This window comes from Ursus maritimus, unplaced genomic scaffold, assembly GCF_017311325.1.
Source record: "Ursus maritimus isolate PB19 unplaced genomic scaffold, ASM1731132v1 scaffold_4, whole genome shotgun sequence".
NCBI classification, from domain to species: Eukaryota; Metazoa; Chordata; class Mammalia; order Carnivora; family Ursidae; genus Ursus; species Ursus maritimus.
Genome location: NW_024426552.1, coordinates 11914212 through 11986300, shown reverse-complemented (window position 1 = coordinate 11986300; position 72089 = coordinate 11914212). Strand labels below are relative to the sequence as shown.

Sequence of the window (72089 nt, the reverse complement as noted above, 5' to 3'; positions counted from 1 at the left end):
TGAACTGTGTCCCTTCCAAAATTCTTATGTTGAAGTTCGAACCCCCAGTACCTCAGGATGTGACTCTATTTGGCAATAAGGTCTTGAAAGGGGTAATTAAGTTATAAAGAGGTCATTAGGGTGGGTACCAATCCAATATGACTAGTGTCCTTACAAGAAGAGGAGATTAGGACACAGACGTGCACAGAGGGAAGACGAGGGGAGGACACAGGAAGAAGGAGGCCGTCCACAAGCCAAGGAGCAAGGCCTCGGAAGAAACCAACCCTGCCAACACCTTCACCCTGAACTTCTGTCCTCCAGGACTGTGAGAAAGGAAATCGACATGGTTTAAACCACCCAGTTGTGATATTTCATCATGGCAGCCCTAGCAAACTAATACAACCCCTGTTTTACAGAATGGGAAACCAAGGCTTAGCCAGGTTAGAGAAGATGCCCAAAGGTAGACAGCTCAAGTAGCTCATGTCGGGCCCAGGTTGGTTCTCAAACCTGTCTGCAAGTGAAAATCATGGGAGCAGTTTAGAAAAACAAGAACCATCTTTGGGGACCTAGCTAAGAGCAACTTGAGATGGTCTCCGAAAGCTGCATTTTGGACAGATTCCCAGAATAATTCAAATGCCTAGTCAATTTTGAAACCAAGTCAGTAGCTCACTGATGGGGGATATATTTTCACACATGAAGGACCATTTATTTAAAAGACAAAGTCACGGTCAAGCCTCTGTTTCTGTCCCCCACGTGGCTGGTACGATCTATAGTGTGTGGAGGGACATCAAGAACTCAAGACAGCCCCCATTGGACGTTAACCAAATCTCCCTGCCAGCTTCAAGTCCACCCCACCCCAGAGGCAGATCCGCCAGGCCCGTGATGGGCCAGGTAGCAAACGAGTCTTCCCCAGAAGGTCTGCTGCAGTTGACTACTGTCCTCCCTTGAAGAACTTCAGTGGAGACATCACACGCATTTGTCACAAACCTTGCCATATGCCTCTGAATTCATTAATGTAATGTGGGGTCACAGCTCCCTCTAGAAGAGCTCACGTACAGCTTCTTTAGCTGAGAGGTCGCAGTTGGCCAATTCCATGGTAGAATTTGGAGAACTGGCTTGTTGCTTCAGGCACTGACAAACGAAACCTCACAGCCCAGTGGAGAAGGGATTCTGCTGGGCTGAAGTCCTCAGGTGGAAAGGGATACGTCAGGTTCCAATTACAGCCATGAGGGGTATTTCCTCCCTTGTGAACGCTGTCCTTCCTGCTCTACGGGGCTGTGTGGAAGACGTGTCATATTAGCTACCCATTGCCATGTAACACTTGGCAGCTTAAAACAACACAAACATTTTTTATCTCACAGTTCCAGTGGGTCAGGAGTTCCGGGGCAGCGGGGGTGGGTGGTTCCATCTGGCTCAGGGTCTTTCACATGGTCGCAGTTAAGATGTCAAGGGAAGCGGCCGCCATCTGAAGACGTGACTGGGGTGGGATCTGCTTCCCAGGTGGCTCCCTCATGCACCTGGCAAGTTGGTGCTGCTTGTTGGTGGGAGGCCTCAGTTTCTCCCCCCGGGGCTGTCCATGGCTGATTGAGTGCCCTCATGGCATGGTGGCTGCTGCTCCCAGAGGTGGTGACCCAAGAGGAGGCAAAGCCAGAACTTGCATGACCTAGCCTCAGAAATCACACACCGTCATTCCTGAAATATCCGCTGGTTACACAGGTCAGCCCGAATTATACGGGAGGGCGTCACAGAGTGTGTGAAAACTGAGGCGAGCATTGCTGGGAGCCATCTTGGAGGCTGGCTGCCCCACCACTGAGATAAGGTGGGTGAAAGGTTTTGCCATTAGGCAGTACAAACAGTGGCGTGATGATGGTGGGCGCAGCTGCTGAAGACCGCCAAAGGTGTGCCGTGTGGTGGACTGTCCATACCCAGCTGTGAGGAGCCTTCCTCCATTTTGCAATCACCATTTGTGACTGGGTCCTGCTTGTATCTCCTCAGATGCTTGAGAATCCAGGAGCTCGTCTGTGACAGAAGCAACCAGATGTTGCAGGAGAGGCACAACGTGTCTATCTCGTATCCAGTCCCCCCCCCCCAAAAAAAACCATAAAAATATGCCGGGATTTATTCCCAAGCTGATCAGATCTCTCCGACTGGGACACCTGGGTGGCTTAGTTGGTTAAGCTTCTGCCTTCCGCTCAGGTCAGGATCCCAGGGTCCTGGGATTGAGCCCCGTGTTGGGATCCCTGTTCAGTGGGGAGTCTGTGTCTCCTTCTCCCTCTGCCTCTCCCCTTGCTTGTGCTCATTCTCTCTCTCTCAAATAAATAAATAAATAAATCTTTTTTAAAAATTCCCCAGATTCGTAAGCACAAGAAAGAGTATCGTGGGACTCCTCCATCTCACCTGCTTTCTTGTAACATTTATGCCAGTTTTCTCACCAACCAGACCTGTCTCCCCATCCTGCTCCCCCAGAGACAAGGAGCAAGAGATGTTTCTGTTCATTTCCCCTTGTTTCCCTCTTGAGTGTTCCTAGGACTAGGCCAGTTTCAGCGGTATCCCAACTCCTAGGCATCATCCTGAAACAGCACCAAATACTGCATAAACCTCAGTCATAATCTGGCAGATTTAGGGGTGAGCCTTGGTATGACCTGCCACGGGTGAATTACGTCCCTGTCCCTTCCCCCTCAAAAGACATACTGAAGTTCTACCCTCCAGGACCTCAGAATGTGATCTTATTTGGAAACAGAGTCATTGCTGATGTAGTTAGTTAGGATGAGCTCATTCTGGGGTGGGGAGGGCCCTCCATCCTCCACAACTGGTGTCTTTCTGAGAAGACACACAGACACAGCGAGAAGCCGCGTGGAGAGAGAGGCAGAGATCGGAGCAGCGCAGCCGCAAGCAAAGAGTGCGGGCGCCTCCAGGAGCTGGACGGGGTGGGAAGGACCCTCCTGCAGAGACGTGGAAGGGAGCCTGGCCCTGCCAGCAGCTTGGGTTCAGACTCCTGGCCTCTAGAGCTCGGGCGGAATCCATGCGTGTTGTTCGAAGTCCCCCGCTGGTGGCACTTTGGTATGGCAGCGTAGGAATCTAACACTAGGCCACTGCAGTGACATGGCTTCTCTCTCCGTCCCAAGCATTTTCAGTGAAATGAACAAGAGTCCCCCGACTATGACTATTCATTTTCCCGGGATTATTGCTGCTGCTCCTGTGATTCCTACTATCATTACCACAATGCAACGCTTAGCATTCAGGGAAATAAAATTATTTTGGCCCCCAAACTGGGTTTTCACACTAAGGATACCAGATGATGGCTTAAGAGAAACCATGCAAAATCTATGTAAAGACTAATTATATGATATTTTGAGGGACGAAAGCAAATATGGAAATTGAGGCTTTTCAAACGATGCATGGCTATTGGCGAGGGAACTGGGTGTCTGCATCTGCCCGTTGGAGAAGCAGAGAAGCAGAGCCCCCGATCCCGGGGAGGAGAGCTGGGGAGCCCGTGTGCGGGTGTGCGGGTGTGGGGTGGGGAGGCCAGGTTTCCTGCCCACCAGCCAGTCAGTGGCCTGGGGAGGGTGGTAGCCTTTTGCCCCTGCACCTCCTGAGCTGTGAACATTGATAATGATTCCTGCCCCAGGACACTGCTGAAGGGACAACGGGACATGGGGCTTAGCGCTGTGCCTGCTCCAGAGGAAGCCCTCAAATAATGTCGGCTGCTACTTCTACTTACCAATGCCATTAATCATTATTTTTACTTTTTTTTTTAAAGATTTTATTTATTTATTCGACAGAGATAGAGACAGGCAGCGAGAGAGGGAACACAAGCAGGGGGAGTGGGAGAGGAAGAAGCAGGCTCATAGTGGAGGAGCATGATGTGGGGCTCGATCCCATAACGCCGGGATCACGCCCTGAGCCGAAGGCAGATGCTTAACCGCTGTGCCACCCAGGCGCCCCTATTTTTACATTTTTAATTTTAATTCCAGTAAAGTTAACCTATGGTGTTATATTAGTTTCAGGTGTACAATACAGTGATTCAACAATTCTATACGTTACTCAGTGCTCCTCAAGAGAAGTACCCTCTTAATCCCTGTCACCTATTTTACCCTCCTTCCACCCCCCTTCCTTCTGGTGACCGTCGGTTTGCTCTCTAGAGTTACAAGTCTGTCTCTTGGTTTGTCTCTCTCTCTCCTTTCCCCCTTGGCTCGTTTGTTTTGTTTCTTAAATTCCACATACGAGTGAAATCATATGGTATTTGTCTTTCTCTGACTGACTCATTTCACTTGACATTATACTCTTCAGCTCCATCCATGTCATTGCAAATGGCAAGATTTCCTTCTTTTTTATGGCTGCATAATATTCCATTCTATATACATATGACCTCTTCTTTATCCATTCGTCTGTCAATGGACACTTGGGCTGCAATACCACTAATTATTGATTATAATCATCTTCATGGTATCCCAGACCATCCCAGCGTCTCAGTGGAAGACAACAGGCCACACGGCTGTTTGCCAAGGTCAGGGGGGCAGCTGGTGAAGCGTCACAAACATGGCTTTGAATGGCGGAAACAGACTCCGTCATCAGCAGGGTCTTCCCATGGTGTGACTTCAATCAAGTGATTTAGTCCCTCTAAACTTGAAATCGGGACAAATATAAACCCAGCCTACAGGCCTACTCTGAGAATTTAAGAAAACATATGAAAGAGGATTCTGGAACAAAGTAAAGGCCCTGCAAATAATTTTTTAATATAAATAGTGATTTTGTAGCATTAAATATGTATATATTAAATAATATAAAATATTCATAAAATTTTATGTATATTATATATTTATATTATAAATAATATGATATGTATATTAAATATATGCATCTATGTGTTTGCCATATATCTTGGACGTTTATATTCCAACCATAGATTGGAATATTCAGTTCTGTTCATTGGGCCAGTGGTATCACAATAAGTACCAGATTAACCGAAAATATAAAAATAGGTTAGGTATGACATCCAAAAATCAAGGACAACTTTATGAATGGTGGCTCCATTTGCACGGAGGGAAAGAGACTCCTTGTTTGTTTGTTTTGGGCTTAAGGAGCACGAGCTCAGCCTAGGGGAATTTGATGATACCTGGAAACATCTTTGACTGTCACAGTTGGGAAGGAAGTGCTGCTGGACTTGAGCAGCTGGAGGCCAAGAATGTTACTCAACATCCCATAAGACACAGGACAGACACACACACACACTCACACACACACTCACACACACAGGATGATCACGCCCAAATGTCAACCAGACCAAGGTTGAGAAGCAGCTTTAGTGACTCCTAACTCTCTAGATAGGCCCAGAGGAGTGGGACAGGATTTTCATTCCTCTTCCTCGGCCTGGGTTGGTGGGAGGTACAGACACAATTGGAGGACCTTGGACAGATGACATTCACACCATAGTAAAATCTGTGGTGGAAAAGAGCCCTGGGAGCTGTGAGGAGGTGATCTAAACCCTGAGCTCCGAATTGCTACCTCTGCTGTCCTTGGACGCTTCTTACCTACTACACACAGCCAGTGAGTTATCCCCAAGATCTCCTCCTGCTTTCTAAATGAAGAAAGGGCTCCTTACTTGGGGCACCTTTCTGGCCCTAGAATGAACTGCTGTTGTCATTACTTGCGAACACTAGAGGGCGCTCAAGAGAGGAGGACGCCGCCAGGTGACGCCAGGGTGCCCTGTGTCTTCTGATGGTGCATCCCAGGGGCTGGAGGGGAGAAGCTGGAGAGTCAACCTTTCCCTTTCCTCTCAGCCCCTCTTGAACCAACATGGGTTCCTCCCTTTCTTCTGCTCAAAGTGGCTCAGCAAAACTTGCTGACGTCCTAGCTACACGAACTTTGCCGCAGGGAGCCCTGCTGGCACAGGGGCTAATCTTGGGCACCCTCATATTCTCAGCCCTTTGGTGCTAGCTTGACAAGGAGATTTTGATTTCGAAACAAGCCGCTAGAGGCACCTGGGTGATACAGTTGGTTAGGGGTGTGACTCTTGGTTTCGGCTTGGGGCATGATCTCAGGGTCGTGGGATTGAGCCCCATGTTAGGCTCCACACTCAGCCTGGCGTCTGCTTGGGTTTCTCTCTCCCTCTCTCCTGCTCTCTCCTCTCTCTCTCTTGCTCTCAAATAAATGAATAAATCTTTAAAAACAAGCCTCTATTAGAGAGTGATGCTATCTGAACCTCTCGAGGTGAAGTCTACAATCATTTCCTTTGGCAGTAAGATTAGTAGAGTAACACAGAGATGGTTGGCCATAGGGCAGGTTCTCAGAAGACTCAGGTGTCCCTGAACTGCCTAGTTAGATGGCTGTCTTGGGACTCAGAGGCTCACCTGTAGACTTGGGTGGAGTGGATGGTGTGTTAATTTCCTAGGACTATGTAACACAGTGCCACGGACTGGGCGCTTACCCGACACAAACTCATTATCTCACACTCCTGGAGGCTGAATGTGTAGGATCCCAGCATCGGAGAGCTGGTTCCCTCCGAGGGCTGTGAGGGAGAATCCACCCCATGCCTCCCCTCGATGCTGGTGGTTGCCGGCAATCTTCGGCATCCCTTGGCTCGTAGACCCATCACCCCAATCCCTGCCTTCATCTTCACGAGGGGGTCCCCCTGTGTGCCTGTCTTCTGTAGACAAATCTCGCCTTTTTACAAAACCATCCACGTACTGAGTCAGAGTCTAACCCCATCTTAACTTGGTCCCCTGCAAAGACTCCTTTTCCCAATAAGGCCACGTTCGCAGGTACTGGGATTAGGACTTCGGCATCTTTCGGAAGGATCCAGTTCAACCAGTAACAGGCTCCTAAAGTCTCCTCTGGGCTGTTGACATCATGGCTACAGAGTTTCGAGAACAGGACTGACTCGATGCAGTGCTAACTGTGCTTGCAGCAAATGCTTCCCCGGAGGGAGGGGTGTATTTTCTCAGCCAGGGAAAACCGATTCCAGCTAGGCGGCTGGAATGTTAAAGTTCATTGGTGACGATTCTTCCCAAGGGGCTGTTAGTCCTGCTTATCGCCACCCTTTGTGCTTCAGACTCACTTTGGTGCCAGTTGGAATAAATGGAAAACGTGTTTAACTTAAAAAGCGAAACATACAATGCTATCATATTGCACAAGCGAGCGTGCAGCGGGGCAGGGGGCGACTACTGTTTCAAGATGATTTAAGAATCTGATCGAATGTCTGGCTGCCCCCCTGCACGCTTTGAAAGGCACCTCACAGATGGGTTTCATAATTGAGAAATGCATTTGTTCTTTGTTGGTGTATAAAAATAACATGATTTAAAGCTTCGGGTCGGATGTCTTTCTGAAAGTCATTTCCCTCCATCATGCACACATACACTAATATGTTTTTACAGAAATGACATGTGGGGGGGGAAGGTGGGATTATTACTGTACTCTTTTGGAAAGAAAGCCTCCATGGGAGGAAAAAAAAAAGTCAAAGGAGGTTTGCAGACACCGCAGAAGGAAAATGATAACCAAATTCAGTACCTTAGAAGCCTTGCTTTGTGTCTAGAAAAATAACCAAAGAGAAATGCACTGGACGGCAAGCTTCTCCGGGAATCATTCCCTGCACAGCACTTCTGGAGCCCATGTGACCTGAACAGCTTAGAGTATCCCGTCACCTCCACCTGCCAGTAAAAACGAATGACTTACTTTTAAAAGGAAATTATCTTTTCCAAGTATCACAGGGCTAGAACTTCCCACCGGCAGGTGGAAAGAGGGACGTTTCCCAAAACCTGCTTAGTCTGCTCCCATTCTGTTTGGGGGTTTGAGGCCCCAGGACATCACATGACTTTTCCATGTTCCCAGAATTACTGCCTTTTCTCCCTTTCTTTCTCCCTTTCTCTCTTTCTCTCTTTCTTTCTTTCTTTCTTTCTTTCTTTCTTTCTTTCTTTCTAGAACGAAGAGGAAACCTGTCTGGTGTTTCCTTTCTTGCAAAACCTACCTACAAGAAGGCTCTGAGTATTTTTCAGGAATGGGAACCACATGGGTTACTGGTTTTCACACACCTTTTTCAGTTTGAATGAGACCCTCCAGTCATAATATACAAATACGTGTGTTCACCACTGGCTCCGCCCGAACTGTTTTCAGCTCCAAGGTGTGGGGCCCGCTTGTCTGTGTTATTGCGGAGAGATACACAGAGAGCCGGAAGGCCACTGCTGTGACCCTCAGCAGAGACGCTCAAACTCTCGAGAGCAGGAGTAGCCCCTGGAAAGCTTGTCAAAACACAGACTGGGCTGGGCTCACTCCAGAGTTCCCAATTCAGTAGGTCTGGGGTGGGGACCGAGAATTCGCTTTTCTTTCTTTTTTTTTTTTTTTAAGATTTTATTTATTTATTTGACAGAGATAGAGACAGCCAGCGAGAGAGGGAACACAAGCAGGGGGAGTGGGAGAGGAAGAAGCAGGCTCCCAGCAGAGGAGCCTGATGTGGGGCTCGATCCCATAACGCCGGGATCATGCCCTGAGCCAAAGGCAGACGCTTAACCGCTGTGCCATCCAGGCGCCCCAAGAGAATTTGCTTTTCTAACAAGTTCCCAGGTGATGCTGCTCTGCTGTCTGGGGACGGCTCTTGGAGAAGCTTCTCTGTAATAAGGAGCATGGGGAAGAAAGGCAACCAGTGCCCCCTACGGCTCTCCCACCCAAGGGCTCCCCAGACGCACCGGGTCCACTCTGCTGGCCTGAGTTTACCATCCTTCCCTAGGAGAAAAGGGACACGTGCACGGGGGAAATGACCTGGTGAGAGGTCACCACGGTGACCTAGCAACAGATACATTCTCCCCTGGTTCATGTCAAGCTGGCTCAGGATGGGCTCAGGGGAGTGTAACAGAGACAGGCCCTCCAGGAGGAGCCAGGGTCCGGGTGGCACACGTCATCAGGGCGTGAGATGAGGGTGTGAAGTGCAATGGAAAGTGGGAACGTCTTTGAGTCAGCATGCCCGCTGCAGGCTGGGCAGTGGGGCACAGAGAGGGTAGTCCTGTCCCCTCCCCTTGTAAAGGGGGTTTCAAATATTGTTTGAGCCGTACCCTCATTTAAAGGTATAAAAATCAGAGACAGAAGGTGGGGAGAAGGACCCCTCTTGGCATTGTCCTTGCATGGCCTTTCTCTTGGTCCCCCAGTGCTTGACCTTGCAGTACCTCCGGGGAACCCCTGGGCTCCTCGGAACACAGTTTGAAAACCACTTGGTGGTTCTTCCCTTCTCCCTCCTTTGGGCATCCTCCGAAGGCTTTCTGAGCTCCTCTGCAGGAGGAACCCTTTGAGGTGCTTTGAAACACACAGAATCCCACAGCATACTTGCCACCTGCAGCAAAGGAGAAACTGTCTAGAAAAGACCGGGTTATAATTTTGTTGGAGAACTGCCGAGTAAGGCAATACAAGGTGTGCATCTGGGGTGTTAGCGATCATGGGTAGACTGGCCTGGCGATGGCAGCCCTCACAGAGACCTAGAGGCTTGACCAGGTAGTGGTGACTTTAGGCCTTGGTGGAAAGCCCGTGTGAATGAGCGGGTGTAAGGGGGTAGGTGTGCACACGTGGCAGCTGGGATTCTTTGAGGCAATTGGACCTCCCCACGTGGCAGGCCCTCGGGGAACATATGACTGCTCCCTTCGCTTACTCATAAGACACCCTGTCTGTTCTGTGAGAGGGAGATGGAATAGCCTCACGGTTAAGGACATGGACTCCAGAGCCACGCAGCTGAAGTTTGAACCCCAGCTCCCTCACCTGCTGCCTGGGTGAGCTCGGGGAAATGACCTAACCTCTCTGTGCTTGTTTCTCCAAGCACTTGCTTCACAGAATTGTTGAGGAGGTTAAATTAATGTACAAATAAGGCACTTAGAGAAGGCTTTGGGGGGCACCTGGGTGGCTCAGTCAGTTGAGCGACTGACTCTTGATTTTGGCTTTGTTCATGACCTCAGGGTTGCGGGATCGAGCCCTGGGTTGGGCTCCACACCGGGTGTGGAATCTGCTTAAGATTCTCTCTCTCCTTCTCCCTCTGCTCTTCCCCATCCCCTCCCTCCCTTTCACTCTCTCTCTCCCTCCCTCTCTAAAGAAACAAAAAGGAAGAAGAAGAAAGAAAGAAAGGAAAGGCTTTGGTGTACAGCAAGGACTATAAAAACGTTTGATATTTTACTTTTATCACAAGAGTTCTTCACACTTACACACCAAACTCTCAGTAGATACGTGATTTTATTGTTAGGGGGTGGGGCTGGGAAACACTGGAAGCGATTCGTTTAGAGGCCCAAATTATCCAACTTCTGCCAGAGCTTTAAAAATACTTTTTAACTGTCAGGGAGCCCCTCCAAGGCCAGCTGTGAATGTTGTGGCATTGTTGGAGCAGGGAAAGCCTAGTATAAGGGCTGGGTTGCTCTTAAGAGAAGCAGAAAGGGGTGAGATCCAAGACTGATCCCAACCTCGAGTGTTTGACTCTCCCCCTCTTCTCATAATTCAGTAATTAGTGATAAAACTGGGGGGCAAGTAAGAGAAGCATCCTTCAGATGCTTGATCTATGATCTTGAAGCTACAATCACTAGAACGGCCAAACCGGTGATGGTGGCCATTTAATGAGCACATACTATATGCTCTGGGCTGTGCTAAGTATTTGACACATGCTCTGTCTCAGGTTGGGTTTTCCAGGAGACCCAGAAACAAAGGCTCATGTGTAAGTGATTTATTAAGGACACGCACCCAGGGGAAACGGGTAAGGAAATGAGGAAGCAGGACAACAAAGAAAAGGAAACTAAGCCAAGGTGGTGTGATCTTAGAAAAAATTGCCCAGAGGTAGCTTTCACCTGTTTGTGTAGGGGATAGTGGAGTGTCCGTTATACCTTGGAGTTGTCCCCAGGGGAGGCAAGGAGGGTGGTGCTTTTTGATTACACATCATCAGTTAGAGGATAAGCGTCACCTTGGGGGAAGACAAATTCCCAAGCACTTTCGGCTCTATGTCTTCGAGCAAAGTGGGGCTCCGGTAGTTCAAGGGGGGACCACAGGTCTTGATTAGGTACTGGAAGCAGAACAAAGGAGAAAAAGGGATCCAAGGAGATCTCAAAGGAGAAGGGCTTCCAAAGTGTGGTCCCTCCACATCAATGTGACTTTGCCCCAGAAGACAAGACCTAGAGGTCACGGTCTTAGCCTCCACCAATCTACTGTCAGCAAGGGCCAGCTGAGCAAGTGGTAGATGGTCAAGGATCATCTTTTCACTTAGATTTCAATCCTCCTCCACTGACCGGTTACGTAAACTTGGTCATCTCTTGGAGCTCATTTTCCATATCCATAAAATTGACCATAATAGAACTTATTTCGAAGAAAGTTGTTCTGAGAATCATATGACTCATGCCATGTAGAGCGCTTCAGACCTCATCTGGTGTATGGTGGGTGCTCAATCCAGGACTACTGCTACTGCACAGATGCAGGGTGCTTACACCAGGGATACGCACAGCGAGGGACGGGCTGGCCAGGAAACAGTGGGGTCTGGCACAACCTAAGCAGAAAAGGGCTCATGTAGAGAGCTGGTTAAGCAGGACACATATCAGAGTCCAGGAAGTTCTGGTCCAGGCAGGAAGGCTCAGACATCAAGCACAGACTGGGGTAGAGTGTCTGGACCCAGACCCTGGAGACGAGGCAGTTAGCAACAGGAGCCCTCAAGAATGGTGCTGAAGACCCCAGATCGTGGGTACAGGCTCTTCGTCCTTGAGTCCATATCATTTTGGCTGTTGGGTCAATTTTATTTCCGTTTGAAAAAAAAAATCTTTATTGAGGTAAAGTTTGCATGTCATAAAATTCCCTCATTTAAAGTATTCAATTCAATGACTTTAGTATATTCACAAAGTTGTAATAACCATCACCCCAATGTAAGTTTAGAATATTTTCATCACCCCGAAAAAAAAAAAGCCCATTAGCAGTCACAACCCATTCTCACGTCCCACCAATGCCTAGCAACCACCAATCTATTTTTTGTTTTTAAAGATTTGCCTGTTGTGGACATCTCATATGAATGAAATTGTACAATATGTGGTCTTCTTACACTTAACATAATGTTTCCAAGGTCGATCCATGTTGGAGCACGGCCAGTACTATATCCCTTTTTATTGCTGAATAATATTCCACCCTATGTATATACCATTTTTACTTATTCATCCTCCAACTGATGGCCATTTAGGTTGTTTCCACCTTTTAGCTATTATGAACACTGTTGCTATGAACATTTGTAAACAAGTATTTGTTTGGACATACGTTTTAATTTCTCTTGGCTAAATACCAAATTCTTGGGTCATATGGAACCTCTATTTCTTTAAAAGATTTTATTTATTTATTTGAGAGAAAGAGCATGAGCAGGGGGAGGGGGAGAGGGAGACAAGCATACTCCCTGCAGAGCAGGGAGCCTCACATGGGGCTCAATCCCAAGACCCCAGGATCATGACCTGAGCCGAAGGCAAATGCTCAACTGACTGAGCCACCCAGGCGCCTTTATTTTTAAGCTTTTGAGGAAATGCCAAACTGTTTCCCAAAGCAGTTGCACCATTACATTTTAACCAACAGTGCATAAAGTTTCCAATCTGTCCAAATCCTCACCAGCACTATAATTATATATCTTTTTGATTCTAGTCCGTCCGGGTGTGAGGCAATATCTCGTTGTGGTTTTGATTCGCGTTTCCCTCATGGCTAATAATATTGATCATCTTTTCATGTGCTTGTTGGCCCTTTGTATAGCTACTTTGTAGAAATGTCTATTCAAATCCTTTGTCCAGTTTTTAATTGGATTATTTGTCTTTTTATTATTGAGTTGTAAGTGTTCCTTACGCATTCCAGATACTCACCCATTCTCACATATATGATTTGCAAATATTTTCTCCTACTCTGTGGGTTGTCTTTTTACTTTCTTGAAGGCATTATTTTCAGCACAAAAACTTCTAATTTCGATGTGTACAGTTTATGTATCTATTATTTTTCCTTTGGTTGTTTGTGCTTTGGGTGTCACGTCCAAGAAAACATTACCTAATCCAAGGGCACAAAGATTTACTCCTAATGTTTTCTTCTCAAAGCTTCATAGTTTTAGCTCTTTTATTTAGGTCTGCAATCCATTCTGAATTAAACCTGTGTATGGTGTGAGGTAGGAGTCCAATGTCGTTCTTTTGCATGAGGATATCCATTGTTGATGTCTGGATTACCTCACCAGGGGTGGCATCCCTGCTACCTCTGTTGAACGTTAGCGAGTGGCCACACAGAGGGACTAAAGTTCACGTTGGTCCAGTGGTTTATACAAATTTGCTACAGCGGTCCAGGCCTTGCTTTAATTGTGTTAGAGAACATAAAATCAGAAGCAAAACTCTTAAATGTTTATCATTTTCATTTCACAAGGGAAAAGTAATGAGGCTCATATAATTCACCACTGGGCATTTAGTTGTGGAGGCCCCTAGCCTTTCTTATGTATGTATGTATGTATGTATGTATGTATTTATGCATGCATGTGTTTGAATTATCTCTCTTCCTAATATCTCTGGGGCCTGTCTAGCCAGGCGAAGAATCCACACAAAGCTACAAAAAGCAGCTGAAAATGAAAGAACAGTAGTAGAGAATCAGTTTTCCTTATCTACACAATTAGCCTGAAGGGACCATATTACTGGATGCTTTGTTTCCTGGGAGGCAGTTTGGCTTCGGATCTGGCCAGCTTTTCACCTGGGGCTGAATTCCTGGGTTTTATTTTTTCACTTTGCCTTCCCAGTTGAGGCCAGAGACTCACATTGAAATAAACATTTTAGAACTTTGATCTGAGCTTGACAGGACTAAGTGAGAATCCCTTGAGCACCTGCATTTTTGAGAATTAGGTTCATCTGTCTGGAACCCAAATAAAAGTCACTTGAAAAGACCCAAGATTATTTCTTTTCTTTTGGGGGGGGGTTTACTATTTATTTATGACAAATATCCCACATCCATGATCTTCTCCAGTCAGAAGTTCTTTGAAACGATGCCATCAGGCTTCGCCGGTCGGAGGATGGAGTCATCAGACTCCCCCATCCTGCTAATGGCCCCACAGAGAGCGTAGGTTTTGAACTGGCCTATGAAGACTGCCCGTCACCTTGTCAGCCTCGGCCACATTCATCTGGATGGATGCGTGGTCCTTGGCGCCGATGATGCGGTTGCTGGCGGAGCATTTCCGTGGCGCGTACAGGCCCATGAAACCGCCGGCGTCGTTCTGCATTCGAGGGTGCGCCTGCTGCCACCACCACGAGCACGAGCGCAGAAAGGACCCCAAGATTATTTCTGTCTTGTGTGCCCAGGGCTGGTGAGCGGGCTCTCCTTCACGGGGTCACAGGCAACTGCTTTGCCTCCTTAGCACACATTCCTACATTGTCAGGCATCCAGCCATCACATCTGCATTCCAGTCAGCAGGAAGGAAGGGAAAGAAGCAAAGAAGGGAAACCCTTTCCCTTTAAAGACACTTTCCAGAAAGTACACACCATTTCTACCTTCAGTCTTTGCTAGAAGTGAGTCACAAGGCCACACACACTTCCAGGTCTATGAAATATATTGCTGTTATTCCAGGCAGAAATGCCCAGCTCTGCACTGGGGACTCTACAGTGAAGGAGCAGAGCAGAACTGATGGTAGGGATGTCTAGACTTCTCCGCCAGAGTCCATGGGCATCCGCTTCCAATTTCAGTTCTGCCGATGATTTGTCGGACCCATCAAAGAGCTGGCTCGGACAGCGCGTAGATGCTGTCTCACTCATTTTGCACCTTCTTCATTTCTGCCTTTTCGTTGGATACACTTGGATTTAGCACTGACCAGAAGAGAATTCTAGACACTGAAGGAAATAAAACCCCCGAATGGCTCAGAGTGTAGTGATTTTGCTACTTAAAATATGGTTGTACTCTCCGAGTTCAAACGAAGATGCAGACATTGTTTTCTAGAACAATCACACCCTCTAGACTAAGGGACCCACAAAAGTGTCAATGCACCGTATGTTAGCTTTTTTTTTTTTTTTATAACTAATTGTAACAAGTGGTTGCCGTGAAAACACAGGCTTCCTATGGCTGCCCTTCCAATGACCCATACCCTGACCTGGACAGACCACCTTCTGTCCAAGAGAGGAAAAGTTTTGTTCCTAGATTCGACGAAATCCTGGCTTGCCCCTGGCGACCACTAGGATTAATCAGACACCAGTAAAACAGCTGACAGAAATACCAAACCAACTGACAATGAGAAGCACACACATTTCTCCGAGGGTCTCACCTTGATCCTTTCTTTGCCCTAAGACCTGGTAACGTGCTCCGCAACGACAGCTGTCTGGAATCCATAAAGGGAGTGCGGTTTTAGGATCAATGCGGTATTCACCCGAGCCCGTTATGAGACACAATGCCAGGGACAGAATTTGTAGTGAGACTTGTATGGGATTAAGCTGTTTCCCCAGGATTCATCACCCAGTCCACAGCCAGCCCGGCCCAGAGGACTGTGGGCGTGAAGACGAGCCGCCAGGCACTGCCGTTCGTGTTTTGGCTTATGAAAAATAAAGTCGTCCCAACGTGCAAAAAGCAATCACTGAAAATGAACCACATTCAGATACAGAGAGAGAGGGAAAGCCAGCAAAAGGAAGGCAAAAGTCGGAAATTTTACTGGGGAGTTTCCCAGGCGTCTTTCCTAGAGAGAGCATCACGCTGGATACAACAGCCTGGGTTTCGCAATCACCACGCAGTGCACAGTTCATGGCTCTACTTGCCTAGAGCCACTGTCTTCACTCAGCCGTGGTTCCGGTTCTATCTGACTTTTTATTTCATTCTGTTTTTAGGGTGATACAGAAAGCAAATAAAATCACATTGGTGCTAATAACGTGATAGTAAATCCACTTGGATCCCAAGGGATTTCTCTCTGATCTTATTTGAAAACATATGCAAGAAGAAAAGCAAACTTAGATGATATCTGGTTCCACATACAGCGATCTCCAATACTGTTATGGAAACCCTGGGCAGGGTGGGGGGAGCAGGGGAGCGGGGGCCACGTGGAAAGACAAAGGCCAGGCTTTCATCTAAGGTGTGGAAGAAGCGAGGACCAGACATCACCCACCCGTGACTATTTTTACAAGTTGCACGGGGCAGCCGAGCAAGACTGAGAACCAGGAAAATTCAAGATGTACAAATCAGATGTGGAAAAACGCGGCTGTGTGGGTGACAAGATTTAATGAATTTAAATCAGATGCCAAAAGAATCTTTATTGGGGAATAAAATCAAATCCATTTTTCTGATGTTGCGGGGGAAGTGTTTCAAAGCAAGACAATCTCGATTTCTAAATGCCTCCTGGAGGCTCCCCTCCAAGGACGCAACACCAGTGCTATTAATCTTGACTTGGTGAATGGAAGTATTATAGGGATTTCATTCCAAACCTTCACATCTTAAAGAGCTCTGAAGAGCCTGGATAAAGCGACCCGTTTTTACTTTGGCGATCCCACAGAGGTAACTCACTTTAATTTCCCTTTCATCTCTATAGGAGGACTTCGAAACCTTAAAAGCAAACAGGTTTCCTTTTCTAATTCCTGGCAAGAAGTCTTCTGTCGCTTTCTTCGGCTGCAAGACAGAAGGTGGGCGACCCGTCTTCATGTGTCACCTTGGAAGCTGTAAAGAACCGGAAGTAAGTCCGAAATAATAGGCAAACGGTAGATTCCTCCCTTCTCCGGGAAAGTTATTGCCCTTGCAAATGCCAGTTTGTTTTTTGATTTTCCACGGTCCAGCCCTGTATTTAGCACAGAAAGACACTTTAGAAGCCAGGACACCGGTAATAACCCCAAATATAAAGGAGGACAATACAGAAGGCATGGCCGTTTTGTTCCATCAGGCAAATTATGATCTAAGTTTTGTGCCAATGTTACTCTTCCAGATTGTTTATTGCCACACCCTCCTGTTTATTGAGATTCTAAAACGCAATTAAGTTTTCCGGGATAAAAGACAGAGAGAGATTGCGTGTGCTTATGATTGAGATGGAAACTGTTTGAAATGGAAACACAACTCCCATTGCGAAAAAAGGAAAAGCATGGTGGAAAATTATACTAGATTATCTAGGCTGAAGGAGAGATTTTATGCCTCGCTGTGCTGCTTGCGAGGGACCCGAGAGAAAAGGATACCCCAGGAATTGTCTGAAAATAAACAACTACACCAGGACACGGGGATAGACGCCTCTGCTCAGTGCAACCCAGCCTGTACTGGAATTCTTAGAATCTAAGGCCTTTACTTTCCAACCAAGAGCCAAGGAAGAAAATGGCCCTGACGTGTTAAGTCTTAACATAAAATAAGAAGACAAGACACACGTCCGCACTACAAAAGACACCCACTTGTATAAAAACTGGTATAAAAACCGAATGATGTTTTAATTGATGCTTTTTTCTTCCACACGCCCAAAATCCTGGGATGGATGAAGAAAAACAGAATTTGGAGTCTCCAAACAAAAATTTTTTGATTTGCATTAATAATTGTCACATGTGCTCGCGTGTGTGACAAGATGGTAGGAATGGGGAGACCTTAGAAAAATCTCGCATTTTTAGTTATGGAAAAGAAACTTTGAGGCTGTTAACACTTCTACGAGAATAATATCAACCTGACAGCAAAATCACCAAAATATTGATCACATCATGAGTAAAAACTAAAAATGAATTCATTTAAATTGAAAGAGGAAAATATTGATACAACTACTCAGAGAGGGTGTGGTTTCGAAATATGCAATTTTTTTACTCAAATAAAGGAATTTGTCTAATTTTTGGACCACCATTATGCAAGGGAATGCCAAAATATATAAAACATGCAACAACGCGAGGAGGTAGCATTTGTCCGATTTTGTTAAGCTCTAAAAGGTTTATTTCTGATGCAGGTTGGTCAAACCGTCTAATGACTATGTCCCCTTTCCACCCATCATAAATACTGTGAGTTGAATTATGTAAACAGTTTCCTTAAAAGCTGAAGTGTCGATACACGCCTCCCTGGGCATGAAATAGCCACATACGCGTTTCTAGAAGAGTCCACCGTGTGAATTTTGCAACTGGCAGTGAACAGAGCCTCCTGTGGTATGACTCTGAAAACAGCCCCTTCCCAAAGCCTTTATGAGATGATGTCTAGATCCAGCACATCCGACCAAGAGGTCTCTGAAGTTGTAGGCTTTTGTATTTACACTTTTGAAATATCTCTATTGTGATGCAAATTTTGATTTTCAATCAAAATTAGCTGCGAAAGAAATCTTTCCCTGGAAACTGTTGTAGGAAGCAAGTAAACCTAGATCTCCCATTTTCTCTCTTCCTCTCTTCTGGCTTCCTATGAAGCCATAAAACAAAAGATATTGAACACACACACCTTTTGCAAATGCCCGTCGAAAACAGCTGTGTCAACCCACACTTGTAACCAAACAGAGTTTTTGTCTCGAAGGGCACCGAGTTTATGCATTTTAAATGACCACAGCTTTTTCTTCCCCCCCCCCCTTCCTTTTTCTAATGTGGGCACCGGCGTGAAAAAGCATTTAACACATTTCTAGCTTTTGTTGACCGCTTAGAATCAAATCTTTTTTCGAGAGTTTGCCCTTCTCGGCCTGGATCCTTTATAGTGAAGTCCGGACGAATAAAACGGAACGAAATACAAAGGGCAGGCATCCTCAATGGCGTGGAGTCTCCCCATTTTTATTTTATTTTAAAAGCAGGACGTTGCAAGGTGCATCCCCTGAGCGCCGGCAGAAAGGTGGGAGACGCCGAGGCCGGGGAGCCAGCGTCCTGGAAGGCTCTGGTCTGCATCAGATTGAGGGGTTGTTGTGCGTGTGTCTATGTGTGTGCGCGCCTGTGTCTTTTACTGTACCCTTCCAGACGGAGTTCTGAAGGAGCATTTCTCCTGCCAAAATACACACACAGCCTGGGATTAAAAGGGCTGAAACCTACCAGCAAGTTCTTAACGCCCTCCCACAATCATTAGACCAAATCCACCATCATTCCAGATTCATTTTTCCCTTATTCATCTGTCCAACTAATTCCTGCCGCATTCACCAGGCTTATATCTTAATCTTTTCTGTTACATAGAGAATACATAATGAAAAGCTGCATTTTCTGGGTACATGCACACATTTGGAGCGGATGAACCATATGTGAAGGGACATACAATGCTGAAAGCGGGCTGAATGGTGTCCGGCGCTAAAACACTGCGGACGCAGGAATAAAAGCCGCGAACAAGAGCGGGTGCGGGGCTGGCCTCTGCTGGAACACCAGGAGATTCGTTGCTGAAACATGGGTATAATTTCACTGTTTTCACTCACACAAGCTGTGGGAAAGGAGTCACCATCTGATGTTTGATTGTGTGGGATATGTTTTTGGCAGTGGCCTTGTATTCCACATTGACAAGAAAAAGAAAAAAGAAAGAAAAAAAAAGTAGAGCGGGGGAGCGGGAGGGGTGGGGAGGAAGAAAATCAAGAATAGAGCTACATTTGCTGTTTTTAATCTGCCGTCTGGGGGGACGGGCACAGCTGACAGAGTTCCGACCAGCGGCCACCTGAAAAGTAGGGCCGGGGCCTGCCTACTGTTCCCTCGGCCTGCACCCCCTGAGGCCCCCTTTTATGCCGGTGCTACCGCGAGGACTTTCATCCGTCCCCCCTTGTTGTCTGGTTAACTTACCACTGAGCTGTGGGGCTGACGTTTGCCTGATTTAATAAAGCCTTTTATCCAAGATAGTGACTGGGGAAACGTGCCCAGGGAGACCGGGTCCTGCTGGCACCAACCAGGAAAGGCCCACGCTCCACAGGGAGGCATTTCCTGGGGCCTCGGTAGCATCTGAGGCCTCACGGGGGCCTCCCCAGGCTGGAGGGTTCGCCTGTGGTTTATGGCTGGAAACAGGCATGGGCATTAGTTGGACACACCTTGGGTCCCCATCCCAAAGATTTTAGATAGAGATGTCCTGGCCTTGGTCCCCTTCTTCATCTTCCTCTCCCCTGGGAATGCCCGATTTCACCACTGAAGATACAGGATGTCCTTTTAAATTTGGATTTCAGGTCCACAAGGAGTACTAAAAAATGATGTGATTTACCTAAAATCCAAATTGACATGGGTGTCCTCTATTTTATCTGGCAGCCTCCTCCCACCGCACCAAGCCCCCTGGGCTGGCCACCCCCGGTGCCCCCCGACTTGTCAGGGAGGCCGCCTCCACTGCCTACATCTCAGGGTGTTAAGGGGATAATGACACATGGGTAGCTGCTTTCCAGAAAGGTCGTGAACTGGCTGGTTAACATGTGTTTCCCACGCCCCAGCCGTGCGGACTCTCCTCTTAACTTCCAGCTTATACCTGGTGATGTCACGGGTGACACGCCACAGACTTTGGGTCCTTATCTCCCTCTCCCCACAGCCTGTCCTCTGAGGGGTTTTGCATCATAACGTTTGGACCACATTTTAAACCAAATTGAACTCCCCGAGCTGACACCCACTGGCTTGACTAGAGGCAGATAGAGTGTTTCATGGGACATGTGGGGAGAAAGCCACCTCCTCCCCCACTGGGTCTGTGCGCAACTCTTCACCTGCCCTGGTCCCACCATTGCTCCCCACGTTGCCACCCCCGCTCCTGCCACATCCTTGGGCTGCCGTGGCAAGTGTGCCCCCACTCCTGTTCACAGCGATATACCGGATTGCTAGTTTTGTGCATTGGTGTTTGTTAATAACCTGCTAAAACCCAGTTGGCCTCCAGGATTTGTCCTGGGGAAGCACCTTGCTTTGACTTTCTCGCATGCGGCTCCAGGAAGCCTCTCTTGATTAAGGGCAGGGGGAAGGGAAAATGTTTGACTTGGGAGTGAGGGCAGTTGAGGGAGGGCAAATCTCGTGGACGGTCAGTGCCAGGGTCTATGTTGCCTTTATTCTGCAGGTGCGCTGGTGGAAGCAGGAGCAGGGCTTGAAAGCTGGTGGCTCTCTGCTTTCACCAGGTCCAAGCTCTGACCCACAGAAGTTTACTGAGGGCACTTCCAAAGGAGCGCTGCTCTTTTGCAATTCCTGTGACTGGGGACAGTCATGACTGCACATATTGGCGGACACCGAAAGTATGCTTTTCCCCATGTGGAGGGATTGCTCTCATTTCCAAACATGATACCGGGGCATAATGGCCGCTCATAATGACCACATTAGCATCATGGAGCAATATATCTACAATAAATTAAGACTGCTTTGCAATTAGTACCAATGATCACAGCTGTGGAGACAAATGGCATATGTGCTAATTAAATAATTTGTCACTTGACTGTTCAACAAACAATTCAGCCTCTTTACATTACAAACTGCCATCTCCAGAACGCCACCATGGGCCATTAACCCCGAGGAAGGAACAGCGTGCCATGCCCACAATTGCTGGGGAGTCATGTCTCAATGGCAGGATCAAAAGTGACAGGGGAAACTGGCAAAGTTGCTGGAGAATCCTTAGAGCTTCAAGACAGCCCAGAGACCGACTCATCCAGCCTCGCGTTTCGCCAGAGAGAAGGAATGGAAGTAAGTGTTAGGAACAATGCCCCTAAATCATGCTGTCCTTTCCCTTCTCTCTGTGTGTGGTGTCTCCCCTCTGCCCCCCCCCCCCCCCCCCGCCTCATTTTCTGATGTAAGATGAAGAAGTTTGGACTAGCATCCTTTCGTCCTGATACTAGCTGGGGACTCAGCTATTCCACTAGCCATTTGCTTATTTCGGGTATAAAGTATTTTTGCTGTATAATCTTTCTGTCTCTTAAAGGGGATGTGTGAAAGCCTTGGCTTTACAAGTCTTGTGCAGCCGCAGGGAGAAGAATGCGGGAGACTGAAAAGGTCATTAGGGAAATAAAAGCTTAGAGTCCTGAATAGCTTCCCGACAATTGTCCAAGGGCAAGCTACCCCCTCACCCTCCAGCCAACCCAATTAGACTACATCCTGCCTTTTAGGAAAATTCACGAAATTTTGTACCATGCCCCCAACAGCCTGGATCAAAATGAGAATTTTAATATTCAGTGTCATTTATGGATATCAGGTCCCCAGAGCATATATAATAAGTGTATTTATCACTTAAGGTACATTAAACTTTTTGTCGTGTGTTTCTAGAGTCTTGAAAAATATGTCAGCACTTTAAAAAGATAACTTTTATTTTTATCAACATACATCCTGTCATTGGGAAATCCAATAGTGCCGAAATACACTGGGAATAAACACATTTTTCTGCTCCACTTCTAGAATCTTACTTGCACTCCCCTATGCAGTGAATTTCAACTATTTTATCTGGTTTTCTTTTTTTCTAGAATTTACCTCTCCATATTGCTGTATGATGTGTTTCTAGATTTCCTTGATTATATTTTCCAACACTATGTTTTATTTCTTAACTCAGTTGTTCTATTTTAGTTTTCAAGATTTCTGGTTCTCTGACTGATCCATGTTTATATCTTCCTGTTCTTGTTTCATGAATGAATATCTTCTTTTATATTTCTGAGAAACTCATTTTTTTTTCAGTGTATCCTTGTTGAAATGTTTACTGAATTGTCTCTATTTCTTCTGGGCTCATCTTTGCTCTTTTTGTCTTCATCTTTTCTATTGGAGTTTTCCTCAGATGCTCGATGAATTTTGGCAGACCAATCTGTATTTAAGAGGGAGAGCAATGGGGCACCTGGGTGGCTCAGTTGTTAAGCGTCTGCCTTTGGCTCAGGTCATGATCCCGGGGTCCTGGGATCAAGCCCTGCATTGGGCTCCCTGCTCGGTGGGGAGCCTGCTTCTCCCTCTCTCTCTGCCTGCTGCTCCCTCTGCTTGTGCTCACTCTCTCTCTGTCAAATAAACAAAAAAAAAATCTTAAAAAAAAAAAAGAGGGGGAGCAAGTAAGCTGCTAATTGGAGCTCTGGCTATATGATGAGGTAGAAGCCAGCTTTTATATCCAGCGGTTTTTAAAGCTTGCCAGCCTCCATCGCCATGTGATATTGACCACATAACTATTTCTTTGTTCTATGTCTCCTCCAGGTCTTATGGAAGGGCCATGAGAGCAAAGCTTCGTTTGTTTTGTTTACCACTATCATCTCAGTGCCTAGGACAGTGCCTAGCATACAATAGATGTCAAAAAAAAAAAAATACTTGTTGGATGAATGAGGAAATGTGGGGGAAAATGTCATTCAGAGCACAAAGTGAACGGAAGCCTAGCAGAGGGAGAAAGTCATTTTGTCTTACAGCATTAGGGAGTCTTTTTGGAAGATGGGAGATTTGACTAGAAGCCTGAAGAACAGGTAAGTCAGCTTTAGGCAAGGATAAGAGGGGTGAGGAGACCAAACTGTCTGAAAAGAGGCACAGAGCATTTGACCTCCCAGGACCGTTGAAGGTCATCCCTTGGGTACTTTGCAAACTGAGAGTCAGCAACCATTCATAGATCCTGAAATCAATGTAATGGGTCTCCACTACCATTTAAAACATAGAACTATCAGAATGCACCATCTGCAACGAGGATGAGTTCGATGAAATTTTATTTCAGGAGTTTCTGTGTATGTGTGCCCACAGGCCCACTCAGGATCATGATACAAAATTATTTCTTACTCTGGACGCAAGAAGTTTGAGAAACACTGTCCTAGGACTGTCCTCCCTCCAAATCTAAGTTTTCCTCTCTGGTGAATACATGTCCCTGTCATATAGTCATGCGACTCGTGTTTGCCAGGGTTAATGAAAGCTCACCACTCACAGGGAGCCGATTGGATTGCTGTGCAGGACCAGCTGCTAGAAACTGCCCTGTGTCCTTTTGTTCACTCAGAGAAATTATGTAAATCAGGCCACTGTGTCTTTTTTCTTTTTATTTGGTAAGTTTTAAAGACACAGAAAAATGCACAGAATTACATAGAATCATCCAGAATTGACAATTGTTAACCTATTCAGTATCTTTTAAATTTTTTTAAATATTTTTTCAGTGTTTTTTTTTTAAAAGAAAGACCCTTTTCTCACTGCCCCCCACCCCAGCCCCATTGCCCTCCATGCTCCTTTCTGAGGGTATATACACCGTGTTTGTCAGTATCTTTCTCCAGTTGTAGGACTTCTATGTACATCCAGCAACGACATAAAGCATTATTTGGGTTTTGGCTTTGAGTTTATATATACACGTTAATGTATTACTCTGGGTCTTGCTTTCATCACTGGGACTTGGAGTTTTGAGATTATAGAGGAAAAACTCAATCCAAAGGAACTGCACCCAGACTTCCAGAACGTTCTCTGCCCCCAGATTCTGCTTCAGGGGGAATCTTCTATTTGAGGAACTTGCAGATAAAGTATCTGCTCTCCTTACAGAATGAGATTTCCTTATTCCCTGTAACACTGAGGTTCCTCCCAATAAATAAATAAATAAATAATAACAGTTGAATTGCACTTGGCATGCTCCAAGGGAGCACTGAGCATCCCCCTAGCCCAGCGCCAGTCCTAACACCTGGGAAAGAAGGAAGTGTAGATTAGAACGGGGTAAGTCTGCGTTTCTTTCACAACATAGGTTAGAAATACTTCTACCGTGGCATTCTTTCATTCATGTAGCCGACATCTGCAGGGCACCTCCCGTGAGGTCTGAAGCCATGCAGCCCAGTGGTTAAGATCTGACCTAGAGAACTGAATTGTAGCTCTGGCTGTGTATCTGTGGGCAGGTTACTTACCTCTCTGAGCCCCATTACCTGAACTCTTTAAGAAAAATTGTCATAGGAGATACTTCTCGGATTGCTGCAAGGATTAAATGAGTTGATGAGTAAAGAGTGCTTGGCACAGAGAAGGATTCAGGAAACACAAGTGACTTTGTTTTATGACAGTTGCTTTTCATCGGGTGCTGTGCTGGGCTATGGAGACACAGAGATGGATAGAAATTGGTCCAGCCCTCAAAGACTTCACAATCTAGTGGACTGCCTCTAGATTCTTCTCTTTCTTCTCTAACATCTTCTGAAATTAAAAAAAAAAAAATGCAGCAAGTGCCAATTACCCCCACAGGCCATTAAAAACAGTGCCTGAAATTTTGGGGAGGTGGGTAGAGTGGGGCACGGACTCCCATCAAACCAGTTGTCTGTGCTCTAGGGAGAAGCCAAGGACTGGCGGAAGTAGAGGAGATGAACAAGCCTACAGCCTCTTCCCCAGGGGCTCAGAATGTCCTGGAGACTTTGGCTCTGGTGAGCTCTGTGCTGAGGGATATAAATAGAAAGATGTGCTCAGGATTAAGACAGCCTTTCAATCACAAATCTGGGAACTTGTGATTTTCCTTAGACAAACCCTATTGCTGCTGTTGTAAAGTAAATAAAAAGTTGTGCACCGTTTTCATAGGTTTGATTAGAACTTTGGCAGAGTTGAGAAGAAAACATTTTCTCTAGACTCCTACTTGCTCCCACCCTAACTTTGTCTAAATACTGTTTGCTGCTTTTTAAAAAAAAAAAGATTTGGGGCGCCTGGGTAGCGCAGTCGTTAAGCCTTCGGCTCAGGGCGTGATCCCGGCGTTTCGGGATCGAGTCCCACATCGGGCTCCTCCGCTGGGAGCCTGCTTCTTCCTCTCCCACTCCCCTGCTGTGCTCCCTCTCTCGCTGGCTGTCTCTCTATCACATAAATAAATAAAATCTTTAAAAAAAAAAGATTTTATTTATTTTTTTTTTTTTGAGAGAGAGAGATAGCATGGTGAGGGGGAGGAGAAGAGGGAGAAGCAGACTCCCTGCTGAGCAGGGAGCCAGATGCTGGGCTCCATCCCGGGACCCTGAGATCATGACCTGAGCTGAAGGCAGACGCTTAACTGACTGAGCCCCCCAGGAGCCCCTGTTCACTGCTTTTTTAAAAAGGATGTTTGCAAAGATAGAATTGCTAGGTGACTCCAACACTTAACTACGAAAGTCCATTTTCTTGGTGATTCTGTTTTCTTGGTGGGGGTGATAATACATACATGTTTAACATGCAGCCCGTCTGAATTTGCATCCACACCCTGCTTCTAAATCTCCAGCACATGCATTCATCAAGGACGATAGGATAGAAGCCACTCGCAGGGAGAATAGTAGAGCATCAATTATAATTAATAGCTACGGGAATGAAATGTATAATATCACGTCTCGTTTATGAGCTTTGTATTTAATTTTATCACTTACTATTTAAAACAGGTCAATGCCAGAATTTGCCTGTTATAAAGTCTGTTTTGTAAATAAAATGGGCCCCAAATATTTATGTCACTGTAGGAATTACCGAAAGCAAATCCCTAAAAGGTTCAGGGGAAAAATATCCTTCCAAAACTTGGAATCAAATCCTTGGCCTGAGAAGGGGGTTTGGATCTCAGCGCCACTCAGTCTCAGCAAGACAACATCCATGTGCTGCAGGCAACCTCCTTCCTGGGAAGAAACTGGGAATCTCTGGAAGGATCGCAGGCTCACCTGTAGATGGGCTGGGGACCCAGGCATAGCAGGGAGAGCCGTGAGAAGTTGGGATGTCCTGGGGCGCCTGGCCGGCTCAGTCAGTTAAGTGTCTGCCTTCAGCTCAGGTCATAATCCCAGGGTTCTGGGATCGAGCCCCACATTGGGCTCTCCACTCAGCAAGGAGTCTGCTTCTCCCTCTCCCTCTGCGTCCTCTCTCTATCTCTCACTCTCTCTCAAGTAAATAAATAAAATCTTCAAAAAAAAAAGGGGGGGGATATCTTGTTGACAGCAGCCACTAAATTCTTATTTCCAGTGATATTTTTTATTTAACACCTTTTCACTTTTGAAAAAAAAAACTTTAAAAAATCATTATTAAAAAGCTGAAAAATAGAGGGGCAGAAATTGCCCACAATGGTGCGACTCAAACAGATCTTACTGTCTCTGTACTCCCTCTCACTTGTTTGCCCAGATACATTTGTATTTTTGCAATTATAAGTATAATCTGCCTACTGATTTGTGACCTACTTTCCCCCTGAACATTGCCAGGTAGCTTCGGAATGATTACTTTAAGGGGAGCATAACGTCTCATTGAGTGGATGTACTATCATTTGGCCATTTCCCTATGGGTAGGCATCGTAGGGGAGGAAAATTAATTGTCCCTCTACCCTTCTTGGTTCTTAGCTGAGACCCCTGTAATAAAAGATTAACAAGAGAAAAACAAATTGTTTTGTTTGTTTATTACCATGTAATTTGCTTTGCTTTGTTTCTATTGAAGTCTGGTTGACACACAATGTTCCATTAGTTTCAGGTACAACAAGTCTAGAGTTGTGCTGTGCTCACCGCAAGGGTAGCTGCCATCTGTCACCATACGATGCTATTACAATGCCACTGACTATATTCCCTATGCTGTGCCTTTTATCCACGTGACTTATTCATTCTGAAACTGGAAACCTGTACCTCCTACTCCCTTTCACCCATTTTGCCCACCCCTACCCCCTCCCCTTTGGCAGCCAGCAGTTTGTTCTCTGTGTTTATGGGTCCTTGTTTGTTTCTTCATTTGTTTTGTTTTTTAGATTCCACATGTAAGTGAAATCGTATGGTATTTGTCTTTCTCTGTCGGACTTACTTCACTTAGCACAATACCTTGCAGGTCCGTCCACGTTGTCGCAAATGGCAAGATCGCATCCTTTTTTATAGCGGAGTCAAACAGAAGTTTATTAACACACCTACCTCGTGTATAGGTGGGAGATATCCAGGGAACTATGAGTAACTTCCCCGTGCCTTAGAACGCAGGATTAAGTGCCATCTTCATAGGGGAAGGGGAGGGGATGTGGGTCTCTTGGGGGACTGCAAACAGTTTTTAGGAAAGCAGAAGGGGCCCTCAGAAGACTAGATGCGAGATCGACAGTTCCGGACAGAGTGTGTCTGGGTGCAGTGCCCACTTCTAGTCTCGTCTCCTGTGATGAGAGTCCATCTTTCCCTGCTGAAGACACTCCCAGGAGGGGATTGATGACGACCCCGAGGTCCTTCGGAGGAGCTGTCTTCAGGCAGATGACGGAGATCAGAGCATCTCTCCTGCACCTGCTGTTTTCCAGTGCCTTCAGCTCAAAGTAACCAATGTGCCAAAGTGGCATATGTTGGGGCAGCGTGTCCTGAACTCTGACAGCGGTATTTTGGGGGGGCATATTCTGCTTCCCCTCGGCATTGACATTGCTTCTGATTTTTCCTATTACAAATAAGTAAAGTGCAGACTATATACACATGTATATGCAGAAGTAAATATGTATGTGTGTTTACTTTTTAAGGAAGGTAGGAATATTCTTAGTTTGCAATAGTCATCCTTTCATGAATTCACTCTTACACGAATTTGCTCATTTCATCTTGTCAACAGCCCTAAAGGGTACGTGTACCTAATGTCCTTATTTCCCAGCTACGATGACCAAGGCTCAGAGAGTTCAAGGTACTCACTCCTGGGAAAGAGCAGGAGAGCAAACCCCAGTCTCACTGTGGAGCCCTTTCTCTCCTGCCAAACCGTGCTTCCTGCCTCTCACTCTGTCACATGAGACTCTGCTCCTGGCGCAGCCAAATAAAACTGTAACAGAGACTTCACACCTTCCTCCTGTATACACACACACACACACACACACACACACACACACACACACACGTGCCCTGGCACCCCATGCATTCCCTTCCTCTGATGGACTGTGACAGAATTTAGAATCAGCAGAAGACACAGTGGAAGCTGGGTCTGTATTTTCAGTTTCAATCAACTATAAGTTAGGAGTCCTCGTTTTCCCACCCTGGTCACGGAGCTGTCCCGAATTGTCCCTCAGTAGAAGAAGGAAGAGATTTATGGACTGAATCCTGGGCCGAATCAGAGAGAAAAGTATTCTTTAGAAAGGCATCTTCTGCTGGTTATTTTGAGAGACTTTCTGGTAATCCCCAGCAAATCTGCATGTTAATAGGAATCATTTACTCAAAGCAGGGGTCCAAGAAAATAGCTTTACATAATAACAGTAGCTTGATTTGATTACTTCAATTTGGTTCTTGCTATTGAATTAAAGGTAAAGCCAAGCTTTTGGAAGTTTTACAGGACAGTAAACAAAACGGGAACACTGAATTAAGATTTGGTCTCAACCTGCACATCCTCGTTACTTCTAATGAGCGGGGAGATGTAAACAGGATCGTGGAGTAAAAACCATCGATAATCTCCTTAGCGGCCTGGATAATTTACTGGTTTCTTTCCCACATCGAGGGCGCTAAGCCTGCCTAATATTCGTGAAGGCTTCTTGGCAGCTCCTACCTAAAAGAAGCAATTTTCTTTCTTAGAAGCTCAGTGTCGTTTTGTTTACTTGCTCCCCAAAATGCTGATAGACATTTCCAGTTGCCCTTGGCCATTATGAATCACAGCAGCACTTTTTTTTTTTATCTTTCATAATTTTATACTTAACACAAGAGTTGCAAAAACCGTGCAGAGCACTCCTGGATGCCCTTCACTCAGTTTCCCCTTTGTTCACATCTTACGTAAGCAGGAAGCGTTTATCACAAGTGAGAAAATAACCTCGGTGGGATCCAATTCACCAAAGCACAGAAGTTATGCACACGTCATCAGCTTTCCACTAGTGCCCTTTTTTTTTTCTGTTCTGGGGTCCAACCCACGAGACCATGTCTCATTTAGTCCCTCCTGTCTTGTTCGCCTCCTCCAATCTATGACAGTTCCACAGTCTTTCCTTGAGTTCCTGACCTTGACATCTTGAAGAATACTGGTCAGTTATTTTGTAGAGTGTTCCCTGACTCTGCTTGGACTGTTGTGACAGAGTACCATAGATGAGTGACTTCAACAACAAACATTTATTTCTCCCATTTCTAGAGGCTGGAAGTTGTTGGCCAGGACCCTCTGCTTGCTTTTCAGACACTGCCTTCCTGTACTTTCTCATGTGGAGAGAGAGATCATCTCTCTCCTGTTTTCTTCTAGGGGCACTGATCCCATTCTTGAGGGTTCCATCTTCATGACCAAATACCTCCCAGAGATCCCACCTCCTGATACCATCACACCTGGAGTCAGGGCTTCAACATATGAGTTTGGTGGTGGGAGGCGGGGATATAAAAATATCCGATCCATAGCATGTCTCCATTGGGGTTTATGTGATGTGCTCTCATGATTAGACTGGGACAGTGCACTACGGGGAGGGAAACCTCGAGTGGATTGATGTGTCCTTCTCAGGGCACCCTGTCACTTGGCCAAGGTGATATCCGCCAGCCTGTTCACTGTACGTTTACTATTTTCCCTTTCGTGATTATCAAATACTTTGAGAATAGGCAAATTAGTTCTGCTGGAACATTCACCGCAGTACTTTTTGCCCTCCAAAGCAACAGCTTAACCTCAGCTAAATGTCAGGAAGACATCAATAAAGGACCCTGGAGTTTGTGGAGGGCTCAGGAGCCTCACAGCCGTCCAGCCCCCACCAGCCCCCTGCCGGAAACCCAGTATTCCAGGACAAGCCTGGCAGACCTCCTGATTTCCTCCACCAGCTGTCTGACAGCTGGACACGGAGCCCTGGGGTCTCCAGACCCAGGAGTGGGATGCTGTTTCCTATCATAGCTTGACCCAGCGATCTCCCCAGAATCACAGCCACGTTCCGTGTGATTCAGGAATAACACATAATTGCTGGAGAGAACGATGTGGGTCTAAGTAACAAAATGAATGCTGTTCAAAGCTGACATTGCTGCCGGTCTTTGACAGCCACAGATACTGAAGTCCGCAGATGGTCCTGAAGATTTCATTGTAAAATAGATCTCAAAAAAAAAAAAAAAAAAAGGCAGTTAGCGATTTCCACTACCTAAATATATTTTTCTCCTTTTCTTTTTTTGGTTTTCTTTTTAAAAATAAGTGTATTTTCAATGGACTCAAATTAGAAATCAAGGATGAGGAAAATTAAACCAAATGGGGAAAAGACGGGACCCAGTTTCCCAGTGAATATTCAACTGGTGGTTGATGGTACCGGCCCTGGGAGGCTCCTTGTCTGAGGTCCACGTAAGGAGAGAAGGAAATAGGAAAGATGGTCTTCCTTCATCCTCCCTGATTTTTCTTTCTACCTTGTCTGAGGTCCACGTAAGGAGAGAAGGAAATAGGAAAGATGGTCTTCCTTCATCCTCCCTGATTTTTCTTTCTATTTGGTGACAACATAATCATCTTTCTCAAGTTCTTTCAGAGGTATCCTTCTCTCCTGTCTACAAAAGGAGAACATCAGTGTCTGTTTAGCTTCAGAATTAATTCTTGCAGGTCTGTGTCTGTGGTCATATCCTTATTTACGAGGGGTACCCAGCTAGAATCTGATGACCAGGTGGAGAAGGAAGAAGGGGAAGAGGAACAGACAGCCCCAATCTAGAAAAATTAATAGATATTTGTACTGAAGGTAGCAATACAGAAATCCTATCTACATCATTATCTTGCTAAAACCTCGTTATGGTCTCACTCTGTAATATCTGCCTTTTACATATACCAGACCAGCTTTACCACATATCATGTACGCATTTCTCTGCTCAGAAATAAAACATGCATCCCGGAAGGCAGTGCAGACAGGAGTATCGAACAGTGTTGCTGGCTAATCTGTAGCTGGCTTTCATGGCCTCCAAGGATCTGAGCAATGGGGTCCAGCTATGACCTCCCAGCCAATCCATCCCGGGGAGTTAAAGTAGACACTCAACTTCTGCACATTCTCTTTATGGTAAGAGCTCCCGTTATACCCAAGTCTTTGACTTATGGGTTCAATAAACATTGCTGCTTTTGAGCAAATAAAAGGCAGGATTTTTCTTCTGAAAATATAAAAGGTAAGTCCAGAAGAAATAGGTGATAATGAGAGAGGGCAGTATAAAACAGAAAAAAAAAATTATTCCATAAAACAAAAATCAGGCTATTCACATATGAACAAGTAAGTTTAAAATTCTAATGAAAAGCATCAGGGAAAGTTGAATCTGTGTTTATAAAGCTCTGTTTAGGAAGTCAGGGACATGTACAAACTTTAAAAAGTAATTTTTGCTCAAAACTCAGTTTTAAAGCAAATTTTGGCACCATAGAAAATAAGTAAATTAGCAATTTAGAAATGCAATTAACCTGAAACCTCTTTTGCTTTATTATGCCAGTTAACCAGTCTTATTCTGGGTACCCCACAAAGGCCACTGACCAAAAAGGGGGCCCTCGTTACTTATGAGAGCAAATTTGGGGAAGTTTTTCTCCGCAGACGGGCTGGGTGGAAGCACACTGTTAGAACTCCCGGTAGCATCTTGCCCCGCCCCCCACCACGCACACATCTGCGCCCCCCACTTTGCAGGCACCCACACAGACATCGCCACAGCAGCTGGTGGGCTGGATCCAATCAGCCAGTGTGGGGCAAACAGAATGCGTGATTGATGAAGAACTCTCGAGAACAGACCCTGAGTCTGGGAGCCAAACGGTTCCTTGCACAGAGCCAAAGGATAAAGGTGGCCAATCAGTTTGGGGGCAAGAAGCAGTATCCCACCAACATGCGTCGCCTTTTCTTTCTCTACACAACTCGGTATTGTCTGTGATATAAAGCTGCTCAGTGTCCTGCCCTGCCACATACAAGGCCCAGGCCTGTCCTCTGTGAACGACTCAAATATTAATTTTGAGAGCAGTGGGAGTCGTTCACACACAGACTCAACACATTTCCATTCGATGTGCGGAGGAAAGAATAGAGAAGAATATTTTGATGGGTTTTATTGGTTCTAATTCTAAGGGCTGGTTCTTCTTGCTCTCCCAGAAAGCTGATTTGGGGATATTCAAAGTGGAAACCCAGAGCCCCTCTCCTGGGTCAAGCGAGCCAGTGGGAGAAGTCATAGATGCCCGGCGGCCGGGATGCGTCACCTGTCTGCATTTAGAAGCAGGACTGCAGGGGGGATGGCTTTTCACTCACGTGCCCTGAGTTTATGGCCCTTCAATATTGAGAGGAGTTATTTTTACACATATTTTCACCTGTACGTTCTTCTGATTGGAATCTCCTTACTAAAATCATTATTAAAATAATTATTTCTTTGAAAAATAGCAACCCAAGTTACTTGGCAAAGGAGAAAGATGGAGATAAAAAGACGAGTGAACAGGTAGAAATTCTGAACACTGGAGGAGGGCCGTAGACACGCTTCCCACGTTAAAGCCGTCATTTGTTCTTAGCAACAGTCCACACCTAAAAAATGGTCGTGTCCTATTTACACAAATTTTGCCCACATTTCTGCTATCCTGCTAATCAACCGCTTTTATTTCTCTGCATTCCCATCGGATTTCTATTTACCTATGCAACGCTTTAACATCAGGCTGACAATCCTATGACGATGACGTTGTATGCTTTTCCATGTTCCTAACTGCTTACCAACTTTGCCATCTTTGGCCAATAGGTAATATTCCATGAGATCAACATTTCGTGATCTGTTTATCCGCTGCCGTTTGCTAAACCTTCGGGTTATTTGCAGTTTTTCACGACCATAAATAACACTGCTATAAATATGTCCATACAAACACCATTTCTTGTTTTCAATTACTTCCTTGAAATAAATTCCAGAGAATGAGATTACCGGGTCAAAGAGTACAAGCATTTTGATGACCTTTGACCTGCATTGATGGCCAAACGCCCTCAAAAGGCATTGTACCAGTTCTGAAAGAATGAAATATCTGCTTCCCCCGTGGTCTCATCAGCATTGAGTTATAGGATTTTCCTGTATTTTTATTTCTTCAGTCTCAATTGATTGAGATTAAATAATATGCCCACGGGAGTAGAGTCCTAAGTAGCTAGGCCAGTCACTGATTGCTTAATAATGCTGAGGACATGACAAAAAGGAAAAGAAAACAGAGAAAAAAGGCGGAATCAAAGACTTGCTTGGTGCTAAATGCCTTTGTATATTGAATATCTGTGAGCAAGGCTAAGCTTCGCGACTGACAACAAAGAAATTGGTCCTGAACAGCTAGAATCGCATCGGCACACCAGAGTCAGATAACTTTGTTTTCACTTTATAAATACACTCACACACACACAAAGCCCTAAACTTAAGATTAAGACTAAAGGACAAGAATGTTCACTTATTTTATCAATGCCCCAAGCACGGAGTTCGAACAGCAGAGATTTTACTCTATGTGACCTCTTGTGAAGTCTTCCAATTATTTCCCAGGGGCTTTTCTGTTTTTCTCATGTCTCGAGCTAACTTGAATAGAGAGAGAAAAAGATAAAGGAGGGAAAGCAAAATGACAAGGGCAAGAGTCTCTCATCTGTTATAAATTTTGCATTAGGCCTGGCTCTGGTTTATGGAAATACCATGCACACATAGAAACGAGTGACTCATCTGTGTCCAAGCGCTTTGGCAGGGTTCAAAGAAAAATCCCCAAATATCCTTGAGTTCCTTGTGACCCACCCAACTCGATGTCATTCCTGCCTTAGGATTTCTGTGACACAGTGGCTCATACAGAGTAGACATACTATTAAAATCCATGACTGAGTCGAATGCATTCAGTTTATAGACCGCTTAGTACATGGAATGGAGGGTCTAAAAAAATGTACCAGGTCACGGAAGCATATCCATTGTTATTTGGGGAATGAATCTGCTTCAGCGGGGTGGGCATCCCTTCTCTCCTCAGCCCCACCATGTCACAGAAGTTTGGTGTTTGTAGCTGGGAGGGCATGAGAAGCGAGAACATGCAGATTCAATAGTTTAAGGCCCCACCCATATTGATCATGGAAAAGTGTAAACCAGGAAGCACGGGGCTTAGCTCAGCTAACATTAGTCAGTTACATCCATCCCCACTTCCCATCATAGCCTCCCAGGAGGAAGAAAAGAGCCGGAATGGAGCCTGGAGTCATCAGAATGGGGAGTTGTATTTTTATTCCCCATTAGATCCAAGGGCAGATAGATCAGCAGGAGCTCTCATGCCTGGACCGGGACGCTGCTGATTTCCACGTGGCTGTACATTGCCACAGTCTTGCATGCAGCCAGGCTATGTCATTGATGGTGACCCCCAGTTGGGGAAAGTTTGGGATCCAGCTGGTGTCCTCCAGCCCTGCTTGGGGTTTGTGTCTTTCCAGGCACACCAGGGCTGAGTTAGTGGAAGAGTGGGAAGGTCAAGTATGGAGAAGGATGAATGAGAGAAGGGCATGGTAATTTGCCAGAGTGGACCCTTCATTTAGTGTGAGGAATTGTGTGAGTGAGAGCCCACGGGCTGGTAAATTGCTTGTTCATCTCCAAGGAGAAGATCCATCAGTGTCAGTGGCCAATTCAGAACATGGCAGCCCAATGATTTCCCTTCTCCCCCAATCCATCTCTCCTCTCTCTCTCTCTCTTTCTCTCTCTCTCTCCCCACAAAACTTTTTCATTCCCAGCCCTCTTCCACTTTTTGTTACCTTGAATAATAAAATCCAGGAAAAATGAATGCAGAAGAGCCTGGCCTGTAGAGATCACCACCTTGGCAAGCAAGACTAAGTTTCCAAGTGGTTCTTCTCCAGACTGTGCTGGAGTACATGTGAGGTTGACATGTACAGTTGGCTGGAGAATTATCCAGCCCTGAAGCTATGGCCCTGGGTAAGGGAAAGGCTGAAGGAGAAAAGAAGCTCCCCTACCCCCCAAAATCTGCTCTTCCCATCCTCCTCCAGCAGAAACAGCCATTCCTTCCTCTATCCTTAGACAGCACATGCACGCACATCTGCTGAATGTTCACCCCACTGTGTACTAATTTGTTTCTGTGCGGTCTTCCCAGCCAGGCAGACCTGGGTTCACATCCCAAGTTTGGTCTCCTCATAGCTATGGAACATGGGACAAGTCACCTCACTTCTCTGAGACCTTTGTTTCCTCATCCATAATGAGTCTGCCTCGTGGGGTTGTTGTGTGGACCATATGAGCTTCTACAAAATGCTTTGGCCCAAATTTAAGTATAAGATACAGTCCATCTTGCAGCAACTTATGGTCCCTGGGATTCCAGTAAGGGTGAGCAGTGCAGAAGATTAAAAGTAACCTAGAGATCCAGGGGTTTCTCCTTGGGGATATCAGGGAAGGCTTCACGGATGAGGTGTACCATGCGAACGATCAGGACCCAGCTCTACAGATATCGACGTTGACCAAATAACCCATGTGGCAGAGGCTGCTTTATGGTGAAGCTAATAAAACGTAAGCTTAAAGGACCTTCATTTGTATCATCCCTTCCAAGGCTTGGGAAGGGTCTTACCAACTTATTCACAGGGTCATGTGTTTTCATGTGCACCTGTTAGATGTTTCAGCCACAATCGGCTGAGACCACTGTCTCCACGCTGACTGCTCCTTTTCCACGTTCCCTGTGTCTGGGGGTGTTGGAGTGGCTCAGAGCATTTGGGGATGCAGCTAGGGGCAGTTTAACCAGCCCAGGGGGTCAGTTTAGTCTAGAGCGATTTACTCGTGTGCTTTGCAGCCACTTCACTAGAGTGAAGTTGCCACTAGTCATCTGGGTGTAAACATAGCTTCTGGGACCCCCCTGCTGCACGCTGTGTGGAGTCCCCCAGCACGGGGACAAGAGGTCACCAGATTTGCAGGGCAGAAATCGTAAGGCGATATAGACACATCGTTTGGTGCTCAGCCCCTGAATTGGGTGGATGGTGGAGGAGAAACAAGGGTTGAAATGCGTAGACCGAGAAGCAGTCGGTGGAGACACCTCATCGCGATGTGTCCGGCAGTCCATTTTTTAAAGAAGAAATATATATCTGTTTTATATATATAATATGCATGATGTATAGAGAGAGACAGATCATATTCTATTTCTGAATTTTGTGATGCTTATGGTATACATCAGCCTTTAACTTGTGTAGTTTGTCGTGATTTCTTTTGTCATTCTAAACAAATAATCTTAATCACGTCTAATTTTGTATTCATACTTTTACAGTCTTCTTCTTATCTCCAGAAGCTGGGTCTGCCAAGTCTGTAGTCATTGTTCATCCTGGAGGGCCGGGGGTGGGGACTGGGGGGTTGGGGAGGGAAGCACACACCAGAATTCCAGCTTTGTACTGCATCCCAAAGTGCTGTCATACAGACCCATCCCTGGGCCGCTGGGGCCCTGGCTCAGGCCCCAGCCTCCTGGCAGGAGCCAGTCCCAGAACCCCTCTTCCCCCCCGGGGGGCAGCAGCTGCTGGGTCCTCGGAGGCGCTGGGAGCCGACAGCACGGTACCTGGGAGCCAGGGCCTGCCCAGCGGCCTTCCTTCCTGGCCAACAGCTGCCTGCGTGCGGCCCGTCTCCGGAGGATCTGTGTGGCCATTCATCACAGGCCTCCTCTTGGAAAGGCAAAGAAGGTTGCATTATACTAGGTAAAGCTTATCGTTTACATCTGCCAAGATCCACGCATTTCCCCTGCCTCCCGCCTCCCGCCCCCCTGCACCCCTCCCTCCCCTCTTCCTTCACCCTCTCTGGTGGGTTTTCAATAGCGTGTGCTTTTTTTTCTTTCTCCTTTCTTTCTGGTCAAGACAGGGTTGTCTCTCTGGGTGGAAAGGGGCAGTGTGTCCGTGGAGTGCAGCTGCATTTCAAAGATACTTTGTTGGCGAGTTATGAATTTGCCTTTGCTAATGTGGGGAAACAGGGAGATTCTTTGGCTTTTTTTTCCCCCCAAACTGAAATTGATGTTATTTCTTTGCCAGTGGTACCCAAGGAAATGTTTTGTTCCATTTCCTCCCCTTTCAGGCTGAGCCCTATTTATGTTCCGAGCTGGGGCACTGCCACTGAGAATCATTGTCATTACCACCAGCATCTGAAGCTGGCCAAATCCAGCAGCTGTGGTCTCATGCCTACCCTCACCAAGGTTTATTTCCTTGACAACACGTTCTTGTTCGGACCAACTTTTTTAGTCTTTCTCTTGGTGTGTTTTTTTCTTTTTTCTTTTTCTCCCCCTCCTTTCTGAAATCCGCCTTACAGTTTCATGGGGCTTAAAATTAAAAAAGGAAAAAGGGTGTGTGAGAGAGAGAGAGAGAGAGAGAGAGAGAGATTGAGAATTGGGGGCAACGAGCAGGGGATTGGAAAGAAGAGAAAGACTCTGGGAACTGGAGGGAGGGTCCAGGGGGCCGGAGCAAGGGGCGAGCGGTGGGAAGTTTTCAGCATAAGCGACAGCATCGAATGCGTTATGATTGGGATGGTCACCAGTCTTCTCCACCCCCAAGCTGCACAAGACTCGCCCTGGGCCGTACCCACCCTAGCCTTCCCAATGGAATACCTAGGTGGCCCAGTGGGACCCCTGACCCCTATATCCTGTTCCTTTCTCCCTGCTTTGCTACTTTTCTCCTTGATAAAAGGAGAGAGTGAGAGATAATTAACAAAAAACATGGCCCCAGGACAATGAAACAACTGGCCTTGGCCGGCAAGAAATTTATCCTGGTTTTCTAGGTGAACTTTCTCCCATCAATCTTCCCTTTAACCTCCGTGTTAGTGGAAGCAATAGGAACACCGCTCCCCTCCCCTGAGCAAATGCTTTCTTTTGACTGGGAACAAAAAAGGGGCTCGGCACAGGCTGAGGTGAAATCTGGGTGGTATGGGGCTCCGCACAATGGGGCCGCTGTTCCTCGGCCGGGCTGGTGTTTTACAACAGGGGAGGGGCAGGCGTGAATGGTCTGATGGTGGAAACAATCCCCCTGATTCAGGCCTACAAACGCATCTTCTGTTCCACACGGAGCCGGACAGAAAAGAGAAAAGCCACAAAGAAAAGGGGTGGGGGGGGGGAGAATTCAAACAAAATGCGTTAGGCTAAAAATCTCTCCTATCCTCCATACCCCAGAAAGGAAACCCATGACCAGGACCCTCCGGATTTCGCGGCCCCGTCTGAATAGCGAGAGCTGGACTCTGATTTATTGACGAAGCTTAAGCGACTCTCCGGAGAAAGGCTTGGGGGTTCTTTGTCTTCGAGAGAAAGTACAATAGGCCACAAGGGCCAAGATCTCTTGGGATGCCCTCAGGCCCTGCCTTCCTCTTGCCCTCTCCTCCCTGCAAACGCCAGCAGCAGTAAAAACGATTGGTGGTGTGCCTCGGAGAGCTGGTGACAAGGCCGGGCCACTTGAGGTCTCCTTAAGAGGGTATTATGGTCGGGGAAAATATTTGTGCTGTGAAGGTGGTACACTCCATTTGGCTAATGGCTCTCATCCGGGCCGGCTAATCGCCCCCTGCCCGGCTGTCAGGGGCGCAGCCCCGGCCAATTCATGGCACCCTCGGAGAAAGCCCCCTTTCTGCGGCGACCAAGACGGAGACATTGTGTTCACCTACTTGAGCCGAGGGGAAGGTGACCAGGAGGACAGGCCGGACTGTAAATTACCATTAACACAAAAACAGACAGCGCCTGCTCTGCTCTGGGACCCCCCCCAGTAAATGATGGCCGGTCGTCAGGGCAGAGCCCAGGAGGGACTGGGTGCCCGAGGGTCCCTCCCCTCCGGATCTGGGGGAGGGGAATCAGGAGTCTGAGCCGATGGGCTGGAGCCCCCAAGAGGTATTGTGGTTTGCCTTCAGAGAGAGGGAAGAGGGAGACGGAACCAACACCTCACACCACTGCAAAGCCACGTAGCTCAGATCCCGTGGGGACTTCCCGCCCACCTCCTCCTGCCAGCCTCCATCTGCCTGCCTCCAGCCTCAGCACCAGCAAATGGAGAAGCAAGGAGAGGAGAGAAGGAGGGAGAGAGAGAGAAGAGAAGAAATGAGGGGAAGGGAAGGGAAGGGAAGGGAAGGGAAGGGAAGGGAAAGGAGGGGAAGGGAGGGGAGGGGAGGGGAGGAGAGGAGAGGACAGGAGATGAGAGGAGAGGAGAGGAGAGGAGAGGAGAGGAGAGGAGGGAAGGGAAGGGAAGGGAAGGGAAGGGAAGGGAAGGGAAGAGAGGAGAGAAGAGAGAAGAGAGAAGAGAAGAGAAGAGAAGAGAAGAGAAGAGAAGAGAAGAGAAGAGAAGAGAAGAGAAGAGCAACCATTCATAGCTAAGAATGAGGGAGGAGCAGAGTGATATTTATGAAAAATGAGTTCGTCACCCTTGACTTGAATGAAATCTGAATAAGTGAGATTTAGGGCCATCTGAGTAACTCAGTTGGTTAAGTGTTGACTGTTGGTTTCGGCTCAGGTCATGATCTCATGGGTCCTGAGACTGAGCCCTGTGTTAGGCTCCCTGCTCGGCACACAGTCTGCTTGAGAGTGTCTCTCTCCCTCTCCCTCTGCCTCTTTCCCATGGCTCTCTCTCTCTCTCTCTCTCCCTCTCTCTCGTAAATAATCTTAAAGAAAAAAAAAAGAAGTGAACCTTATACAAAACGTCGAAATACCAAACTGGTGCTGGCCATCGACCAGGAATGACATCTCCTTATCCTCATCAGGCTGTCCATAACCTGGCACGTTATGTTGTTTACCTAAATTAACTTTCAAAGTAGTAGATGTTTTTTCCACTCTTTTAAAGTAACAAGTTTTCAAACATAGGAATCTCTCCTCCTCAGTTGTGTTGCACGCATCCTCGGTTTTGAGCAGAAGATACCAAATTGGATTAAACTGTCTTTATGGACTCAGGGTCCAATGAAACCGAATGCCTGCGAGCGGTTCTGTAGACCCCAAGGACAAGGCAGCTCTGGGCCACGCCTCCTCCTCCCCAAGGTGTGGGCTCGGCTTGGGGCCACCATGGTTGGGAAGTTTCCTGTCTGCCTTTCATAGCTCCTCGGGGTCCTGGAGCTGTCAGTTTTGCTTGCGGGAGCACCTTGCCTTCCTTCTGCTTTGCTCTCTCTACTGGCTTGTGAAATTGGATAACCAAGCCTGTCAACAGATCCCTAAGTGTCAAAACTCTAGCTCTGTGACCCTGGACAAATTATTTCACGTCCCTGTCCCTCAATTTCTTCATCTGGAAGGTGGACATGGAAACACCACTTACTTTGGGGCACGGTTGAGAAGATTACATGGAGTCAAATGCCTGAAGGAAAGTAAATACGCAACACCCATGAGGTACTATGAAAACCATAATTAACATGAAAAACAAAAGCATTTCCTGATGAATAGCAGGCATGCATTTCAGGGCTTGTATTTTGTACAACAGGAAGGTTTTTCATGTTTTGTGGGCTTATTTCCAGTTTCCTGGTGTGGTTCTGCATTAGAAGGTGGCCTGGTGGTGAGCTCCAGAAAACTCACATCCTGAGTCTCAGCCCTGGGGGGCTGGACTAGCCTTATCAGCTGAGAATATTTTCTTAAGCGCACAAACTCCAGATCCGTCTCCCTCATGTGGTCCACCTTCCCTCACCCTCATATCTGCATTTCACCGAGAGGTCAGTAAGCATAGCGACAATGACATTGTCCCTCATTTTACACTTACCAGGCAGGGAGCATGGTACTTAGTGCTTTATCTACATACTGTTTTTTGTGGCCTCACAGGTGAGGTTTTTTGATATGAATAGATAAATGAACTACAGAACACAGATGAACATGGAAAACATTTACCAAAGGAGAGAAGTCAATCCCAAGGAACCACATGTTGTACAATTCCATTTCTATAAAAATGTCTGAAACAGGCAAATTCATGGAGACAGAGAGTAAATCAGTGCTTGGGGCAATAGATGTTGGGGGATTCTTGAGGTGTCAGCTAAGGGGTGTGGGGTTCCTTTTGAGGGCAATGTAAATGTTCTAAAGTTAACCAAGTTGTTGGATGCACAATCCTGTGATTATACGGAAAGCCATTGACTTGTACATGCTGAGCGGATGGATGGTTTGATGTGTGAATTACACCGCAATAAAGCTGTTTAAAATGCAGAAGGAATTAGGGACATCGATCATGACCATTTAGCAATCATCCTAGCTACAACCGATTTGGCAGGAGTTGGAACAAGATATAATCTCAGAACTACCTCCCCACAACATACTATCTCTAAACTCAGGGAAAATGATGACTTCAGAGCAGAGAGACCTGGCAGATACCAACTTGGCCAGGTAATTAGGGGTCAAGGTGGTGGGGGTGGGTGGACACCATGTACCTCCTGATGAGATACCCCAAGAGAACACAGCACCATCCGGGGGGTCTCCCTGCCAAGAATGGATGGCCTGAGTCAGGTCACAAAGAAACGCTGGACAAGACCCAGGCTGAGGTTATCCTACCCAATGAAAAGCTCATACTTTGAAACTGATAAAGGCATGAGAAACAAGGAGAGACAGATCAAAACAGACCAATGAGACAACGACTACATACAATCCATGTTCCTGGACGGGATCTTGGACCAGCGAGGAAGAACAGAGGTCACCGGGACAGTGGAGAGATCTGAGAGGAGTCTGTGGATTGGAGGATAGGGCATGTCCGTGGTGATCCCATGATTGGGAAAGCTGTGCTGTGGTTGTATAGAAAGAGGTCCTTGTTTGGGGGAGGCACATAGAGGAGAATTTGGGGAGTTTGGGTGTGGGGCTTGTTTTCAAATGGCTCAGAAAAAGACTAATCGTAGTGTGCGCGCGTGAGCCTGTAGAGAGCAAGAATAAGAATGATGGGATGAATGAGGTAGAATGCTAACTGCTGAGGAATCTAGTGAAGCAGATACCTGAGTTCTTTGTACTGTTCTTGCAACTTTTCTGTAGGTTTGAAATTATTTAAAAATAAATAATTTAAGGGGCACCTAGGGGCTCAGTCGGTTAAGCTCCTGCCTTTGGCTGGGGTCATGATCCCAGGGTGCTGGGATGGAGCCCCACATGGACTCCCTGCTCAGCGGGGAGTCTGTTTCTCTCTCTGCCCCTCCCCCTGCTCATGGTCTCACACTCTCGCTCTCCTGCGCATGCTCTCTCTCTCTCTCTAATAAATAAATTGAATCTTTAAAAAAATAAATCATTTAAAAGAGGGTAATATAATAGACTGTGTATTCAACTACATTTCCCCCCATATCTAGAGAGATTATTTACATGGAATTTTTTTGTATCTGCTCTTTACAAAAACTCACCACAGATGTGTGTATCTGTGTGTGTGTGAGAGGGAGAGACAGAGGAGCAGAAAGAGGGGGAAAGAGGAGGAAAAGGGGGGAAGAGAAGCAGGCAGTGTTAATGAAAAAAAGGTCTAAGACTCTAACACAGGGGTAATACTTACAGCAAGGATGCTAGGGCTTCAAGAATAAGAACAGGGTCCACCATACACCCCGGATACTTGCTCAGTGTTGCCTAAAGCTCTTTCCAAGGTCATACTGTACCTTCACCCCAAGCTTAGAGATGAGACTCCAGATGCAATCCTCTCCTGCCCCAAATAAAGACAGTAAGTGATTCCAGTTCACACAACTTTGTAAATGGCTAATAACACAGCCGCTCCTAAGTACTGAGATTTTTTTTTTAAGGAGAAAAGAGAAATCCGAGTGGAAAAAGAAGCAACTAGAAATGGAGAGAAAATACAGAAGGCAAATCAGTGATCAATAATGGTGGCGACGGCCTATTCAGATACTGGTTCTCTCCCCCACTGGCTGTGGAATCCTAACACACCTGCCCACAGCCCCCTTTTTAAAAAGTAACAACAGCTACTATTTATAGCCTGCTTGGTAGGGTAGCAGTCACTGCACCAAGCACTCCATGCACAGCATCGCCCTTAAGTCTCACAGCACCCCAAGGGATGGACACACTTACCATACTCGTTTCACAGATAAATAACTGCAGATTCAGAGAGAGTAAGAAACTTGGCCAAGCTCACACAGCTAACGAGTGATGGAGCTGAGATTCTGAGCTGGGTCAGCTTGCCGGAGAACCAAAGTTCATTACCACTACCACAAATCTCTCGATGCAGCTGTTCTCGCAACTATTTCCATCTGTAAAAGGGTCTGCTGATTGTCAACCACGCACTCAAGCTGGGCTAGGATCACAGAGTATTAAGCCTGATCTAAAATCCTAACTTCTTGGTTGGGAAGACCAGTTCAAAGGTCCCACAGGAACTCCAGGGTTCACTCCCCACTCACTGTCCACCCAGCCTCCCCACACCTGTGTCACTGATATTCTTTGTCTGAGTGGCTCTTCTGGCAACATCCGTAACCTCACCCTGTGCTCTACCCCGGCCCCTGTTGGGAGACCTAGGTCTCTAGGGTCCGCAGGCTGATGGGAAGGGACTGGTAGCTGTGAGTGTCGTGAATTGGTTGGTTCTGTGGCACTGACATAAGCTGGGGTTGAAGCCAACTCCTCCAAATTAGTATGATTGGGAACCTTCCAGAAGCAGACAGAGCCTTGGAAAACACCTCCATTACCTCCTAAATCCAGTTCTGCTGATGTGACATCTATTCTCAGCCTAAGTTTGATTTGTTTGTACTTGTCTTCTCCCTAAAATTTTGTAAGTCTGGTTTTTAAAATCTCTCCATTTAATTACATAATGTTGAAGCAGGGATGGATCGACTGAGCTGGAGTGGCGTCTCCCGTACACTTGCGAGCTGAGTATTTGTGTCTCTCCTTAACCTGGAACAGCCTCGCCTGAATTTTCCACCAGTCTCCTTCTGAAACACCTATGAGGTATATGTCAGAGCCCTTCAATCAGTCTTTCAAGTTACCCAACTGCTCTCACAGTTTTTATTCTATTTATCTCTCAAAGTCGCAAATTCTGGGTAAATTCTTCAATGCGGTGAACCATTTCTCTTGTCAGTTGCTTCCGGTGTAGAGTTTAATTCCATCTCTTGAGTTTTGTATTCCAGTAATCATGGTTTTCTTTTTTCTTTTCTTTTCTTTTTTTTTAAGATTTTATTTATTTATTTGACAGATAGAGAGACAGGCACTGAGAGAGGGAACACACGCAGGGGGAGTGGGAGAGGAAGAAGCAGGCTCCCAGCAGAGGAGCCTGATGCAGGGCTCGATCCCAGAACACCAGGATCACGCCCTGAGCCTAAGGCAGACACTTAACGACTGAGCCACCCAGGCACCCCCATGGTTTTCATTCCAAGGTCTTGAAACCATTTTTTTCACCTCCACCTGTACTTCCAATCTCTGCCACTGCTTGTCTCCTGATTTCTCATCCTTCATCTCCGGGAGGCCCCAAACCATATTACTTGAAAGCCATGTTCAGATTTTGTTATTATTTTCATTTCTTGAAGAATTCATTTAAAAAAAATCATTTTCCGGGTTATTGATTTAAAAAAAATTTTTTTTTTGCTTTTTCTTAGCATTCACTTTCTTCATTTGAAATTTTAGTTTGCAGAGTCATCTTAAGTGGGGGCTTCTAATCCTGTTTTCTGTGCTCAGCCCCCAGCCCCCACCATCACTCACTCGCTTGGTCCATGGGCCTCGGGGTCCCCGGGCCAGAGCCAGAGGCTATATGGCAGCTGGGGCTATGGCAACATGGAGCTTGGGACATGGCTAGGAGATCCCTCTGCTTCCTCCCACCTCCCTGGGTGCACAGTTAGCTGAAAGCACTAACTCAGACAGCTGTGGCAGCGTTCTTCAGTCTCCTTCACAGCTGGGGGAGCCCCAGCCCAGTGGTCCCCCACCACAGCTGGGACACCTTGAGTCCCTCTTAGACCATAGGAGTTAAGCTTGGAACTACCTTTCCTATAACCAAACCCAGAGGCCAGCCAGCCCAGGGCACTCAGCCTGACCTCCATGGTGGGTTTCTCTCATTTCTGGTCCAAGGACATGTAACTTACCTACTAATATTGGTATCAATTTTGTCTGTCTAGATTTCTCTTCCTGAGTTTTTTCCCCTATCACTTCTGTATATTCGGAATGGAATAGAATTGAAAGGCCTTTAAAACATGAAGTTATAATTCTATATTCCTGGGACTGCCATTCACTCTCACCTTTAATTTTTTTCTTATTGTAGTTACCGTATTCCTTTAAATCATCTTAAATCCTTTCTGTTACAAGGAATAGTATGCATCCCGTATTTGTTTTCTAGGGCCGCTATAACAAATACCACGAGCTGGGTGACTTAGAACAACAGAAATCTCTTCTCTCACAGTTCTGAAGGTCAGAAGTCCAAGATCGAGGTGTCCCAAGGGCCATGCTCTTTCTAAAACCCAGAGAGAAGATTCCTTCCTTGTCTCTTCTCTGTTCTGGTGTTTACCAATGTCTTAGTCATCTCAGGCGGCTATAACAAAATGCCACAGACTGGTATGTGGCTTAATGAGAGACATTAATTTCTCACAGTTCTGAAGAACGTCAAGTCCAAGATCAAAGTACCAGATGATTTAGTTTTTTGGGGAGGGCCCTCTTCCTGATTTGCAGATGGCTTCCTTCTTACTGTGTCTTTATGTGGTGGACAAAAAGAGAGAGAGAGAGAAAGAGAGAGAGAGAGCGAGAGCTCTAGTCTCTCTTCCTCTTCTTATAAGCCGACTAATCCTAGCATGGGCTCCATACTCATGACCTCATTGAAACCTAACTACCTCCCAACTACCCTCCAAAACCATCACATCAGGGTTGAGGGCTTCAACATGTGAATTTGGGGGACACACAAACATTCAGTCCATAACAGCTAGCAACCGTTGGTGCTCCCTGGCTTGCAACCATATAATTCCAATCTCTGCTTCCATTGGCACGGGGCATTCTTCTCCCTCCATCTTCGTTGGTTTCTCCAGCTGTTACGAGGACACCAGTCATATTGGATTAGGGTCCACCCTAATTCAGTATGACTTCATCTTAACTTGATCATTGGCAAAGACCATATTTCCAAATAAGGTCAACTTCACAGGTACTGAAGGATTAGGGATTCAACATATCTTTGGGGGGGCTTGAGGAGTGTCCACCGTTCAACCCACAATGCATGCTTTTCTAAAAGGGAAGTCTTCCTCACCTCCTCCAAAGGCTCAGAAGTTGTTTATAAGGGAGAATTTGTGAGGAATATGGGTGGTTTCCTGGTTAACCCTATGGAGAGGCTATGCCCTTTAGTTTGTCTGTTTTTTAATTTATTTATTGAGGTGAAATTCACATAACATAAAATCAAACATTTTAAAGTGAATGATTCAGAGCATTTAGTACATTCATAATGTTATGCAATCACCACTTCTATCTCATTCCAGAACATTTCCATCACTCCAAACTAAAATCTCTGCCCATTCCCTTCCCCCACCAGCACCTGGCAACCATCAATCTGCTTTCTTTCTGTTTTAATCAATTTGCCCATTATGGATATTTCATATAAATAGGTTTTGAGAAGGATATTGTGCACTTAGGAGACACTCAACTAAAGTTGGTTGAGTGAGTACAATGTGCCAAGGCTGCCCAAAAAAACCAAGTCACCTAGGTCCTGGAACCATGATACTGAAGTATCTTCATATTAGAATTGCATTTAATGGGGTCGGATGTTACTAGTGTCTTTCCCTAGTGTGATTTAGATTTTATTGATAACATGAAGTTATGAACACTGAATTTTGAAAGGGCCTCAAGCTATCAGAAATAAATGTAAAGTGGGGGGGAGCAGAGGGTTAATGGAAAAGTCTACAAATTCTTTACCCTTCTTGTTGTGGATTCCCAGGTTTCCCTCCTTACCAAGAGACATTAAAAGCAGGAAGGAGGTGAAAGGCTTGGGAGGGCTGTGGGCTTCCCTGTCTGCCCTGGGGTAATGAGTGAGGGTTCCTTTCGGGGGCCAGTTGTGCCCCAATCCCTTTCTGGGTTCTGCTCACAGTTAGATGAATTTGTATAGTTCTTTCACTCTGTGTTCTGGAACACAGCAAAAGAATTGCTTTTTAAAGAGGAAAGAAGGGGGGGCGGGCCCTGGGTGGTTCAGTCGATTAAACCTGTGGCTGAGGTCATGATCCCAGGACTCTGGGATCAAGCCCCACCTGCTCAGCAGGGAGTCTGCTTCTCCTTCTCCCTCTGCCCCCCCCCGCCCCCACCATGCTCTCTCTCTCAAATAAATAAATAAAATCTTTTTAAAAAAGGGAAGCAGGACAACATCAAGAGGTCATATGGGGCAATGGTAAGATTGTGGAACAGGAGTCAGAAAAGATGTGAATTTGAATCCTGGGTCCTCCGGTTTATTTCATCGGCTGATGTAAGCCTCAGTCTCCTCATATGTAAATTGGAGGTGATAATCTGCCTCTCACAGGGTTACCGTGAGAACCAAGCAAATCTGCCATTTACTGGAAGTCTCCTATGTGCCAAGTGATTTGTGTACATGAGTTCTAATAACAGAACATCCTGCAAGATCGGTTTTACCACCAACCTTCTTGGTGCTGTTGTCTCCCTCCCTAGAGAACACGTTGTGTCTCTCAAGAGGACAGAATTACATTTCACGGTGTCATCTGGAAAGATGACCCCTCCAGGAAACCTGATCATGTCCTTCTCTATGTTCTGAAAATTTTCTCTGACTGCCAAGCATTTGCAATTTGATGACATTGATTAGGGATAACATAGCAAACACCATGTGCTGCAACTGTTGCTATAATGGAGTAAAATAAAGTATTATTCACAGAAAACAAGAACACTAAGTAAGACTCAAGGTACATTCCACATTGGAAGCATAAGAACATTTCATTTGTTTTGTGCCAGACAGCAGAACAGCAAGACGTATAAAAGAAAAACCAAAATAGATATAAGGAAAAATATAGACTGTAATATGCCTATAATTGATGAAACATCATTGAAAAATTAGGCAAATAATTAATTTTATCAATCCTAGATTGGAAGCATAAGAACATTTCATTTGTTTTGTGCCAGACAGCAGAACAGCAAGACGTCTAAAAGAAAAACCAAAATAGATATAAGGAAAAATATAGACGGTAATATGCCTATAATTGATGAAACATCATTGAAAAATTAGGCAAATAATTAATTTTATCAATCCTAGAGAATAAGACGAAATTAACAAATGTGAAAAAAGAACCAAGTGGGAGAACAAGGAAACACGTATTTCCCTCCATCTTATTAATTAAAAAAAGCTTTCGCAAAAGCTGACAACATTCTGCCATTTAAATATTTAGTCAATATCAAAAGGTAGGAATTCTATATATCATCATGTTTGACCTCAAAGCAATCAAATTATAAACTGTTAAAGTATCAGATATTAAAGTAATTTAAACATAATACCTGAGTAACAAAGAAACTTCTGAACACAATAACCAGATAAAAATATCAAGTTAGGATAAAGTACATGTAACTTACTCTAAAAGGGTTCAGAATATATTTATTTATTTATTTATTTTTAAAGACTTTATTTATTTGAGAAAGAGAGACATGAACAAGGGGTGGGGAGCAAAGGGAGAGGGACAGGCAGACTCCCCGCTGAGTGCGGAGCCCAACATGGCTCAATCCCAGGGCCCTGAGATCATGACCTGAGCTGAAGGCAAATGCTTAACTGACTGAGCCACCCACGCACCCATCAAAGGATTCAGAATATATTTAAAGAGAGAGAAAGAAGTAGACTAGTTAAGCAAATGTGATCACATGTGAATATGGGGGAACTTGAATGAAGAATAGGTAGAAGTTTATAATACTGTTTCTTGCAACTTTTCTGGAAGTGCGAAATTTTTTAAAATACAAGGCTAAAAATAAGAAAGTCAATGACTAGAAATGAAGAAACCAACAAAGGAAAATAAAACATAAGTAAAAAACAAAATGAACGGTTAAGGAAGTAGTACTTAAACATAAATGCACTTAAATTTGGTTAACCATTGACCTAGCTAGCAAGAACAAAAAAATGTGGGTACTGAAAGAAGAGAGAGCATCCTCCAACCTCCCCACACAACACCCCAAACACCTCAAGGAAGGGATGCTTTCACTTTGGGCTCTGGGGTTGTGACCAAGGAAGAGTGTACAAAACAGCAATGTGAGAAGAATGGTTTTATGTTTTGGTAAAAAATGTAGAGGTTGTATTGTTTGTCTATTGTTGCATGGGCGTACCACGTGAAAATTTCTTTTCGATTTTAGTCCAAAGGGAAAAAATTTTTTTTCTTTAAAAACTTGTGTGTTTAGTGAGCTACTAAAAAAATGATGGGGGCGCCTGGATGGCACATGGGGCGCCTGGGTGGCACAGCGGTTAAGGGTCTGCCTTCAGCTCAGGGCGTGATCCCGGCGTTATGGGATCGAGCCCCATATCAGGCTCCTCTGCTATGAGCCTGCTTCTTCCTCTCCCACTCCCCCTGCTTGTGTTCCCTCTCTCGCTGGCTGTTTCTATCTCTGTTGAATAAATAAAAATAAAATCTTTAAAAAAAAATGATGAATGTTTTCTTTTTTGCCTTGAGGGGCAAGAAGAAAGATCTGCCCTAGCCTCTGCCAATCCAGTCCTCACCCAGGAGCTCCTGTGACCTCTGCGACCTTACATCACTCCCCAGTTGAAACTCTCGAGGCGTCTCACCACACTTAGAGTAAATCACGAGCACTTTAGCCAGGCTGCATTGCTCTGCTAGGGCTACCGTAACAACGTACCACATGTCAGATGGTATTTATCCTCTCTCAGTTCTGGAGGCTACAAGTCTGAAATCAAGGTGTCGGCAGGTTGGTTCTGTCTGAGGGCTGTGAGGGGAGTCTGTTTCAGGCCTCTCTCCATGGCTTGTAGGTGACCAGATTTTCCCTGGGTCTCTACACATGGCATTTGCTCTCCGCATGCCTCTCTGTGACCAAATTCCCCCTGCTTATAAAGTCCCCGGACATGTTGGATTAGAGTCCGCACTGATGACCTCATTTTAACTAGATTATCTCTGTAAACACCCTATGTCCGAACAAAGCCACACTCTGAGGAGCTGGGGATTAAGACGCTAAGATATCTTTTTGGGGGGGACACAATTCAAGCCATACAATGGCCCACAAATCTATGCACTGCCTGACCCTTACCTACCTCTCCAGTCTTAGGTCTCCCTTTGTTCATTGGGCCCCACTGGCCTCCAGCCTCACTGGCCTTTTTCTTTGTGCCTCCAGTGTTCCAAGTCTTCTTTACATTTTTCAGGTGACTAACACGAGCCTATCCTTCAGGGCTCGGCCAGGATGTTCTTTCCCTGGGAGGCCTTTGAACAGCATCCATCCATCTAGAACCAATCTTCGTCCATCTAGAACCAATCCTCCATAGCATTTATCAGAGTGTATTCCTATATGTAGTTTGACATTTGACTCCCCCACTAGAGTTTTATTTTGTTTACTACGATAATCCAAGTGCCCAGCACATACGTCAGGACATGCATTGAATGAATGATATGAACGAATGAATGACAACAAATGTTAATTACATTCACCTAGAGTATATTTGTTTTCCCCTCCATCCATAACTTCCCACTTTTTATTTCCCTTTAACTAGGTATACTCTTCATAAGCCCCTTCAACTCCTTTTTTTGGAAGCAGGTATAAGATGGGCAGTAAATGATAAAGCCAATAAAAAGATACTTTCTCAAACTGTTAGCAGAGTTTTCCCAAAGGGAGGAGTTTGGGATCTAGTGGTGGGAGAAAGGGAATTTTCACTTTTTGTTTTATGTACTTTCTAATTGGTTGGGTTTGTGTTTTTTTTTTTAATATGTAGGACAATTCTGAGATAATTTTTACAATTAAAAATGAGTAAAACCAGAAAGTATAGGTAAACTATTCACAACTATAAAAACACATAACGTTTATTGACAAAGACAATTTTTCATTTGGAATGACATTATTTAATTTGATATTCATTTAGGGCTTTTGTGCCTACAGATTTTTTTTTTTTTACTGTTCTCTAAAAACAAAAGAGCTATTTATTTAAAGTCCAGAGAGACTGGGCATCAAAGCTGTTCCATTTCTCTTTCACTCCCTCTCTCCCTCCTTCTTCCTTTCTACAGATATTTATTAAACACATTCTAAAATCCAGGTGCTGCATTAGGAGCTGCAGATACAAAGATGAGAAGATCAGTATCTCACCCTGAAAGTGTTTATACTTCCTCATCGTCTGAAATTACAGACATATTGCACTTTTATACACATAACCTCTTTCCCAACTTGGAATCATTTCTGCTACAAAATGATGGCACTGCGGTTCTTGCTCAGGTTATATAGCGAGTGCATTACCAAACAGAGAAGCTGCATTCTTCCCTGGCTCAAGGGACAGTATAAGGTAATAAAAACCCTTCGCCTGGGTGAGGGAGGCCCATTTTGCTTAAAGATCAGAGAGGAGTTGCCTTAACTTTATACATATATATTAAATGAATTAGAGCAACCCCCTCTGAATAGATGCGAAGTATATTTAGAACTTATATGTATATTATGTAATCTATCTATCATCTAGCTGTCTTTAGCTACAGAGTAGGGCAGATGTAGCCAGGGACATGGATACATAAAACTTAAGGTGATTCCAAAGCTATTTGAAATAAGTAGTGGCCTGACATGGAAAAACCCACGGAGTTCATTGAATTTGTTTCCCAGCCTGGCTTCTCTAGCAAAGGTACCCAGGTAGTAAAGTCATAAGCCCTAACTCCTTCCCTGAGAGCCTTCCTTCTCACCTGGCAGAGACCTCAGAAAAGGCAGCCATGAACAATTTGCTGGGAAACACCTCCACCACCTGGACCTGCAAACCTCCAAAGGGGATGATGTTTTGCTGTCAGCTGTCATCTAGTGGGTACCCCAGTGGGTAGGGCAGCAACAGCCACATACTTTCCCTGGTGGTTTGAGCCTAGAGAACCAGAGCCTCCATCCAAGCCAGCCACGTACCTGGCACATCCGTCTCTATGAGACTATGTCGTCTTCCCCCAGCCCTGGATGGTGGCCTCTTGGCAGACTGATTTCTCGGTGCCATGTGTGATTGGCTGCTTCAGTTGGCCTCAAATCCTTTTCCTTTTTTTTTTTTTTTTGTAGACCTGGTAAGTTTCCCTGAATCCTGAATCTGCTCTGTCAATGGAATCTACATTCCCTTCTGTTTGGTAAAATCCAAAAACCAATTGGTATCTGATCCATCTTAAGGAACATTACTTCAGGAAAAATGTGCCCAACTGCAGAGAGCTACTCTCTGGAAAAGTTTGTTGTAGGGTGATATAGAGAGAGCAAGGAACAGAGAAGAGGGACGCCCTAACTCACGCTCGCATCCAAACAGATTTTTTTTAATGGCAAGTAGCATCCATTCAGTTTCTCTAATCAGCTTCAAAGGCCTCATAAGGCTGCCTCTACTATTGTGGGGCTGGTAATTCTGTGTCACAACTAATTACTGCCTAATAGCCGTCGTGGGTGCAAAGTCTCCAGTTTAAAAGCAAAGTTGATTTCTCCTTGCATTCAGCCCTCAGCTGCCCCTGAATGGTGGAGATTGCAGGAGGTAATACGGCAGTTATTTCTACCTGCTGTAGTTCATCAGCTCCATCTCCAGCTGAGCTAGCCACTCCCTCCCCCTCGGACAAAGATTATTTGTCATTAAAATGCTCAGGCTCGCTCTGCTCTCTTTTTACAATCTGGATGTTGCCTATACTTTGAGAAAGGTTTTTGAAGAAAGATTAGCAGGATTAGGAAAGGTTCACATATGTTCAGCCTCACTCTTGGTATTCAAGACATCACAACCCTGCACCACCCAGGAAGCACAAGAAAATGGAGTGAGTGAAGGCAGAGGTGGGGGAGGGGAGAGAGGGGGTGGAGGAAGGGGGAGAATGGCTGGGGAGAGAAGCTGTGTGGTTTTCCCCCAACAATACAAAGCTGGAGTCAAATGCAAATCTGGGGATGTTTGATATTGGGGAATTCCCGGGCAGTTCGCTAGAATTTTTGTTTTTAGCACTGTTTTCCTTTTACTTCCTGTGTGATTTCTTTCTCACCTTGAGAAACTGGCCAGTGTAGGGGAGAAGAGGTGTCAGAGGTTGAACTCAATCTTTGACCTTTAGGCAGGCTCTAATGCCTTTGCCCAACCCAGATGCTGTCCCTTGGCATTCTCTCTGTCCACTTTTTCTTGCTCTATTTGCTTTTCAGAAAGCACCAAATGAAGCAAGAGTCATGGCTTCAAGGCCTGGGAGAAAACCCATCCCTAAGTTGGAATATTTCACTGGGTTAAACTTCTTACCAATCCAAACCAATCATTCACCTACTCCCCTGGGATGCCATACGGAGTACCAAGAGGAAGTAAAAAAAGGAGGATGAGAAATGGCTGGATAGTTTTAGAATCCTCCCAAATCTCCCCATAAAATAGAGCAACTAGAACAACAAAGCTAAAAAGCCATGGACAATATTTACAACAAAATTAGGTGATGAGGCAATCCCCCAAAAACCAAATACTAACAGGTCTGGACAAAGCATCTACAGTTGAAGATCTGTGTGGCAGCAGCATCAGTGATGAGAGAGAGCAGGGAAGATGTGGTTCTGAAGATGCTGAGTATGGGGGAAATCACAAAATCATCAGTAGGTGTTCACTGGAGGGCTCAGCAAGTCAATCTGAATATAACAGCTGAAACAAGGAGAGGGTTCTACAAACCCAATACATGGTTAAGTGCAATGGGACCATATTGCAATAAGGTTTGATGGTGTTGGAGTGGTTTGGGCCCTATGCACTCTCAAAATGAATAAACTCCCTTCTCATATAAAGCCTTGCACTCAGGAACATCTTAGCAGAAGGACTGGGGCAAGGGAAGAAGAACCAGATAAATTGGTGGGGCGGGGAGGGACGACAAAGGAGGTAGCTCTCAAAATGTTGGGAGATTTTTGTTTATTCCTTTGCAAGAACAACAGAAGAGAGAGCTCTAGGGCCTGTAAACTAGAGAGGCTGTCCTGGCATACCCTTTGCTCCTTAAATTATAGAAACATCAGTTTCACTTAGAAAATAAGCAACAGAAAAGCACTGTGGTGAATGATGTGGAAAACGGAGGAGGAAGAAAAATTATTAAATTTCTTTACTACCAACAGCCCATTGACAAGTCCTTGAAACAAGCAGAGTGACATTCCTCTAGGGACTCAACTGTCTCAATGTTGATACTTTGCTAAAGGCAAAAGGCAATCTTAGCCTGATCCCCAGGATCTTGTAAGTCTACTTTAACATATAAAAATTCCTTTGGAAACTTCCTTTATCTCTACCCCCCAAGATACATGCTGGCAAACATCCCCCAAGCATATGACTCACCGATATACATGTGAAGGGTCTCATGACTGAGTTTTTACTAAACAGCAAGAAGTGACCTTTCCTAACAATAGCTAGCCCCCTCAGAATCCTGGAAACCTTGTTTCCAAAATACCTGGGAGGCTTACACTATTCCTAACCCCCTCCCAACTTGAAAGTATATAATGAGCCACTCCTCATGACCCCAGTGCAGCGTCTCCTGCCCATGGGTCCTGTCCCTGTGCTTTAATAAAACTACCTTTTTGCACCAAAGACATCTCAAGAATTCTTTCTTGGCCCTCGGCTTCAAACATTAATGTCTTTCCTACATCAGTGAAAACCCATAAAAAAGTTAATTCAAGAGAAAAAAACGTAGAATGAAATTCCTACACACAAAGAAAGCATGCTAGGAAGAAATGCTTACAAAATATTTCAAATATTCCAAAACAGGGGCACCTGGGTGGCTCAGTCAGTTAAGTGTCTGCCTTTGGCTCAGGTCATGATCCCAGGGTCCAGGGATCTAGCCCACACATTGGCTCCCTGCTCAGAGGGAAGTCTGCTTCTCCCTCTCCTTCTGCTCATTCTCTCTCGCTATCTCTGTCACTTTCTCTGTCTCTCTCTCTCTCAAATAAATGAATAAAATCTTAAAAACAACAAACAAACAAATATCCCAAAACAAGTGAAAGGAAATTAAGAAAATGATAGATGCTGTGAAAGCACAACATACCTCAGAATTAGGAAAATAAACTTGGAAATAAGGTGATTGGAGGAAAAGAAGTTTGGGGAAAAAACAGGCAACAGAATTTAGAAAATAACCACAAATAAAAGAAAAAAAGTGACGGGAGACACATTGACATGCAAATTGGGAGAAATACAAGGGACAGAGGAAGATGTTAAATGACACTATGGGATATGGTCAACAAAATCAGGGCTGTGGGAAACTCTATAGGACAAATAATTCAGTTTCTTTAACAATGACAACAAAACATTTGGAGAAGAAAGAAAGAAGAAAAGAAAAGAAAAGAAAAGAAAAGAAAAGAAAAGAAAAGAAAAGAAAAGAAAAGAAAGAAAGAAAGAAAGAAAGAAAGAAAGAAGGAAAGAAAGAAAAGAAAGAGAGAACCTATAGGTGAAAGAGACTGGTAAGTTATTTCAAGGAATTCCACAAGAGGGACATTTTTTTTGGATGCTGATTCAAACTATCTGTTAAAAAATTATGAAACAACTAGGAAAATAAGATTTAATAATATGAATTAGTGTGTTTTTTAGGTATGATAAAATACTCTGACTATGGTTTTTTAAAATAATGATTATCTATTAGAAGTATATACTGAAATGTTTACAAAGAAAGGTACTTCATGTCTGGGCTCATGCAGAATTATCCAGGAACAAGGGGAGTGAGTGAAGGTATACATGAAGCAAACGTATCCTGTATTGATAGGTGCTGAAGCTGGTTGAAGAGAACTTCATAGATCTTTGTATTACACTCTATTTTTTTTTTAAAGATTTTGTTTATTTGTCTGAGAGACAGAGAAAGAGAGAGCACAAGCAGGGGTGAGGGGCAGAGGGAGAGGGAGAAGCATACTCACCGCTGAGCAGGGAGCCTGACATGGGACTTGATCCCAGGATCCCGAGATCATGACCCGAGCCAAAGGCAGATGCTTAACTGACTGAGCCACCCGGGCATTCCTATACTCTCTATTTTTATATACATGAGTATTACCATAATACAAAGTTTAGTGAACAAATGATACAGCCTTAGAGCCTGACACACACCAGTCAGGAATACCCACGGTTCTGTCCTGAGGGCTGTGCTACCTGTAGAGGGTTTCAATAGGTACAAACACACTTTATAACCTGTTCCCTCAGACCTTCTTCCAGTTCAAGTTTTGCAGTGTATCTGTCCTTAAATTGACGTGGAGGTGTGACTCCGTTACTTACTAGAATGTAAAGCCTACAAGGGCAAGGATTTTGACAATTTTATTACTGTTGTAACCCCAAGACTTAGAATACTACTCAATACATAGTAGGTCTTCAGTAAATATTTGCTGGTTAATTGCATGAATCACTATGCCTAATTCCAATACATAATTCCAGGTTCTACCTACCACTTCTGTATCTTTTCCTGGACAAAGGAGGGAGGACCTAAGCTTCGGTTAACTCCTAAATTGACCTCCAAAGCGCAAGATGAACAATGTCTGGCCTTTGTAACCATGGAAGCCTTTGGGCAGCTGCTGACCTGCTGAAGGTGCCATGGAGTGCAAAGGACTGAGGACCACGCATGGCGGTTGCTTTCATTTTGCAGGGTATCTAGTATCCAGTATTCAGCCAATGGGCATTACTTAAAATGTAGTATTACGTATGTGGTGGGAATGATCAGGCTTGATCAGGCTTCACCCTGTCTGACAGAACTCATTCTCACCAACGATAGTCTTGTGGAACTGGGTGATCTGGACCCTTTGGCATCTCTCAAATCACTGACTTACCTAAATATTCTAAGAAATCCTGTAACAAATAAGAAGCATTACAGACTGTATGTAATTTATAAAGTTCCGCAAGTCAGAGTATTGGATTTACAGAAGGTGAAACTAAAGGAGCGTCAGGAAGCAGAGAAAATGTTCAAGGGCAAGCAGGGTGCCCAACTGGCAAAGGATATTGCCAGGAGAAGCAAAACTTTCAACCCAGGTGCTGGTTTGCCAACTGACAAAAAGAAAGGTGGGCATCTCCAGGGGATGTAGAAGCAATCAAGAATGCTATAGCAAATGCGTCCATCCTGGTTGAAGTGGAGCAGCCGAAGGGCTTGCTACAGTCTGGTCAGATACCTGGCTGGGAACGCAGATCAGGCCCCACTGATGATGGTGAAGAGGAGATGGAAGAAGACATGGTCCCAAATGGGTCCTGAGGAGTATGGCCTGAGTCCCTGCAGGATGTATAATGCCCCTCCTTGGGACAAGCCCTGCTTCTTGAACTTGGAATAATAGCCTTGTTTGGGTCAGCAAAGTGGAGCTCATAAGCATTGTTGAAATGCTTAAGACTGCTGCTCGTAATTTTGTAATATTACTAATTTTGAAATCTAAAAGCCAGTTTTCTATAAATAGTAAAAACACAACGACATTCAAAAAAATGAATAAAATGAAGGAACGAATAAAATGTAAATTTTATATATTATTTGTTTACATTGACATTTGGTTTATTTCATCAGTGAGGTTATTTAAAAATTAAGTGTAATGCCTCTATCTTTTCAGTTGAGAAACTGTAGGTTGTGGTAGAAACCATGAAAATTTTCAAAATAGAAAGACCCAAGTTCTAGTCCTGGCCTTCTAAAAGTTACCTATTCACATTGTCCATTAATTATTTTGGGCTTCAATTTTCTTAACAATAGAATAAAGTTAATAATATATCTCTACAGACCTATATCCCTCCTGACAAAAAAGATCTTACCAACATTTTAGAAAATTGAATCCAATAATAAATAAAAAAGGTAACACATCATAAACAAATGGGGAGTATTCCAGGAATATAAGGTTAGTTTAAGTTTTGAAAAGAAAGTGATATAATTCTTCATATTAACAGATTAAAAAGAAAAAAATACAATTATTTTAAGCGATGTAGAAAAGACATTTGATAAAATACAACATACATTCTTGATGGAAACTCTCAGCATACTAGGAATAGAAGTTTCTCAAACTGACAAATGGAATTTACAAAAAAATAACAGCTAAACATATATTTAATGCTGAGAGAGTAAATACTTTCTCTCTAGAGTTGCCTGGGTGGCTCATTTGGTTAAGCATCTGCCTTCAGCTCAGGTCATGATCCCAGGGTCCATGGATCAAGCCCTGCATGGGGATCCCTGCTCATCAGGGAGCTTGCTTCTCCCTCTCCCTCTGGCTGCCTCTCCCCCTGCTTGTGCTCTCTCTCTGTCCTCTGTCAAATAATTAAAATCTTAAAAAAAATACTTTCTCTCTAAAATCAGGAAACAGGCAAGAATGTCTATTTTCACCACTCTTATTTAACATTATACTGGAGATTTTGCCCAGAGCAATAAGGCAAGAAAAAAATAAAAAGCATTCATACTGGAAATAGATAAATAAATCATGTTCTTAGGGATGACATGGTCATCTACATACAAAATCCTAAGGAATCTACAAAACGGCTACTGGAACTAACAAGTGAATTTGTCGAGGTTATAATATAGAAAGTCAGTATGCAAAAATCAACTGCATTTCTATGTATTAGCAACAAATATTTGGATAAGAATATCATCTACAATGTCATCAAAAAAAGTAAATGGGGATAAATCTGACAAAATATGTGTAAGACTTGTACACTGAAAACTACAAAAATTGCTGAGCAAAATTAAAGAAGTCCAAAATAAGTGGAGATATACCATATTCATGGATCAGAAGAATTAAAATTATTAAGATATAAATTTTCCTCAAATTTATCTATAGATTCCACACAATCCCAACCAAAATCTCAGCAGTTTTTTTAAAAATAAAAATTGACAAGCTGATCCCCCCCCCTCTCCCCCTCCCCCCTCTCTCATTTTGAGCTTTCTGGCCACCAAAGTATAAAGAGAATATATGACAATTTACATACTGGTCATTACCAGAGGCAAACAGACCAACTCATCAGGGGAAGCAAGTTTTCCTCATATAAAAATTTTTTTTTATCTAATTAAGAGATTATCTTTCAAAGGTAACCCTGACATCTAATTTAGTGGCATCTCTTTAACAATGACCTTGTTAAATATTGGATAGATGGATGGATGGATGGATGGATGGATGGATGGATACAAAATGAAACCCTTCTATATAGGTTATATGACTCCTTACAAAAATTCCTGTTTTGGGAGGAAGCTATAGACTCTCCAGAAAAAATGAATATATACACATAAGTTTACATATATTTTAAGGGGCTTCAAAGAACCCTTGAAGCTCATTCACAGACTACCTAGGGGGCTAATGGGTCTCCATTGAACATGTGGCTTTTCATCAATATTGTAGGAAGCAAGATAGTGTAGCAGATAAAATACTTTCTAAGGCAGCAGATGGACCTGTTTGAATCCACTCACTGACTGTCATGAAAAATTAAAGTATATAACTTTTGTGAGCTTTAGTTTCTACATCTATAAAATGTGGAATAAAATCCTACCTCATAAACCTGTAGGAAAAATTAAATAGCATCATATATATCTACCATCTGGCATAGCACTTGGCACATACTAAGCACCCTAATAAATTAATACCAAAAATAACTGCCATCTACCTAGTACCTCTACATGCCAGCTTGTTAATTCCATTTAATCTTTGTCTCAATCCTGTGAATTTGATCACATCTTTACTCCAGATTTCTTTTCCTTTTTTTTTTTTAAGATTTACTTATTTATTTTGGAGAGTGAGAGAGAGAGCGAGTGTGAACAGGGGGGAAGTGCAGAGGGAGAGGGAGAATCTCAAGTAGACTCCATGCTAAGCATGGAGCCTGACATGGGCTTGATCTCACAATGCTAAGATCATGACCTGAGCCAAAATCAAGAGTGGGACGCTTCACCGATTGAACCACCCAGATACAGCCTTACTCCAGTTTTATAGATAAAGCTGAATCAGAGAGGTTCAGAAACTTGCCCAAGTTCACACGGTTAGTAAGTCATAGAGGCAGAACATTAGCTTTACCAGGAACAGGGATGGTATCAGGTCATGAGGATTTCTCAAGCCCAGTGCCTCCACTTGTCTTCTCCTGGGTCACACCCTTGACCCCACAAAGGGCATGGAAGAAGAAGAGCATCACATGGGCCAGAAAAATTCAATACCAACTGTCAGACCTCTATTTACTGACTTACAACCAGGGAGTGGCTGACATATTGAGAGAAGCCAACTCATCTTGCGTCCTCATCAACTATCCTTGCTTTAATGGAAAGGCTGCCAGTCTGGCTGAACATGGGGAAAGCTGCAGGTACCTCTGTCTTCCCTGCTAACTGAGGCTCAGTTGTGTTCAGGTATCCATTTTTGGCTTGTTGCTTTAATTGGCTACTCTGACACCTGACTGCTCTCTCTCCCAGCTCATCTGAACTCCTGACACCACTTAGTGACTCAAGCAGTGAAGTGTGAGGATTCATTCAGTCACACAACATGAAGTCCTTGGGCAGAGTGGACTGCAGGCTTGGTTCATTAGTGCTCTGGTTTCTCCTTCTCAGGTTTTCTATGGACTCAGTCCTCTGCTGTGAGCTGGCTTCATCCTTGGGCTATTAGCAGGATGGCTGGTATAGTTCCAGATCCGAGAACATACTTCTGAAGACCAGGAGCTGCCTCGTAGAGTTGGGTCTTTTAAAGAATGAGAAAATCTTCTTCAGTGGTTCCCCCCTGACCATTGGCCATACCTGGAGCACATGAATAACATCAACATGCAAGGGAAATGGGGTCGCCATGATTGGCTTACATGATTCCGAATTTACTGCCAGCAGAGTAGCCTGTCACCTTCCCTAGGGGATGGACACCTGAACAAAACTGAGCCTCAGTTAGCAGGGAAGACAGAGGGAGTGGAGTTGGGATAACCAACCCACAACCTCTGTCACACCGACCCTGCAGCTTCTATAGCGTCTGCCCGGCAAATATGTATTGAGCACACTCTTCTGTCACGTGAACAGATAGACTTGCTGACACACGGTGAAAATCGGCCCTCTAAAAAGATCAGACACACTCTGGGACTCAAGTTAGAGACACCTGAGGCTTAGTAAATGCCATGTTCTGCTCAGCATGTGTGCTGCATTTAGCCACAATCACTAGACAGGCAGCATGGACTACCCCTCATCTTTCAGCTGTACTGTGGGCGTGACCAGTTCCCCTTAGACAGAGTGACATCAATTATCTGTGCAGAATTTACTGTATTTTTTCTTCTGGTCTATTTTTGTTTGATTATAGAGGGACATCAGTGCTTCTTCTACTACAGTTTCCCACAATATGCTCTAGATTCTCCAAATATTAGTAGGCATATGACTCGTGGACACACACATTTGGGAAATGCTGGGTTAAACAGCATCAAATGGGCTGCTTTCTTGCAGGACTTCTCAGAGCCTTTGGTCATTTTGCTGCTACTGAGCGTTGGGAATCACAAGAAGAGAAAGGAGAAAGCAATATTTTCCACTGTGTTTCTCAGGAGGAGCCTTGCCTGTGGCTGATGTTCTGTAAAACATGCTGGAAAGAGCTCTTTAGCAGTCTCTGTGCGCATGCAGTTGTGTCTTTGGAGAAGGAATTGCTAATGTGCGGTCACATGGCCTCAGCTCACGGAACCGTAGCAGGGAGCAGAAGTGCCAGGTGAGAGGTCAGCTCTGTCTACATCTGAGGGATGGGGATACAGGTGAGTGGCCTGAGCCCCTGCCGGGTGAAGGGCAGGCCAGCTGCAATTCCCAAGTATCAATGAATTGCCCCTTCCAGAGCTCGTCCCAGAAAGTGCTGTATATGCAGAAGGGAGCCCTTTACGAAATCACTTGGGCACTGGGTGAGACCCTGAGTACGTTTAGATGATGGATAAATGGTCTTCCAGTCCGGGCCAGGCCTATGAACTGGAGAGCCCTCACCACATGAGATTTGTGGTCACCACCATCATCGTCATCATTTGTCATCAGCAACGATGACTTGAGTGCTCATCATGGCCACATCCAGGACCCCGTGCAAATTTCATGACTCCAGGGAGTAGGCGGCCTTGCTGGCAATGGAGCTCAGGGGGGTCTAGGTCCTGACCCTCACAATTAACACCTATGTTCTACCCCAGTGCTTATGCCACCACTGACCTGCTTGAGACCATGGAGGAGAGGACAGGTGCACCATCTATCCCCCCCCCCCAACCTCTGCTCTCCCCACAGGCTCAGAGCAGCCTCTCTTGGAAACAGAGGGATGTTCTGGTGCCCAAGTCTCTGGCACTGACCCCAGCCAGGGTTTATGAAGGTGGGAATGGTGGTGATACGGTGAGATCTTGTCCTACTCCAATCTGTGCACTTCCTCATGGGGCTCTGGTTCCACACCTGGGGGAGCGCAGTGGAGCCTCAGATGCATACTTCCTGAGGATGCTGCACCCTCGTGTGTTGTTACAACCCCCTCAAGTACAAGGCAAGCTGATGGTCAGCCTCTGCATCCCCATGAGAGAAGAACTCACCTGCTGCATGAAGTAACTCTCACTATACTATATTGCATTAATACTGACTACCATCCATCATTCTTTCCTCCTCGTTCTGGTAATAACCCCTTGATAGGGAGGGGGATGAAGGGCAACACTGCTCCCCAATCTCAGTCCATTTGGGTCCAGTGGGGCTGGATACCTGCCCACTCCTCCCAGGGGTGGATGGATGATCCCCAGTGACCAGTCTAAAACAAGCATGTGTCCTGATCTGGCCAGCAGGAGTCAGCCCTGGGATGCTTTGGAAGCGAAGATTCTCTTTCTCCTTGGGGCAGCTGGGCTGGTGAGATGGGAGCCTGGAGCTGGCCAAAAAGCAACATGAAGGCAGAGACAAGAAATAAGACTCCCAGAATCCCAGCCCTAACAGGAGGGCACCAGGGTCCAGCCATGCCTGGAAGGACAGCTAAGCTGTCCTATTGTGTGCCCGCAAATCCTGCCTTTTGCTTCAGTTGCTTTGATTGGGAATCAGTCATTTACTAAAAAAAGGAATTTTGATGTTGTGCACTTTTGAGTTCCTTGAGCTCCATGAGGACAGGGACCATGGAGCCTGTTTGCCTGCCATGATACCCCTGGCAACTAGCTCAGTGCATGGCACTTAGTGGGTGCTGCACATTATTTCTTTAGTGCTTGAATAAACCACAAAAAGCCCCGTTTGGGGCGCCTGGGTGGCGCAGTTGTTAAGCGTCTGCCTTCGGCTCAGGGCGTGATCCCGGAGTTCTGGGATCGAGCCCTGCATCAGGCTCTTCCGCTCAGAGCTTGCTTCTTCCTCTCCCACTCCCCCTGCTTGTGTCCCCCCCTCCCTCTCTCACTGGCTGTCTCTCTCTGTCAAATAAATAAATAAAATCTTAAAAAAAAGAGAGAGAGAAAGAAAAAGCCCCATTTGCATATGAGGAAACTGAGATGGCTGAGCTGGCATTTGAACCCAGGGCTTCTGGACTCCAGAGCCATGCTCCCAAATCTCATGTAATCCCACCTCACAGCTGTGCTTGCTGCATGGTTAAGCCATAGTCATAGAGCTGGCTCACATGCCTTAAGCTCACTGCCCTGAGCCCAGGGAAGAGCTCACCCAGGGCATTTTCACAGCTGGCCTGAAGTGGCTGGGATGACAACCCAGCCCTGGGACTCTGTGGGGCTATCGCCTTCACTCTTCCAGTCCACTGTGTACATTTGTGTCTTTCTGTCTCAGACATGCATCTGAATCCTGGTTCCACTATCCAGTAGCTATGTCACTTTCTTAACGACTCTGTGACTCAGTTTCCTCATCTGTGTAACAGAGATGATACTACCATATAGGCATGTTCATTCACTCACTCAAGAAGCATTTAATGGTCCAGAAAGTATGATTCTAAGCCAGGGAAGGAGAGAGTGAATGTCTGCAGCACGTACAGTCCCCTTGGGTGAGTTTGATACATCCCGGGCTGAGGACCAACGCAGGAAAGATTCTGGTGTGATGTGGTGAGCCAGAAAAAGGTCTGCTAGAATATTAGTTCTCAGTCTTTCAAGCACAGCCAAATCAACCCAGAGCTTGTTAAAATGAAAGGTTTCCAGGACTCATACCAGGGGCTCTGATTCGGTCCATCTGGGGTAGGTTCCAGGAACCTCCGTTTTTTCACAAGTCCCTCATACAGCTCCTGATACAGGTGACTGGTCCATACACCAGTCTAAGAAACATGGCTCTGAATAATAAAGCCTAGATGAGAGGCCTGTTCAACAAAGACGGGGAGAGACAGCACCATTTTGCTTGGTACATCTGAGATAAATGACCTGGGTCATCTGAGATTGTATCTCCAACCATCTCCCTCTGTGGTGGCTGGTAGTGGGGAATTCTATTACGTACAGCACTCCCGGGAAGGACACCTGTGCCAGTGAGGTGACTGTGAGCTAGACCTCAAGGGACAGGGTGAGGGGAGAGCTCCATTGGGGAAGGAGAGGAAGTGGTTCCCTGGCACACAGTCTCTGAGGAGAAAGCTCCCCTTGTTTTTGCTCTCACACGTAGATAAGAAACACTTGAACGTAAGACTGATGGAGGGTGATGGAGAAGCCATCCAGGAGAGCTGCCATGTGGGGGTGTGGAAGCTGGTGTCCAAAGATGGCTCCCAATGAACCACGCCTCCCAGGAGTCACGCCCTTGTGTGGGCCCTGCTCACACTGAGTCTCCAGCACAACAAGGAGGACGTGACATAATGTAACCAGTGAGGCCGAGCCTTAAGGGATCTGCAGCTTCAATGTTCGCCTCTTGGGATGCTTCTTCTTGAACCAAGCTGCCATGATGTGAGGAAGCCGAAGCAGCTACATGAACGTGGCCATGGACGTGGCCCAGCAGGCCCAGCTAAGCAACCATGTTGGACCTTCCAGACATCCCAGCATCTCAGCCAGCACCAAGTTAAGCAGAAGTGCCTGGTGAGCCCACGAAATCATGCAAATGATTTTGCATGCACTGTTATTGTCTGAAGTCGCTAAGTCTTGGGGTAGTTCGTCCACCACGCAGCCTTGGATAACTGAAGTAGACTTTCCCACAGAACTTACAGGTAACGTCTGATTTCAGGGCCTGAGCAAAACCAGGACGATCATCCATTCTGTTCCCATGCTCAGAGCTGTATGCAAGACCACACAATTTCCAGAAAGAGCGGTTTCTCTCCTGCATAGAGCTATGTTATTGCTTACAAGGAAAACAAAAACAAAACCAAAAACAAACAAACAAACAAAAGAAACACTGCAGCTTTTCCTACCAACTTGCCAAATAATCATACAAAATTGAAAGCTAGTGGGAATTAGGGCGTTTCGATCCAGGCTTGTGTTCACACATACTTACCTTACCACTAAGGATTAAAAAAAAAAAAAAAAAAAAAAATATATATATATATATATATATATAAAATTGCTCCGATTTTAACAACCATAAAATATGATCCGAGCTGTGTATCGAGCTGTCCAGTGATTTCAGGGAGTGAAGAAAACTCTATGGAAGGCATATGTGTGTAGCGCTCAGCAGAAAGACATAATTACTATCTTCGGGTTGCCTGGTTCCCGATCCTTATAATGAGTAAGATATTTAGAGTCCGAACTGTTTATGTGACATTTCAATAAGTAATGCAGAGATTTGACAACATTTCCATATTCCCCTTTTCAAGTCTGAATGCCTCTGCCTTAATCCAAGCTCCTTGGCATTTATTACTGTTTGTTACACTAACAAGTAAGATTATGAGAATTCTAATGAAGGCTTCCAGTGAAAAACTCTGTGATTAAAATGCCATAATAACAGTTGCATGCATTTATGTGCCTGATTACCATAATCTATTTAGCACGAGTAAACATACAAACAGAAGGAGAAAAGCAAGCCCACTGACGCCTCAGCTAAAGGGGAATTTGAAATGCGAGGGGACAATGTAAATATGTAAATGTCTTTGTGTATTCTTTTCATCTCTCTCCCTTCTCCTCCTTGCCTTTTTTTTTTCCTGTTTGCTAATGAGAAGACTATACCATCTTATGTGGTCCCCGCTCTACCAGGCTGAGGTGCATTTGGGGGCCATCTGCTGGGCCCAGCATCTTAAACAATGCCACCCAGAAAGCGCTGGATATATTTGCAGCCACCTTTGACATCCTGGGATAGAAGAAATGGTATCTCAAAGACAACAGTCTTTGATGTTTTCAGTCCGAACACTTAGTTCAGCTGTTACTCCATTAATTCAAGGCCTGGTGGGGCATGGTGCTGCCGGACACTGCCTTCCTCCTCCCGGCCATCTTCCTTCCCCCACGAACACCGCACTGTCAACAAATTAGCAGCAATCAGACCAGGTTTCTAAATTACTCTCCCTCTGTATCTCTGCTGGCTTCATTATTTTTAATTCTTAATAAGATGTCAGGCAGGGGAGTGACTGGCATCTTCCGCTTGGTAAGGGGTTTTGAAGAACTTGCTAAAGACTGGGACTGAATACTTTGGCTTAAAAGTGGAAACATGGGAACCATTCCATTTGAGAAATAACCAAAATCCCAAACATGGGATCTCAAACATGTCATAGGAAGGACATGGCGTAGGCATGTTCTCTTTTTTCAAAGGAGGGGGACAAGGTCTCAAACAGAAGCCTGTTGTCGTTGATGTAGCCTTCATGCAAAATGGCAGCTGTGTCAACGCACACAGGAAGGCACAGAAGAGTTAGCTGGTGCTGATGCCCAGTAGAGTACTGGACAAATATGAAGACTTTGGGTTTAGATGAAAAACTGAGGTCCAAAGACAACCATGTTGGCTCTTGATTATAAAATATTTTTGTTGGGGGCCCCTGGGTGGCTCAGTCAGTTAAGTGTCTGATGCTTGATCACAGGTCATGATCTCAGGGTCACGATCTCAGGGTCACGATCTCAGGGTCATAAGATGCGTTGGGCTCCACACTGGGCATGGAGCCTGCTTAAGATCCTCTCTCTCCCTGTCCCTCTGCTCCTCCCTGCCCCACTTGCACTCTCTCTCTCTCTCAAAAAATAATTAATTAATTAATAATACATAAGAAAAATAATAAAGGTATTTTTGTTGTTATTTCCCAACGACAATTGTGAGGCATATAAAAAATCCTGGAATACTCATATCTAGGGAGTACTTACAGCCAACATTTATTGAGCATCTACTATGTTCTAGTCCCTGTTCTAAGCGTTTTCCGTATATTATTAAATCATCCCTCACAATAACCTTGTGAGGAAGATCCACTACAGACAAAGAATCTGAGACCACAAAGGCTAAGTAGCTTTGCCCAGGATGGCCTTAGTTTAATAGGGGAGGAAATTAGAATTCCAACCCAGGCAGCCTGAAGCCAGAGCTTGCACTTTTCAACAAAACTAACTTAAATTTTGTGTCCTCCATAGTTGAAGAACCACCACTCCAATGAGAAAGCTGTAGATCCTAAAAGCAATACAGTGCGGTGCCTGATGCGCGGTGATGCTGTATTATAGGCCGGCTATAACCATGAATACAGTAATAATCATCACAAGAGTAGCATCACTGTTCTTAGAAGAGACCGTTATTTCCATCTCTACAGATTTCCAATACACGCTAATATGCATTTTTCAAACGAAAAGATTTTTAAAGAAAGGAGACCGGTGGCATACAAAGAGGTAAGGACATTTGTCATTAAAAGCGATACAGCCCATTGTTCTCCCACCCAGCCCCACACTTACCTGCACATATGGTGGAGCCTGGAAGCCAGCATGCTAAGCGCCATATGTACCAAATAATCACAGGGGTAGGTTAAACAGACAGCCTTCCCCCTAATTTGACCAATTTAGCATTTGGGGAGTAGTCTGTCTGTGCCTACCTTGGGAATTTTTTGAACAATGGATTGAAAGAAATTAGGGGAGGCAGACAATATTTTGGAATCAACCTAATAAATGTGAACAGCTGCGATACAGACCACCGGCACAATAAATGATGGGCTCTTCTTCACAGGCAAAAATAAATGTTGGCTTCCCCAGGGTCTGTCCTCTGCCAGCAGCTCTGGCCTGGGCAACCCGTCTACTTGTGGGATGATTTCCACTCCCACCGATGTGCTGTTGGGCTTCTCTCCGGCACTCTGGCTCAGTCCCCTGAACAGCATCCCCATGTGGCCACCAGACATCCCACTGGGACACACTTCCAACTCAACGTGTCCAAACACCAAATCTTCCTTGTGGAATCTCCATCTTGGTTGAGTTGTGGCGACATCCATCCATCACGCCACCCAAGCTTGGAAAACACACAAGATTCTAGACTACTCCACACCCTACTGCCCATACGGAGTCGGTCCCCAAAGCTTGCTGATTTTACCTCCTAAGAATGTCTTCCAGCTGGCCCCTTTCCTCCTTGTCCCTGCCACTGCCCAAGGCTGGCGTCTACATCAGTCTGCTAGGGCTGCCGTAACAAAGTGCCACAGTCAGGGAGGCTCAAGCAGCAGAAATTTATTTTCTCACAGTTGTGGGGGTTGACAGTCCAAGATCAAGTTGTCAGCAGGACTAGTTTCTTCTCCTTGGCTTGTAGATGACCATCTTCTACCTGTGTCTTCATGTGGTCTCCCCTCTGTGTATCTGTGTCCTAAACTCTTCTTATGACACCAAGAGTCATATTGGATTGGGCCCCAACCTAAGCACCTCGTTTAGCTTAATTACTCCTTTAAAGATCCTATGTCCAAATATAGTCCTGTTCTGAGGTCCTGGGGGTTAGCACTTCAACATAGGAATTTGGGGGGGGGGACACAATTCAACCCATAACAAGGTCCTTATCATCTCTTGCCTGCACTACTATAAAACCCTGCCTTTTCCAAGGTTTCTACAACTGTAAGGCCCTGTAGTTTCCAAATTCTCTCTTTTTAAAAAAGATTTATTTATTTATTTATTTATTTATTTATTTATTTATTTATGAGAGCGAGCCGGGGGAGGGGCAGAGGGAGAGAATATCCAAGCAGACTCCCACTGAGCATAGAGCCTGATGTGGGACTCGATCTCATGACCCATGAGATCATGACCTGAGCCAAAACCAAGAGTCGGACACTTAACTGACTGCACCCCCCAGGCACCCCCCCCCCCCGTAGCTTCCAAATTTTCTGATGAGGACCATGTACTACCTCTCTATCAGAAAAAAATAATCAATGAATTATTACTTCTTTAATGATTAATGAATTATTTTGAAGAACACTGTGATGGTCTCCCTTTAACAAGGGAAGTCTCCATGGATGCTCCCGATGTCCTGCTTGAAGCCTCTCCTCTCCTGTGTCTCCATTTGCCATCCCATGGCCTTAGATCTGGACTTGCCCCTTACATTTCCCTTCTACAAGCCAGCACATCAGCTGGATGTCCAGCCAAATTTTGGTTTGGGGCCCCGCTCCTGGCATTTCACATTCCCCAGCTAACAGGCAACAGAATTATGGGAGAACACAGAGTGCCCGAATGGGGCAGTGGGTCATGATTCAGACATTGTCAGGAAACACAGAGGTCCACTTTGAAATCGAAACATGGACTTACGTTCTTCCATTCACATACTGGATTTCATGGATTTTTACCCTAATTTGGCATTACCCTAATTAACCCTGTGTCCATCCATATTCCAGTTTCCCCCGGCTTTGCCAGGCAGGTGGTGCCTCACTGTGGCTGAGCTCCCAGACCTCAAGGGAGACAAAAGCACCACCTCTAGACTCCAGCAGGGCAGCAGACACAGCCCTCTAGAAGTGGAGACTGCACCCTGGTGCCTGAGATAGAGAGAAACCACCCAGAAAACGGTGCAGGGCTGAGGCAGTCTCTGCAGGGCCCCTGGTGGCAAACCGGCCCCCATCCTTGAAGCCTTCCCCTTCTAGCCTTTCAGAAGGTCAAGATATCCCTTTTGCAGGGTTCCGGCCCTCAGGAAACTCACCCCTCTACCTTCTGAAGGTCTACCGGTCTATGTCAACTCCCATCCTTGACAACAGCAGGAGATGGGGCCTCTTGGTGGGCTCTATCAGTTAGGGTCCCAACAGGAAAGAGCACAGCCAAGTTAGGATACTTTGAGGAAGGTTAATTTATGAAGGGACTAATGCCAACAATGGAGCCAGGGTGTAGGGAAATCTCATGAGATAGTGCGAAACTTGAGCTGGCAGTATTTGAATTGTCCCTACCCTTTAACCCAAAATGACAAAGGGGAGAGAGGTTACCAGGACCCAGAGGAAAGAAATTAGTGCAGAACAGCCTGCCTTAGGAGGAACAGTGGCCTCCCACTGTAGAACCTAGCCAGCCCCAGGAGACCTCCAAGAGAGGAAGCCAGGGAGATAAATGCTTCAAGTTCTTCCCTTCCCCCAAGCTGATGGAGCCCAACCAGAGGAAGCCAAGAGCAGACACCAGGGTGGAGGTAGGGAAGAGTGAACGTAGAGAGGCAAAGGTTGGTTGCCTTTCGATCCTCGCTGACCTGCAGCATGGTCTCCACCCCCTTCAAGCCAGTGTCTATGTCTGATGACTTCAGGTGCTCCCTGGCTTGTGGCCACATCCCTCCCGTCTCTGCCTCTCTCTTCACATGGCCTTCTCCTCTCTGTCTTCTCTTCTGTCTCCAATCTCCTTAATTCTTAATTCTGTAATTCTTAATTGCATCTGCAAAGATGCTTTTTTCCAAATAAAGTCACATTCACAAATTCCAGCAATTTGGACATGGACATATATCGCGGGAGGAGGGGGGCACCATTCAACCCAGGTTTGGCCTCCCACCAACTTTCTCATGTCCTGAGTCCATTCCTCTTCTTATCATGGATGCCCATCTCCAGGAAACCCATACCACCCACTTCACATCAGCTGTCTACTGAAAGCTCTGCCTACACCCTCCCTCTCCCATTGTGTTGACCTCAGGCTGCCACCTCTGTGCCTGGGGGCCCAATAACTATGCTGGAGGTGATGAAGAAGACTTCTCAGGTCTTTTCCAGAAACAGTACTTCAGGGCATTCACAGCTAGCTGCCTTAGCATTGGTCATAGCAGCTAAAGGTATATATATATATATATATATATATTTTTTTAAGATTTTATTTATTTATTTGACAGAGAGAGAGAGAGAGCACAAGCAGGAGGAGCAGCAGAGGGAGAGGGAGAAGCAGGCTCCCCGCAGAGCAGGGGCAACCCCATGCAGGACTCAATCCCAGGACCCCGAGATCATGAACCGAGCCGAAGGCAGTTGCTTAACCAACTGAGCCACCCAGGCACCCCTAAAGGAATAATTTTGATGTAAGTCAAACATCAGTGGCCGTAAAAAAAAAATTTAATTCCTAGCATTTAAGATAGTGATTCCTAGGTCTGACAACAACTGCTAGGCCTCCCTCCTGCCTCCCAAAATCCATTCTCTTCTATTTCCATTAGTTTGAGAACTCCACTTGGCTGTCATTGATGCCCCCTGGCTCCTTGCCTGAAGACTACATTTCCCAGCCTCACGTGCCTTTGGGTGTAGCCACATGACTAAGAGAGGCCAATGGACTGTGAGCACAAGTCCCCCTTGCAGCCCCTGAGCCTTCCCTTCAAGGGAGGTAGTGTGGCCTCCACTTTTCCCTCTCCTTTCTGCTGATGGGAAATGCAGGCATGATGGAGCCAGGGCTGCCATTAACACAAGAGAGGGAATGCAACAGAAGAGAGGATGACAAAGCGGCAAGATAAGGCTAGAGCAGCCATTTGGCAGAAGGATGCTATACACGGACTAACCCCTGAGACGCTTGTCCCATGTCGGCACTGCTGGGTTACACCAAGAGGAGTGTTTATGGCTAAGTGATTTACC

General features: G+C 45.4%; 1 protein-coding gene and 1 pseudogene across 1 annotated transcript; one reads left to right on the top strand and one right to left on the bottom strand.

Annotated features, from left to right (window-relative positions):
- Positions 1 to 13892: 13892 nt before the first annotated feature.
- LOC103673109 (40S ribosomal protein S21) lies at positions 13893 to 14188 on the bottom strand. Its single transcript, XM_008701825.2, is given in 2 exon segments — positions 13893 to 14052; positions 14054 to 14188. Coding segments are annotated over 2 exon segments (252 nt in total). The 3' UTR covers positions 13893 to 13935.
- A 42868-nt stretch (positions 14189 to 57056) lies between these two features.
- Positions 57057 to 57586, top strand: LOC103673219 (annotated as a pseudogene).
- Positions 57587 to 72089: the final 14503 nt, after the last annotated feature.